This window comes from Neofelis nebulosa, chromosome 9, assembly GCF_028018385.1.
Source record: "Neofelis nebulosa isolate mNeoNeb1 chromosome 9, mNeoNeb1.pri, whole genome shotgun sequence".
Lineage (NCBI taxonomy): Eukaryota > Metazoa > Chordata > Mammalia > Carnivora > Felidae > Neofelis > Neofelis nebulosa.
The window spans coordinates 53446542-53516849 of NC_080790.1; the positions used below are offsets into that span (position 1 = coordinate 53446542).

Here is a 70308-nt window from a genome sequence, read left to right on the forward strand (position 1 = left end):
TACAGTACTATCAGCTATAGTCATCATGCCATATATTACATCTCCATGAGGCCACTCATTTACAAACAATAGTTTTTAATCCTAAATAAAACATCAGCAAATTGAAGCCAGCAGTATTAAAAAGAATTACATACCACAACCAAGAGTGATTTAGCTGAAGAAGGTAAAGACAATTCTACATTATAAATATTAGTAACACAATTTATTACATTAATAGGTTGAGGGGAAAAAAGCCATGTGATCATCTTAATAAATGCAGAAAAATAATTTTGTAAAATTCAGTACCCATTCTTGGGAATGGATCTTGCTTATCCTGTCAAACTAGGCAGAAAGCCAAGAGAAATTGGCCTGGGTATGGGTGTGGGGCCATGAGCTAGCAGAGGACAGGGAAGGGTTGGTAGCCTGCAACCTCTCAGGCTGTGACCTGCTTGAGGAAATGGTCTGCACCAGGGGTGGAAGCTCCACATCTGACATCTCCGGACCTCAGCCCTCAGCCCAGGGAGTTTTCCAGTCAGGGCTCTCTTTTTTCTTACCACATTAAAAATTTTTTTAATGTTTATTTATTTTTGAGAGAGAGACAGAGCAAGAGCAGGGGAGGATTAGAGAGAGACAGAGACACAGAATCTGAAGCAGGCACTGAGTTCCAAACTGTCAGCACAGAGCCCGACGCAGGGCTGGAACTCACAAACCGTGAGATCGTGACCTGAGCCAAGGTCGAATGCTTAACCGACTGAGCCACCCAGGCGCCCCTTTCTTACCACATTTACAAAAGCAGTACATGATCCTTAAAGAAAACTTGACAAAATACTGAAAAGTAGAAAGACGAACACAATTATAACTATTTCCACCTTCAAAACAACTTTGCAAATGTGTCAATGTATCTTAAACTGTTACAAAATTTGCAAGTTTGTGGAAGTGTCTTTATTAACATAGTTACAGTGATCGGATCAAATATGCTTGGTGGTCCCAAAGTCATACAATGAGGACAGGCACTGTTGCATTTAGAATAAATTCAAAGCTCCTTTACACATCCTGCAGGCTGACGTGGGATGGCCCTGCCTGCCTCTCCCACTCCTTCCTCATCCCCTGACCCTGCTAATAAGATTCAGTCTCTTTCCTGCTTCTCTGCTTCAGCTGCAAGGTAAACAGTCCTCTCTGCTCCCACTCAGCCTGACCCCAAAACAGCCACCTGAACCTGGCCCCAGAAGTGCCTGAAGAGTTCATCCTGCCCCTAGAAGCAGGCGTATCCAGTGACATCAAGCTTAAACTATAAGTTTCTACAGGCACCTCTGGGCTGGGGAAGCAGGCAGCAACCTAATACCGGTGCCTGGACAACAGGGTGCCGAGGGGAGAGAGCTCCGCTCTGAGCCTTGTCAACCAAATGCTGGAGGCCAAGGCAGGGCCTGCCCCCAGGGTCCAAGCTGCAGCCTCTTGGAACATTGATGCCTTGCTTGAGATGTTCTCTAGCTGCCTAGCTCAGCACTCAAACCTTCTTAGGCACTTCTGAATCTTCATAAGCAGAAGTCCACTATCGTGGGTGAGGCAAAGTATAATCTATTCTCATTATTCACATAGTTGTATAAATTTGCCATGAGCACTGAATTAGCGAATACTGAACTGCTCCAAGGGAAAGTACAGGGAAAACAGGGAGATACAGGGTTCCTGCAAACCTGTGGTCACATTTTTATCAACTGATTAACACACAACCTTTTGTGCATAAATGAACTATTTACTACCCAATAGGTGCCAGGGCCAATCACGTGGTTATTTCATTTACTCCTCAGAACAACCCAGAAAGGGCACCGTTTTTGGAGAAATGAAACAAGTAACCCAAGGTCTTTGAACAAGTAACCCAAGGTCTTTGGTCCCAAGGGACCAAAGTGGTTATTAGGCAAATACCAAGTATTCAGTAAATGTCACTTCTCTCTTCAGAAAGTCAATGGTCACTAAGGAACAAAAAATACAATGCAGGACCCACCCTCATTGAGAGGCTTAGGCTCCAGTCACAGATCTCTCCTTAAGAGGAAAAGCAACTCCAGAGGCGCCTGGGTGGCTCAGTTGGTTAAGTGTCATGATCTCAGCTCAGGTCATGATCTCGGGGTTCATGGGTTTGAGCCATGCATCAAGCTCTGCACTGGTGGTGCGGAACCTGCTTGGGATTCTCTCTCTCTCTCTCTCTCTCTCTGCCCCTTCCCCACTTGTGCTTTCTCTCTCTTTCAAAATAAATAAACTTAAAAAAAGAGGAAAAGTGACTCCAATGTCCATCCTTAAACTTTTCTTTTTTTTTTTTTAATGTTTATTGGCTTTTGAGAGAGAGAGAGAGAGAGAGAGAGAGAGAGAGGAATGGCCAGACAGAGAGGGAGACACAGAATTCAAAGCAGGCTCCAGGCTCTGAGATGTCAGCACAGAGCCCAACGCAGGGCTCAAACTCACGAACCATGAGATCATGACCTGAGCCGAAATCGGACGCTTAACCGACTAAGCCACCCAGGTGCCCCAATCCTTAAACTTCTTTTCCACTTCATTGTTGTGCTCAAAAGAATCAAGTGAAAAGTGAACCAAAAGTATCCCTGATAACAAAGTAACAATTATAGAACACTATACACTCTAGACAGTGCATGTGTGTGTATATTTGCATGTGAGTTTATGTGCATGTGTGCACACAAATATATGGAGAGATTAACAGCAGATCCTCATGATTAACTACTATAAACATGTTACCAGGATACTTCTATCAGAAATACTTTGTGTACTCTAGCAACCCCATTAAACCTGCCACACACCAGTTTACCTGCTTTCCTAAACTTACAGACAGAAAGATAATTGTTAAGCCTTAGAGAGCTTTACGTGGGCAGGAGAGCAGAAGTGAGTTAGGAGAGTGTTTTCTTCAAGTTGAAGTTGCTGAGAAGAAAACGAAAAAAAAAATCCCATGGTAGCAATCAGATTGTTGGTACCAAAGATGAGTGACCCAGGGTGGGTCCCCAGCAAGCAGGTACTAAACTAGGATGGGCCACGCCCTCGAGAATCAGAATAGCATTCTATGATCAGAGGAGGCAGGAATGCATCTGCTCAGGAAGTGGGGCAAGGCAAGGCTGTTATTAAGGCAATCTGGGCACGGCGGTGATTATAGGCGGGCCAACCTGTCAGAATGAAAAGAGAAATGCATAGCACCAGCTCCTGCCATGTAGCGAGCTTTTGCATGCTGACTTGTGTCCAAATAATATTATCTGGGCAGTTACATGGCCTTAAGTCTTTGTGGGGAAAGCACCTAATAGTAAAAATAATATTTTTTTAAATGTTTATTCATTTTTTGAGAGACAGAGAAAGACCCAGCATGAGCGGGGGAGGGGCAGAGAGTAAGGAAGACAGAATCCCAAGCAGGCTCCAGGCTCTGAGTTGTCAGCACAGAGCCTGATGCAGGGCTCAAACTCACAAACCCGGACACCATAACCTGAGCCAAAGTCAGACGCTTAACCGACTGACCCAGCCAGGTGTCCCTAAAGTACTTACCATTTGAAAACAAGATATCATAGTACTGGATATATATTTTATTACTCCAGTGTTTAAGAAAAATATATCCACATAGGGAAAAAGACTGGAAAGTAATCAATCAAAACCATGTGGGTGAGGGTGTGGCCCTTAGAGATGATGGAGCAACAGAACTGAACTGAAGTCATGGAGCTGCCATATGAGGCCTAGCCTGCTTACCTTCAGCTGATCTATGTTTATCATGTTTAATCCAAAAACTTTAAGAAAAATGCCAACAATGGCATTTAAAATAGTGAGGTAGTATTTATGGACTTAAAGTTTTTAGTTTATTATTGCTTTTGTCTGGTTTCCAAATATTTTTCATTAATTACTTCCATAATGAAATAAATGTATTCATTCAGGGGCGCCTGGGTGGCACAGTCGGTTGAGCGTCCGACTTCAGCCAGGTCACGATCTCGCGGTCCGTGAGTTCGAGCCCCGCATCAGGCTCTGGGCTGATGGCTCGGAGCCTGGAGCCTGTTTCCGATTCTGTGTCTCCCTCTCTCTCTGCCCCTCCCCCGTTCGTGCTCTGTCTCTCTCTGTCCCAAAAATAAATTAAAAAAAAAAAAAAAGTTGAAAGAAATAAATGTATTCATTCATTAGACAAACCTTTACAAAGGGGTTAGTATGCACCAGATACTAAGCAAAGATCTTTATAAAGATAAACATGGTCCCTGTCCTCCTAGAGGTCTTAATCTAGCAAAAGAAATGAACACAGGGGGGCGCCTGGGTGGCTCAGTTGGTTAAGCATCCGACTTCGGCTCAGGTCATGATCTCGTGGCCCGTGAGCTGAAGCCCCGCGTCGGGCTCTGTGCTGACAGCTCAGAGCCTGGAGCCTGTTTCGGATTCTGTATCTCTCTCTCTCTGACCCTCCCCTGTTCATGCTTTGTCTCTCTCTGTCTCAAAAATAAATAAATGTTTAAAAAAAATTTTTTAAAGAAATGAACACAGGACAAGTGAGCAATAGTCACAGACAAGTACAGGATGCTAAGAGAATGCATGACAGAGGAGCACATGGTGTGGGGAAGGATGCAGTTAGACGAGTCTTTCTGATGCCATAAAGCAAGTTTCAACAAATTTCAAAAGATGGAAAATATACAGAGCATGTTTGCTAACCACAATACAGTCACCTCTCCAAATGATAGGAAAAGTTACCTTAAAAATACCTGGGTGGCTCCGTTAGAGGAGCATGTAATTTGACCTCCAGATCATGAGTTCAGGCCCCATGTGGGGTGGAGAGATTACTTAAATAAATAAAATTTAAAAATAAATTTTTACCAAAAAATCCATATGCTTGGAAATTAAGAGATACATTTCTAAATAATCCCCAAATCAAAGAAGAATTCAAAGTAGAAATTAGAAAATGTTTGAACAAAAAAAGTAGGGGTCAGGGGGTGCCTGGGTGGGTCAGTCAGTTGAGCAGCCAGGTCTTGATTTCAGCTCAGGTCATGATCCCAGGATGGTGGGATCCAGTCCTGCCTCAATCTGTGCTGAGCATGGAGCCTGCTTGGGATTCTCACTCTCTCTCTCTCTCTCTCTTTTTCTCTCTCTCTGCCCCTCTTCCCTGTTCACATGCTCTCTCTCTCAAAAAAAAAAAAAAATGGGGGGAGGGTAGGAATATTTTTTAAAATGCTTGAACAAAAATACCATATATCAAACTTGGAGTGGGGCACCTGGGTGGCTCGGTGGGGTGGGCGTCCGACTTCGGCTCAGGTCACGATCTCCCGGTCCGTGGGTTCGAGCCCCGCGTCGGGCTCTGTGCTGACAGCTCAGAGCCTGGAGCCTGTTTCGGATTCTGTATCTCCCTCTCTCTGACCTTCCCCCATCCATGCTCTGTCTCTCTCTGTCTCAAAAATGAATAAACGTTAAAAATTTTTTTAAAAAAGCAGTATAAGAGGTACACATGTACAGCTGACACCTGAACAACATGGGTTTGAACTGCATCAGTCCACTTATAGAGGGATTTTTTTCAGTAAATACAGTACTATAAATGTATTTTCACTTCCTTATGATTTTCCTAACAACACTGTCTTTTCTCTAGCTTACTTTACTATAATATAGCATAGAATACATTTAATATTCAAAATATGTGTTAATTGACTGTTTATGTTATCAGTAAGGCTTCTGGTCAACAGTAGGCTATTTATTAGTTTTAAAGTCAAAAGTTATATGGGCATGGGCGGGAGTGGGGGGGGCGGGTGGTCAGGATCCCTAATGCCACATTAATCCCACATTGTCCAAAGGTCAACTGTGTGTGTGTGTGTGTGTGTGTGTGTGTGTGTGTATGAAATTCCAGAAAGGTAAAATTCATCTGTACTAACAGAACCCAGATCAGTGTTTGCCTGGGGTCAGGGTGGTGGTTAGGAGGAGAAACGGTGGAGACTGACTAGACCGTGCAAGGTTTGTTAAAATTCCTCAAACTGTTCATCTAAAATTTGCGCTTTGATCTGGATGTTAATTATATTAAATATTTTTTAAGACTCCGAAGGAAGACAGGGAAAGAGGGAGGAGGGGGGAGCGGAAGGAGACAGGGAGCCCCAGCGTTCTCACGAACTCACTAGGGATCAGGCTCAGCACCGCACAAGAGGCGCGGGGTCGCAAGCCGCGGTCGGTCGAGGTCGCACTGGGATTGCAGGCGGGTGGCATGCAGTTCCTCTTCTCCGACGCCAGGCGGCGGCGTGGGCCGGGAAGAGCGACAGTGACCCTGGAAGAGGCGGCGAGGAGGCGGGTCTGAGCGCCAGAGTCCATGTGGGTGTAGCGCGGGGTCGCCATGGCGGAGCTGCAGCAGCTGCGGGTGCAGGAGGCAGTGGACTCCATGGTGAAGAGTCTGGAGAGAGAGAACATCCGGAAGATGCAGGTAGCGGGCGGGGGCCATGGCGGAGAGTTCCAGCGGTTCGCAGTTCCCTTCCCGCAGCCGCGACGCGCTGCTGCCCGCCTTCCCGCAGACTCGAGTCGGGGTGTCCCTGGGGTCGCCGCGGCGTCCTCAGAAGCACCTCTTAGTCTCAGAACTCCTGGAGCTTCCGCCGAGAGGTTGAAATCTGTGATCCCTCACCACGCGCAAGGCCGTTCCCCCCCTCCCTCCCCTCCCCCGCCCCAGGCCAGCTCGAGGGAGCTGGTGTTAGACCCCGGACCAGAGTTAGAAAGCTCCCTGGGTGAAGCGTTCTGCCTACCCCGCTTGTCTGTCTTGAACGGCCCCTTCCTCAGGTGACGAGGCCGAGACCCAGAAAGGGCACGGCCAAGGTGAAACACCGGAAAGGCAGAAGCGCTTGGCCTCCTCCGTGGCCGGGTGATACCTGCTTCTGTGTCGCTCCACACAGCTCTGGTTTATATGCATTTCTGCTTTGATCCCCTAAATGTATGTGGCTGTTAGTCCTGCCTCCCTTACTGAATTGTGGGTTTCTCTTGTAGTGCTCTGGAGTCATTGATTAATGGATCAGTGGCCCCCTTGTGGAATGTAGATTTCTAGGTTACTGACCTCTGAACCCTGTGATATAGGTACCGGGTTTTCAGAACTTGGCTTCAACTTGACCAACCGCCACCTTCTTCGTCCACCTAGCCATCTGTGCAACAAGTGCCAATGAGCTAGCAGCAAGAAGACCACGAAACACTCTGCTAGGCTTCGAGGATAAATTTCCCATTTGTGGTTTTAGGTTGTTGATGTCTGTTAGAAGGAGAGGTGCAAATGTAGGCGCTCCTCTGTTGCACTCCATGGTTATCTCTGCCCCAGAGGCTTTCCTACCTGACTTCACTCTGCCCACCCTCCGCAGGGCCTCATGTTCCGGTGCAGTGCCAACTGTTGTGAAGACAGCCAGGCGTCCATGCAGCAGGTGCACCAGTGCATTGAACGCTGCCATGCACCTCTGGCCCAAGCCCAGGCCCTGGTGACCACTGAGCTGGAGAAGTTCCAGGTGAGGAAAGCCCAAACAGAAGACTCCGGTCCTTGATATTGCCCTTTTGCAGGAGATGATAAGTGTTTGGCTTTAATGTCTTGGTTCTTTTAACATTTGAACAGTCCTGTGGCCAGCCAGTCTTCACAGGGTTTGAAATTTGTGAAAAACTCCTGGAGGTTGAGTGCTATAAGTATTTCCCATAGAAACAGTGTTGTAAAAGGGAGTTCATGATCAAAAGCCTTTTTCCCCCATAGACACAAAATATAATACATATAGTGTATAGTATAAAGCTTTCTAAAACATGTATTAATTCATTCTTAAAATAGTACAATCCCCAGGAAAGTGAAGTAGGCTAGTCTTAAACAGGTGCAGATTAGGGGCGCCTGGGTGGCTCAGTCCGTTAAGCGTCCGACTTCAGCTCAGGTCACGATCTCACGGTCCGTGAGTTCGAGCCCCGCGTCGGGCTCTGGGCTGATGGCTCGGAGCCTGGAGCCTGCTTCCGATTCTGTGTCTCCCTCTCTCTCTGCCCTTCCCCCGTTCATGCTCTGTCTCTCTCTGTCTCAAAAATAAATAAACGTCAAAAAAAAAAAAAAAGAGGTGCAGATTAGAGCAATATCCTGCCATCATTTTGTGGATTTGCCCACCCAGAACCCCCCCTGTTTGCTATACCCAAAGGGCAGCTCCTGTGTCACTAAAGAGCAGTCATTTATATGAAGCATTAGTATTGCTGACTCATTGATGCCCTCCTCACAAGCCCTTCTGAGGTCGCTAAGAGCAAAAGGTATCCACTGTATCTGTCTCTGGAGAAAAGGGTAGCCACAACTTCATTTTATTCCCTTCCTATGACTATACTTTCCTGCAGGTTGGAAAAGCAGAGCCCCCTTCTGAACCAGTTTTTCATAGCCTGAGATTCTGTCTGCATGGGAAAAATTGTATCTAGTATACAATTTTTACATTCTGCTATACAGAATTCTTCAAAATGACTGACAGACACTGTGAGGAATAACTTAGTCCAAGGTCCCGAACTACAGCTAATTTTGTAGATAGCCTCTTTGAAATTTTGATTCTTGAATTGCTGTGTAACTTTCTCCTTCTGTTAGTCCTCTACAATTAGATTTACTCTTAGATTTACTGATTAGATTAGATTTACTCTTCTACTCTGCCAGAACTGCTCTGGCCACTCCCCTCTATGGAGCTAAATCCAGTAGTCCTTTCTCATCCCTCATCTTACTCAACCTGTCTGCATCACTGACACAGTGATCACTCCCCTCCTCCTTGAAATAGTTTGTTCAGTTGGGCACCAAGACACCTCTGTCTGGTTTTCCACCTGTCTCCCTGCCCATCCTTTCTTGGCCTCCTTTCCTGCCTTTCCCCTCTCCAGCATGTGAGCGTGAGAGTGCCTAGGGCTGTCCTTGGACCTTTTCTCTTTTGGATCTAGTTCTCTAGTCTCATAGCTATAAATATCTGCTATAAATATCATATATAGCCTGACAATTCCTACTAGACCAACTTCACTCCTGATCTCCAGATTCATATATCCAACCTCCACTTATTTTGTCTATCTTCCTCACTGGAATATAAGTTCAATGAGGGCAAGAACTTTATCTGTTTTACTCATTGCTATAGTCACCAGCATTAGAAGAGTACCTGGCACATAGTAAATACTCAATAAATACTTGTTGAGTGTTTTTCTGTTACAAGGACAGATATTAAAGAATCAAAATATTTCTAAGTCTTTTTTTTAATTTTTTATTAATGTCTGTTTATTTTGAGAGAGATTGCACCAAAGCAGGGGAGAGGAGGAGAGAGAGGGAGAGAGAGAATCCCAAGCAGGCTCCAAGCTGTCAGCGCAGAACCCATTAGAGGCTCCATCTCACCAACCATGAGATTATGACCTGAGCCAAAATCAGGAGTCAGGCACTTAACCAACTGAGCCACCCAGGCACCCCAAAATGTGTGTAAGTCTTAACTATAGCTGACTAACAGTAGCCACTGGGTACTTCTCATTTCCTGGGAGGGGCTTCTGTATAATTTATTCTGTCTTGTAATGCTTTGTCTGGACCCTCCCATGCTACCCTCCATTTCAGTCAGGATAATCTGGGTTAATTGCACTATAGTGTCCCTTTAATTGATCAAGATTGTATTTGTCAAGCCAAAATATGTAGCAGAGGGCCTAGCACATGGTATGCACTTGGTAAATGAAGGCCAGCCTTTCAACCTTCTCTACCATCTTCCACAGGACCGCCTGGCCCGGTGTACCATGCATTGCAATGACAAAGCCAAAGATTCAATAGATGCGGGAAGTAAAGAGCTTCAGGTGAAGCGGCAGCTGGAGAGTTGTGTGACCAAGTGTGTGGATGACCACATGCACCTCATCCCGACCATGACCAAGAAGATGAAGGAGTCTCTCTTGTCCATTGGGAAATAGAAGTCTTTGCAACTGGCCATCTGGGCTGACAGCAGGAATCTATTTAAAAAGAGAAAAGGGAGTTTTGGTCTTTAAAATGAAGTTTATGAAGAAATTAAGGATGGCAGCAAGTTTGAGGCATGTGTCACTTGCCTCTGGACACTGGTTCCTTTATGTTTCAACCCTGGAAAGTGAAATGAAAAAAAACTGGTGCTAAAATTTGGGTCGGAGATAGCACAGGAGAGTTTTTGATAACCTAAATTTCACATGCTTGTCCTGGCACTAGGGATCTCCCTTGTACTAAATCAGAGCCCTCCAAGGTACCAGATTCTCTTTAGCATACAGGTACCAACAGGCTGGCAGCTTCCTGTTAACCTTTTTGTGATCTGGTGGTATGAGCAGAGGTGTTTCTGTTTGTTGCCAACCTCCTGTTCACCAGAAGGGTCACTAAATCGTTTTCCATAAGCTGTAAAACAAAGTCCGTGAGGTCACTAATTTAGAAGGGAAAAAAGGTTTCTGAGTCTTTGTTTTGCTTGGTTTTATTTTATATACAAGGGCATGAAATTGATTTAAGATGTGGCATTGGGAGAGGTAGTTTGGATAAGAACTTTGAACAGTTCTTATGGATATCTGTTTCTGCCAATGAAGATGTGGATATGCATTTCTCGAAAGATGCATTACGTCTTTCAGCTGGAGGACCCTGCAAAAACATGAGAGGCGATGTTACGCTGGGTATGGAGAGACCTTCCGTCTCACTGGCTGCCATGGTGGGCCCTGAGACTGTCTGCAGCAGAGTGACAGGAAAATCTTACAGTGATACTCTCCCTTGAAGGGAAGTGGGGGGGTTGATTGCACTATATACTGGTATCCAGGAATGAACATTGAAGGAGGAACTGTTGCCTTCTTAATTAAGAGAAATATTTAGTACTGGATATGGAAAAACATGGTTTTTACAGAACAGAATGGAATGAAATCCTAAACTCAGCATTGCTTGTCTCTGCCCCTGAAATAACAGAGCCATATCGAGACAATCTCTTGGCAACAGGAAGGTCAAGGAGAAAAAGTAATCAACTCAGGGGTGAGCTGTGATTCCTTTAAAGCAAAAGAGGGGCAAACCCCGCCCCTATTACCAAATACCACTTTTGCCTGGGGCCTTTACAGCAAGCAGTGTTCCTGCCCCAGCTCTAGCACCTTTTCATTTTGATAAGGACCTTATTGTCTTTTTACCATCTTATTACTTAAAATGATAATATAGGGACGCCTGGGTGGCGCAGTCGGTTAAGCGTCCGACTTCAACCAGGTCACGATCTCGCGGTCCGTTGAGTTCGAGCCCGGCGTCAGGCTCTGGGCTGATGGCTCGGAGCCTGGAGCCTGTTTCCGATTCTGTGTCTCCCTCTCTCTCTGCCCCTCCCCCGTTCATGCTCTGTCTCTCTCTGTCCCAAAAATAAAATAAAAAAAAAAAAAATGTAAAATGATAATATAGCCTGTGTTTGGTGTTTCAAGGCTGTGATATATTTTCCTAGTGGTTCAGTTTTAAAAAATAAATAAGGTTTAGTTTTTCCTCCACTACTGTGTTTCTTGACATATATCTGGGCAATGAATATATAACTTTCTTAGGATGCTTCTCCTTGTAATGTGAAATAAGTTTCTTCAAATGTCATGAAGAGTGAAGATTTGTTATGAGTTATGGTTCAAATGCAGGACTGGTTCATTGTAAATGGGAGAAACTTTGAGGACAGGCACTATGACTTAAAGTCCGTTAATGTAAAAAGAAACTGTCTATAAGGCTAAAAAAAAGAAAGTCGATATGCATTTCAGGTCTCTAGCTTCAACTTAACAGTAACAGCAAGAGGTAGAGGGGTAGTTAAGGAACCCTCTTGAGAAAATGCAATGTCTAGGATTTTGAGTACCAAGAATACAAACTATGTGATGAGTTTAACTAAGTCTTTACTATCATTAGTATTAAAATAGATCCATTCCTGAAAATTAAGAATGAATTGAATTTTGGACAGTCATCCCCTCCCCTACTTAGAATCACCAAGGCTTTACTATTTTGGCCTAAGTCTTATGTAATACCAATTTTATTTATCCATAAATGTGTATTCCTCTGTTTTGGATAACCTAACTGGGAGCAAGTCAGAGATCACTTTTTACATTTGAATTGATTTTTAAGTCAAGAGTGTCTCAGAGATTACTCATGTTTTTTATATAGGAGCAAGGTACATTAAGTGGGGTTCTGGAGACATTGTTACAAGAATTGCAGGACTGTCAGGGAATACACTTCCACGCTATAGATTAAAGTTCTTAGAAACTGAGGCCAATCACCCAACTTCTCTGGTGTCCAGAGGTCTCTAATTGATGTTACTGAACCCTAAATTTACCATGACAATATGTAGGAATATACGCCAAAGAAATATTAAGGGCCTGCTCCTCCAGAACCTAGATTCACTTAGTATATTGAAGAAGATAACCGAAACAATGCACAAAGAAGGGGATTAAGTGGTTTCGCCTAAAAGCTAGAAACTGAACCATTAAGCCAATCTTACACACGAGGAAACGGAATTGAGACGCGAACTTGAGGCCCCACCCCCTCACCCCTTCTTGGCCAATCGCTGGCGACGCAACCGAAAGCTCGAGTCTGATAGGCGAGTTAAGGCCGCCCCCTAAGCCGTAAGTATCGCGAGGTAAAATGTGAAATCCGCCAACAATGGATTGGCTGACGGGATTGGTGACGTCAGACGCAAAACGCCGGGCCTACCGCGGGAGCGTGAAGGACTCCACGAATTCCGTTTGGAGGCATCTTTGAGCTCGCCGAGTAAGCATCATGAGCAAAGCTCACCCTCCCGAGTTGAAAAAGTAAGTATGTGAGAGGCCTGCGTCTAAGTAGTAGCTTCTTTCCGTGCTTCGAGTTACTTAGGTCCTTCTCCATTTCCTCCAGTGTGCCTGGCGTGCGTATTCGGGCCGAGGCCGCAGAGAGCCTGGGAGCGTCTCGCGCCTGTGCCTGAAGCCCGCGCAAACATCTCGTTTAGGCTTGGTCTGCATGGTTTGGTTACCACTGACGGACAAGGCGCCTCTGTACTGTCTTCTCGCCTGTCTAGCTGGATCTTCCGAGCCCACGTCTCCCAACGCACTCTCATGCTCTTTCTCCTTTGCTTGGAAATCTGGGGTGCCATTCTTTGTTGAACATCTTGAATAGCGTTAAGTTCTAGATAAGGTGGCTGGAGAGTAATTTATATATAAAGAACTAAGATGGGCAGAATGGACGTGCTTAATAGTGTATGAGGAGTCAAAAGTAACTTTTTTTAAGTTTATTTTGAGAGAGTGAGCACGGGGGTGGGGGGCAGAAAGAGAGGGAGAGAATCCCTCCTAGCAGGCTCTGCACTTTCATAGTCAGAGGCGGGCCTCCAGCTCACCAACCCTAGTATCATGACCTGAGCTGAAACCAAGAGTGAGATGCTTAGCTTACTGAGCCACCCAGGCATGCCCTATAAAGCCACTTTAGTTTTTTAGTTTATAGCTGTCTCTGAGGTTTTGTTTTGTTTGAGAGAGTTGTAAGCAGGAGAGGGGCAGAGGGGGAAAGGTTCTCAAGCAGACTCCAGCACCAAGGAGCCTGCTGGGCTTCATCTTAGGAGACTGAGATCATGACCTGAGTAGAAATCAAGAGTCCCACGCATAACCGACTGGGCCACTCAGGTGCCTCAACTTTGAGCTTTAATTTGGAAATCCTATTCCTTTCTTTTGCTTTCTTGTGCTTAAGTTAAATGTGAATGTCATTTGATACCTGGCTCTGTTACCATTTGTGTGAGAACCTTCCTTGTTTTTGTTTTGTTTTGTTTTGTTTTGTTTTGTTTTGTTTTTCCTGTCAGAGAAGACTAGGGTTTTGGGTTTTTTTCCTGCACCCAGTAAAATCAACTCCAAACAGGATATTCCTGCTTAAGATAGACGCAGTTTAAAGTTTTAATCTCTTCAAACAACGCCTGACTGAACTTAACATGTTCCATGCCTCCTAAGTATGTCTCTATCCTGTTTAGACCATGTAATGCCAGGATTCTTGTAGTAGTTGGATAACACAACAGATACAAAAGTGTTTCAGGGATCAATTTGGGAGAAAGCCATCTGGCCTCTGTATAGTTCCAGCTCCATAAAGAAGTCAGACTTAATTGAAAGGTCATATTTACATTTAAATGCACATTTGTATCAAAGCCATTTTGTGCAAAAATTATAAGCCTAACTTTAAGAAAAATCAAAATTATTGTGAAAACGCTAATCTGAAACTTACTGTTTTATTGATGAGCTGATAAAATCTTACAGGTATCCTGGATTTATCAAGAACTGGTAAAATGGTGATTATTTTTTAACAAAAGAGTCGTTCTCTACGTGTAATGTTAGATTTCCTATTTGAGAATTTCAGAGGATGAAACTAGCTTTAATATTTTTCTCATCTCTACATTTCATGTGTTGTGAAATCCTTTGAGACCTACCTCGAAAATGACCTTCAATTTTTTTTTTTTTCCTTTACCGTCTCATAAATACCATCTTTTACTCTTTTATGCCCTCCTCCTGGTTTAGCCTAACTCAGTAGTTCTTAACTAGGGGCTAGGAATTCGGGTTCTGTCAGCAGGCATCTAGTGAATAGAGGCCAGGGATGTTGTTCAACATTGTACAATGCACTGGACATCCTTCAACAAAGAATTATCTGGCCCCAGATGTTAATGTGGAGGTCAAGATACCGAGGCCTAACCCAGTTCTCCCTCCCACCTCTTAAAAATTGCTGCCACAGTAGTCTTGCCAAAGACTGGACTCTGTTTTACTAATTTATCACTGTCTGCATGGTAAAGTCCAGAGTTCTTGACCCAGCATTCAAGCTCCTCCATCTGAAATCCAAGCACCAAATATTACACACACTAATATTTGCCCTATTCTCCAGCCAAAATGAACCATTTGTATTTGCTTAAACTGTCTCACCTGCTCTGTGACCTTGGGCAATTTACTTAACCTTTCTGAGACTCAGTTCCTCATCTATATAGGGGTGGTAATAACAATATATAACTTTATATAGTCATCATAAAGATTAAGTAATGTGTGTTATGTTATGTTGCATTGTATATATCATATTAAAATAAAATTACCATACTAAATATTTTTATTTGTGTGTCTTCTCACACCTTTTGTCAGGCCTGTCTTATTTATATTTAAATTCTCCCATGATATGTTCTGCATTAAAATTGCATGAAATTTCATATTTTGTAGCCTGTAACTGGAAGAGGGAAAAACTGGTTTGACTACATAGCTTAGTATTCTCATAATATCCTGCTGAGATGGAATTTCCCTGTTTAATCCAGATTTTTTTTAAAGCTTCAAGATATGTATTTATTTTGCTAAAAAATACTTAAGTGTTGAGGAATATCTTGAACACTTAAGATTGATGCTTAATATTAAATAAAAGAACGCTCCTTATTGTCTCAAATATAAAATAGCTATTGATTTGGATATAGTTTTATTACCTTCTAGTTTTCTCACAGCTTTGGTTTTGCTAATAACCAAAATCTAAACACATCTTTGTTTTTGTTATGGCTATAAAATCCAGTCATCAAGGGGCGCCAGGCTGGCTCAGTTGGTAGAGCATGCAACACCTGATCTTGGAGTTGTGAGTTAGAGCCCTATGTTGGGCTCTAAAACTTAAAATTTTTTTTTAATGTTTATTTATTTTTGAGCGGGGAGGGGAACAGAGGATCCAGAGCTTAGGCTTCATGCTGACACCCATGAGCCTGATACAGGGCTTGAACTCACAAACCATGAGATCATGACCTGACCCAAAGTCAGACACGCTCATTTCACTGAGCCACCCAGGCGCCCCAAAAATAATTTTGAAATCTTTAAATATAGTAAAGTCCAGTCATCAAAAATTAGGTCAGTATTGAACAACAAGAATGTTTTTGTAATTCGTATCAGGATAAAGGCTCATTTGATGTGCATTAATATATTCTAAATCCATTCCATTTTTATTATCTTGCCCCTTCCTAAATTCTATTTCTCTGTGTAAGTGCTAAATGAGGTACCCCTTTATTCCTGCCTCCTTTACAGCAGTACAAGGTGTTTGCTATTTTAAATTTCATTTTTATTGTCCAATTTTAACAAAGTATATTGACTGTACCTACTTTTGTGCTTATTTATGCTTAAATTTTTTTTAATCATTTATATAATTTTACCCCTTTTTGCTTTTTCAGATTTATGGACAAGAAATTATCATGTAAGTTTTTTGGGGGTCTTTTGTTTCGTTTTTAGTTAGTTGCTTTCTGCATGTGTCTTGGCAATATAATGTTTGGAGCAACTTTATAAAGATTTACAGCACACAGGACCTCTAATTCACATCCATTAATTAAGCAGGTTTATTGAAATCCTACACAAGCAATTTTGTTATCTAATCTTTTTTAATGTTTGTCTTTTTATTTTGAGAGAGAGAGTGCATAGGGGAGTGGCAAAGAGAAGAAGAGAGAAAATCCCAAGCAGGTTCCGCACTGTCAGTGCAGAGCCCATTGTGGGGCTCAATCCCATGAACCGTGAGATCATGACCTGAGCCAAAATCGAGTCAGACACTTCACTGTCTGAGCCACCTAAGCACCCCCCTAATTTCTGATAGTTAACAGATTGCACAGTACTATTTCCTAGAAGCCCTCCCTTACTTAGACAAAATTAATGGGATTTTCCTATTTTGTGATATTTGAAAATTTATCAACCTTTTTTCCTTTAAAGCAAAGGACTTGGACTAAAAATCTGACCTGTACAGTACTTGAAGTATATAGGAGTTAAGACCAGGGCTTCAAAGGCAAGCAGCCTTCCTTTTGAATTCCAGTTCTAGCCCACAGTACTTGTAAAACCTTGAACCAGTTTCTTAAGAAGCTCTATACTTCATTTCCCTCATAAAAAGTTATGATAATTCTACTGGATAGGATTTTCGTAAGTTTTTTTTTCTTTAAAATTTTATTTTAATTCCAAAATAGTTAACATACAGTGTTATATTGGTTTCAGGTGTACAGTATAGTGATTCAGCACTTCCATGCATTATCCTGTGTTCATCATGGCAAGTGCACTCCTTAATTAATCCCCATCATCTATTTCACCCATTCCCGTACCTGGATTTTTGGGGGGGGTTTGTTGTTGTTGTTATTTTTGAGAGAGACCAAGTGTGATTGGGGGAGAGGCAGAGAGGGAGACACAGAATCTGAAGCAAGCTCCAGGCTCTGAGCCGTAAGCACAGAGCCTGACGCGGGGCTTAAACTCACAAACTATGAGATCATGACCTGAGCCAAAGTCGGACACAACCGATTGAGCCATCCAGGCGCCCCCCCCCCCCCTTTTTTTTTTTTTGGTAAGTTTAAACATGGAATTAAACGTGAAATGTTTAGCTCACTGCTTGGTAGATAATAAGGATAATGGATTATATATCTCAGGTACCTGAGTTTTATTCCACTTAATTTTTAATGAACGGTTGATATCTAATGGTCAGTTTTATTAAACTTCTTTTTCCCATTTTATAGTGAAATTAAATGGTGGCAGACATGTCCAAGGAATATTGCGGGGGTTCGATCCCTTTATGAATCTTGTGATAGATGAATGTGTGGAGATGGCAACTAGTGGGCAACAGAACAATATTGGAATGGTGGTAAGTAAAGATAGAAGGTTTCTCTTAGAGATTTTGTATTTATCTTGGAATAAGGATTAATTTCCCTTCTATTAAAGTCTTGGGGTAAAATGGAATTAGGAAAATAACAGGCAAGATTAAACTTTCCATCTCCCATTTAGTTGGACATATGGCAGTCATTCAGCTGTGATATAATCTCCATTCCTGTAGGTTAGATCTGAATCTTACGCAGAACACTCTGAAGTACTTGGATTGAAACAATAGTAAGAAGTCATTTTTGACTTTGCTTTAGCAAAGTCTTTATAATAGAGGCCAAAGTCAGTCCTTCGTTATAGTCAATTTTAACATGCTTATGAATTCCCAGAAAATCTTCTTAAGCATGTTCTGTTGAGGCGCCTGGCTGGCTCAGCCAGAAGAGCATGTGACTCTTGATCTCGGGGTTGTGAGTTTGCTCCCCACGTTAGGTGTAGAGATTACATAGAATCTACATTTTTGTTTTTTAAGATTTTATCTAACAAGTGCCCATGTGATCCAAATCTGCCAGGCCAAATCATACTTTTTGATTTTAATTGTATGTGTAATTAAACCCAGATTTTCTGACTTGTCACACCCAAATTTAAAGGTGCCCTTCAGGGTAGGGGCACCTGGTTGGCTCAGTTGGCTAAGCGTCCAAGGTCATGATCTCCTGGTCTGTGAGTTCAGGCCCCATATTGGACTCTGCTGACAGCTCAGAGCCTGAAGCCTGCTTTGGATTCTGTGTCTCCCTCTGGCCCTCCCTGACTCACACTCCTGTCTCTCAAAAATGAATAAATGTTTAAAAAAAAGATTTTTTTTTTTTTTTTAAAAAGTGGCCAAGGTGAAAGTTGCAAGGGATGATCACAGTGACAGCCATTCACATGAAAGAAAATAGGAAAAAAACCCAGAAACAATTGTAGGAGTAAACATTTCTGTATTCATTAGGGCATGGTAGTATGGCTACTGAGAAAGTTTTTGATGTTTGTCAACAAAACCCAGACTTTGAACTCTACTCTTTGTCCAGCACAGGACAATATACCCAGTAAGTGGTAAGCCCCAGGTTTCTTGGGAAAAGTAAATTAAAAAGGACAACTTCTACTTTAGCAAATTACTGAACATAAAGATCTCTAAAAGGTGGTAAAAGTTCGTAATTGTTAGCCTTGCCTTTTTTTTTTTTTTTTTTTAAAGTTTATTTATTTATTTATTTATTTTGAGAGAGAGCACGTATGGGCACACCAGAGCAGGGAAGAGGCAGAGAGAGAAGGAGGAAAGAGAGAGAGAGGGAGGGAGAAGGAAGGGGAGGGAGAGAGAGAGAAAAGAGAAACCCAAGCAGGCTCTGCACTGCAGAAATCAGGGTCAGACACTTACCCAACTGAACCACTCAAGTGCCCCATGCCTCACAATTTTTAATCACTCTTTCCAAAGTGTATGTTAGTGCTTCTTGCAAATGCTTTTCCATTTGAAAAACATTGATGGTCAGGGCTGGAAAAACAGCTTAGAGTCAGTCTCTAGATAGGGACAGGGGAGACTCCCCTCCCCCTCCAAGTTTTATGCAAATTGACCTTCCTTTTAAGGTACATTTTCCTTGAACTTCTATTGAAAATGAATAAAACTGTGGACAAATCATTAGCACCTAGTTTCTTCTAAAAACAGTTCTTAAATAGTCCCAAGATTTTTCTCTAGCCCTTCCTCTTACAAATTCAGAAATATTGATTCTAAGAGGGTAGTTTTGATTTTTAGTTCATATCTCAACAGATTTGTTAGATTCAATAACGACTTTGATGTTTAAAAGTCAGTTCTGGGGCACGTGGCTGACTCAGTCGATTAACTCTTGATTTCAGCTCAGGTCATGATCTCACGATTCGTTAGTCCAGGCCTCAAGTCAGTCTCTGCTCTGTCTTCTTGGGACTTTCTCTCCCTCTGTCTCTGCCCCCCTGCCCCCCCCCATCTCTGTCTCAAATAAATAACTTTTTAAAAGTCTGCTCTAATTTGGGAAGACAAGGTTTCAGAGATTTGTGTGACACTTCTTGGAATTTTATCAGAGAAGGAATCGAACCTAGATCATGCATCTGTCTCAAAATTTTCCCCCTGAATTTTTAAATTTTTTTTAACGTTTATTTATTATTGAGAGATGGAGCATGAGCATGGGAGGGGCAGAGAGAGGAGGAGACACAGAATCCAAAGCAGGCTCCAGGCTAGCACAGAGCCCGGACGTGGGGCTTGAACTCCTAAACTACAAGATCATGACCTGAGCCGAAGTCGTAGGCTTAACCGACTTAGCCACCCAGGCACCCCTTCCCCCTAAATTTTGATGGCCTTAATTGTTACACAGAAATTGGTTAAAAGCAGTGCCATCTTGAAGTCATTCAGATAATGAGTACCTACTTACTGTGTTAGGCAATCAGCTCTTCCACCTCTGATGCTTGTTGTGTGACCAAAAACATGTTTGTGTTAGTAGGCAATACTTGCAGCTGATTAGCACTTGGAAAGTGAAATAATGATAACCTATCAGTTGCCCTTAATAAAAAGACATTCTAGAGAAAATGCAAGGATGGCTTTTCTGAGGTTGAAAGGGAAACAAATAGGTTAGTTTTGTTTTTACAAGTTGTTTGGCAAAGCCAAACATTGCCTTTGTTATTCCCTTGTTCAAGTCATTGACCCATTGAGGCCATTGAAATGACTTTATACTATTATATTTAGAGTAGTGTGTGTTCAGGGCACTTGGGTGGCTCAGTCAATTAAGTGTCCGACTCTTGATTTCGGCTCAGGTCATGATCTCACAGTTCGTGGGTTTGAGCCCCGCATTGGGCTCTGTGCTGACAAAGCTGAGCCTGCTTGGGATTCTGTCTTTCCTTCTCTCTGCCCCTCCCATACTTGTGCTCTTTCTCTCCCTCTCTCAAAATAAACAAATAAACTTAAAAGAAATGTGTGTGTTCTGAAGGGGAGGTAATCTGTATCTGTTAACTGGATAATTACCTAATGATGTCTCAACTAGCCTCTTCTGAGATATCCCCAGAGTTGTCAGTGGCCTCACTTCTGTCTTCAAGATTCCACTCCATCCCTAGAGTTCCCCTAAGAGTGTAGTAAAAATTCTATATTATATTAAGATGCTGCATAGTTCAAGAGTTCCTACTAGCTTTGTGGTTCTATAGCTCCATTTTAGGTTTGTATTCTTTATTAGATAGCTCTGCCCTTTCAAGAGACAAAGAGCCTTTGCAGCACTTCGCAAAAACTAGCCTTGAAGCACACAAGGAGCACTATGGAATTCTAGACCTGATGGTTCCAGTTTGATTTGGAGAATGAGGCCTAAACACAATGAGAAAAGAGGAGAATTACTATATAACAAAGGTGTCCACTCACTAGCCTTATTTCGTGTATTACGTGAGAGGACAAAGAAGTGTGCAATACCTACCATTTTAGAAAATGTTGATGAGAGTGACACAGTGTTATTTTGTTTTTTAATAATGCCCCCAAAAGCCTCTGATCTGAACGTTTGAGTTATATGAAATAACTTCTCTGCCATCCTCCCCTTCTAGGGAAAGGGGTCAGCAGAAATGGACACATTTAGCAGAGAGCAAAGAAAGCTAGTAGTTTTTCATGCTTTGATCAGTGAGATCTGATATTCACCATCTGTTGCAAATAACCCAGGAATTAAAACTCTGAGAACTAAATAAGCATGTTTAGATTTTTATCCCTAACTTAGAGTAAAAGTGTATAGGCTCCTTCAGTCCCTATTTTCAGGACAGTGTTCTTTTTTCATGCTGCTCTTTATTTCTTTGCCACCTTCTCATCATGCTCATTGCTGTTTGTATCTGCCAGGCTCCAAGACTCCCACCTCCAAGACATTGTTCCTTTCCGATCTGTCAGCTGCAGTAATCACATGCAAGTTTGTTTATTTAACAGGGACTTACTGAGCCCTCTCTGTGCCTGCTACCGCTTTAGGCACTGGGGATACTGCAACTGCCCTCATAGAAATGACTCAGAGCCCCTGGGTGGCTCAAAGTGTCCGACTTTGGCTCAGGTCATGATCACGCAGTTTGTGGGTTCGAGCTCTGCATCGGGCTCTGTGCTGACAGCTCAGAGCCTGGAGCCTGCTTCAGAGTCTGTCTCCCTCGCTCTCTGCCCCTCCCCCACTCACGCTCACTCTCTTTCTCTTTCAAAAGTAAATATTAAAAATTTTTTTAAAATAAATGACAGGGGCGCCTGGGTGGCGCAGTCGGTTAAGCGTCCGACTTCAGCCAGGTCACGATCTCACGGTCCGTGAGTTCGAGCCCCGCGTCAGGCTCTGGGCTGATGGCTCAGAGCCTGGAGCCTGTTTCCAATTCTGTGTCTCCCTCTCTCTCTGTCCCTCCCCCGTTCATGCTCTGTCTCTCTCTGTCCCAAAAAATAAAATAAACGTTGAAAAAAAAAAAAAAAATTTAAAAAAAAAATAAATAAAATAAAATAAATGACATTTTCCCGAGGAAGACCATAACAATGTATATGATAAATAAAGCAAATAGAATGAGGGGAGAAAAGAACAAGTTACAGCTATTTTTACTTCAGTTGCCTACAGGCATAGCTCCACTTTTAATCCTAATCAGAATGCTTCCATTTCTAGTATTTCCTCTCATTCCCCTCCTGTCTTTTCACCTCGCCAGCTCTACTGGACCTGATCTGTGATTGCAGTGTGATCTACAGTCCACCAGGGGCTCCTTATTTTCAAAGTCCCCTTGCCTTCTAGTTTGACGTATTTTTCTGACCCTTGTATTCTAACTCTCTTGAACTGTTACTGGCCATTTCACCTATGCTCATAAATATCCTTCCTTATCTTCGTTTGCAGAATGATTACTGATTAAGCACTGTGCTCTTTATAACTTCTCTTCCTGACTCTAAGCTGCAATTCTTCTATTGCCAGAACAGTGGTTATTCCCTCAACTGTGAAACTTCACTGTCTTACATGGTTTTATGATGTCCTCCAAGTATCTTAACATTGGTGTTTGAAGTCTTCTAAGATTTGAGTGCAGACTGTCTTTGTTTCCCATTTCCTGTCATAACCTTTTACTGCATTCAAATTGGAGTCTTTCCTTATCCCCCTATACTTTTTCATCTTGGTTTTGTCTAGAGTTTCTGGTCTTCCTGTCAAAAATCTACCCCATTTTCAAGACCCAACTAAATGCCATCTTCATAAAGCATATTTTTCACAACTTCCATCCTGGTTTCTTCCCTAAATAATCTTGTACCCCTAAACTGACATATTCTGTACATTTATCCTATTGACTTAACAGATTCCTTGGGACCGAGAGGAACATGTTGAGTACTGCAGTTTAGAAGATGAAATGAGTCATGGGGACTTGACATCTCAAAAGAGTACTTGTTACTCTTATTAAATCTAGAAAACGTACATCTTTTTTACAAAGGGCTTAGTAGCTTCTTGTCATAATTAAGATTATATAATAATAATCCTGTGGCTTGAAAAAAGGCCTCACAAACTGATTTTTAATACTGAAAAACCATTAATTTTGTGAAAATTCTTTCATCAGTATGTCAAATAAACTGTGTTTGTTTGTTTTTTTGTTTTTTTTCAGGTAATTCGAGGAAATAGTATCATCATGTTAGAAGCCTTGGAACGAGTATAAACAATGGGTGTGTTCACCAGAAGAAACCAACTGCTTCCACGTGTCCCCTTCATAGCACCTGTTTTACTACAATATAAAAATCAGGTCATGCATTTTCATATTGAACTTTTTTGTTAAATAAACTTTTTTAATAGTCAAAAAATGCTTTCTCAGACATTCCGAACGTGGAAAATTGAATGTTAGCTTTTACTCTAGTTTTTTCTAACACAAACTGTTCCTGGTTGAGACTGATTTATTCCAAAGCTTTTATGCATTAATATTGAAGAATCTGATTAAATGTGAAGCATGGCTAGGATGGCTTTTTTTCATCTTTTGATGGAAAGATAACCTGCAAACCTGAGCAGATTTCTTCTGAAACATTAACTGTAATTTTCAAAACTCTTGTAGTAGTTTTGATGTACTCTTGACTTTTCCAAGTATACTACAATTGAAGTAAAACACAGGAAGTAACGATATAGTTGTTTATTTTGAACATAAACGGGGAAGATTTTTTGAATACAAGAATAGAAATAGAACTCTAGAGAAAAACATTCCAGTGTTTTGTGGTTCTTTGTAGAGTATAAAGAATAGAAATAATGCTGCCCATAATATATTCATCTAGGTCATAAATTTTATGGCGCACAAACTCAGATGAAAAGATACATTACAGATGGTTATATCATAAACCTAACTTCAAGAAACCTACCAAGCAGATGCTGTACTTTTTGTGATCTGGTAAAAAAGCCTGCAAATCTTAAATCACTTTAACACTGTATAAAATGTATATTCGGATGAGTATGTAAGATATTTGCAAACCACAACATAATGGATGGCTTATATGTATCTCTAAAATGTTTTTTCTGGTTTATAAAAAAATGTTTACAACAAAATAGCTAGAGCGATCAAACCAACTTAATCCCAATAAGGGGAACTGATGTCAAGTCTAGTACATTTTTACTCTTCTCTGGCAGCTCTTTAAATTTTCACTGATATGGACAGGCATTTTTTGCAACCACATAGAGCTAAATTATAGAACTGGTTGTACTAAGCATGCTTCCTAGACCAAGAGCATCACGTAGGAACTTAACAGAGATGCATATTTTCATCTTATGCTTGATATGTTGATAATATGTTTTGCTCTTGGAGGAAGTAATTTCCAGTGCCCTTTTGGAAAACAATCAGATACAACAGCAACATTTTAAATTGGGGTTCTGGTAAGTAAATACAGATATCACAAAACAAGTCTGTGAGTAATAGAAATTAACTATTACCAGTTTTTATTCACCAATCTTTAACATATATATAACACAATATTACATTCTCTACAATATTGTCTTCATTAAAACCACAGGGGGAAAAAATGTGACTGCGTCTTAACAAGTAAAATTTTTAAAAAGCTGACCTTTTGACAGAGCATAGATTTAATCACCGCCTTTACATCAAATATATCTTGGCAGTTTTATCAGCATATTAATATTCACAATTAGAGACAAAATCATTTTAAGTAAGAATCAATATCATTTTGCTGAATATCTATTGCCATAATCTGGTGATGGACTTTTTTTTTCTCAACGATACTTACTCTGTTATAGTTACTTTTAGAATTCACAAGCTTTTACTTGTTTTGTCCTACTAGTGACTAGAGAGACAGCCATTCATGATCTTTGTATGATAGATGTAGAACTGGTTCTTAAGTTTGGTTGCATATTAGAATCATTTGAGAAGCTTTAAACTCTTACAGATTATTCCAGTGTGCAGCCAAACTTGAGAACTGCCTTAAAAACAAGATTTCAGCAACCGGTTTCTCACCCCAAATGCTACAGTAGTTTTAGAAGCATTTAAGTTTGAACATAATGCTGGATTTGACCAACTGTGGTGTCATTCTGGATCTCCTGGTGTCAACTGCTCTGGAGAAATCGAAGTTGCCTCTTGTCTGTCAGTGCTTACTATCAAGATTACTACTAGAGTTCTTATTGAGAGAAATGATTCTTCACAAAAATGAACCTGCTTTGATAATGCATTCAGTTTCTTGGGACTTTTAAGGCACTAAAAACCCTTTGGAGACATCTTAAACCCCCACATTAGTGATTCTCAACCCAGGTTGCACCTTAGAAACTTTTTAGCTACAATGCTGAGATCCTATCCTCAATCCATTAGATCAGAATCTCTGGTTGCATGGGGGTCTTTCAATATTTCTTAAAGTTCCATAGGTGAGGATTTGATAATAGACTGCCAATTTCTTAAATCAATAGCCTGTATTTGCTTTCATTTTACTTGAGATTTTTGTATGACAAAGTTCTACTCCTAAGGCTTCTGAATTTCACCCCTAATAAAATCAGGGGGGAAGGAATCCAAAGAATATTCAGAAAGTCAAGGCTCCTAGCATGGGCACATCTACTTTGAAAAAAAGGTATAAATTAAAGCCAAGCATAGGATACCAGCTCTAATAGTTAAAAGTTTTAACTATCTGACTGAAGGTCACTTCCAGCTGTGAAGCACAAATGAACTAGTCCCCAACTAAAAGTTAACATCTTTAAATTCTTTCTCAAGTGCTCAGCTTGAAATAAATTCAGGGCCCCCACCCACAAGACCTAGTGAATCAGAATCTCCAGAGGAGCTAGAGAAACCACATGCTTAACAAACTCCAGGTGATTCTATACTGTTGGCAGATATTAAAAGAAGAGTTAAGAAATTTTGGAGATGGTATAAAGATAGTAGTTAACTCCTTCATGCTTAATTAGAAACCTGTTATTTTCTCATGACTCACTGGGATTACTTTTGTTAAACAGTACTAATATATGGCAAAATATCAGATTCAAAATCATCTCTGCTCAGATTGTGTTCTCTTTTGCCAGTGATATTCCATTTGGAACCAGGAGGGGGAAAAGAAAGTGATCAGTATCATTTCATAGTTCAGTTTTAAGTTTCTCATATAAGTCCTCTTGGTCAATCATGTCTGTGTGCCCATTCCAGCGATGATAAGCAAGGAGAGCGGCATTGTGGGCTGCAATGGCACTCATCTCCATGGCACTTGCTGCACACTCTATGCCATTGAGGTAGTAAAGTCTATCGTGGAGTATGATGGAGGGGCATTTCTCTGGAGGCTTATAGCGAGGATATGCAAGCCATGGCTGCTTCACAGCATAATCATAAGACAAAAAGAGTTTTAATATTTGTTCTTTAGTGAGGATTTCTTGAGAAAAGATCTTCCAAACATGCGCCCTTTCTGTTGATGGTTGAGGATTATCATTTTCTGTTACAGAGGACACAATCCCAATGCTATTAATGAACAAATCTGAATTATCAGTGGTTAAGATTGTACTGAGATCAAATTTGTCTAAGGCTCTAGAGCTAAAAAGAGTTGAATTCAGTTGCCCCTTAATTAAAGTTGTCACTATATGTTGGTAGTACTGATGGAATTCCTCGATTGGAGGATCAAAGTTGAGAAAAGTTATGTTGGACATTTTTCGATTCAATGGAGTGGCCACCAAGACGATATCATAGAAGTCTGAACGTGTCTCAGATCCAATTTGGTAGACCACTTCATACAACTTTGTGGGATTTCCTAGAGGAAAGAAGCATTCATGTTAGTCTTTCTAGCACACTATACTTTATACCTTCCAAAAATAATTATGTTAATAGTTTATAAAGTAGAAAATAGTTAAGGTATAATTCTAAGGAATTAAAAAGACTTTTGGGGCACGGGGGTGGCTCAGTCAGTTAAGTGTCTGACTCTTGAATACCTTGTCATTAAGTAAAAAATACAGAATTTTTACTTTTAAGAATGAGATTATTCTTCAATTCCAAGGAGACATGCCACTGTACTTGAGCACATTTGGGAATATTTCTATGTGGCACAACATACACACAATTTGTAATTCCATCATTTGGAAATGAGTACAAGATGACAGAAGAGTGGTTTTTCTCCCTGAGCAATTATTTTCTAGAGGGGAAATCAGGAACAATAAAATAGAATTTCAGGCTCACCTGTCCGCTTGGTCCTTGTTTTCTCCTCTATGTACATTACTGAGCCAGTTATAAGGTTGCTTTTGGACGCACGAAGGAGCCCTGAGCAAACAAGTTTATTTCCACCTTCTACTGCCCAAAGGCCAGAATCCGCACAGGACATTGATACTGCCCCTGTCAGTGGTAGGGAAAAAAAAATGTATTTTAATTCTGACTCTGTAAAAGTCCCTCTAGCTACTTTCTCTTCCCAATTCAGGTGATTTCTACTCCAAATGTCTCCAGACATTGCCAAATAGCCCCTGAGGGCAAAATCGCTATGAAAGCTAAGGACTCTCTCCCCCTAAAAATGCACAGATCTACATATACACAATTTTGCCAACAATGTCTGAGGTTTCAGAAAAAGGTAAGTCTTCTCTAATTCATAGCCTAAAGTAAGGAGTCACCATACATCAGGTAAGCCCTTTTGTGAGCTAATATCCATAATATTCCAAGCCTGGGCTTACCCACAAAGCCATTGATGTTCATGCTTTGGCCATAATTGACCCTCATGACAGGAGCAACAATTTCATTGAGGAATTTCTCAGAGAAGCCTGCTTTCTGCAAGGTTTCAAGAAGTGTTCGGTTAAGCATTCCAAGGAATTCGTCCCCTCCAAGAGAATGTAGTAACTTTTCTACACTACTGAAGGCATAGTCGTGAGACTGGTAGCGGTAGATCCTTTTGAAAAGAAGAGGAATAGCCATTAAACACCAAACAAGATGGGAAGGGAAATTGCATCATAAGATTCAAACTTTTCATATCTCCTTCTACTGAACTTCTACCTATCATGTAAGATGCACCTCAGTCACCATCTTCCCTGGGTATCCCAGAAGTTCTTATCCCCATCCCTACTCCCACCTCCTCCGGAAGTACACTGTCCTTGTGTACTCTTCTGCATTAATAAGGTCACTGCGAGCACTTTTAAAGAAGTGGGTATGTCATGTGTCTCCTTCAACTTTATATCATCCAGCAGCAGTTAAACATTTCTAAAATTAAACTTTATCTTTCCACCAGGCTTGATCCTCTCCACCCACCCCCTATCCCAGGCAAAATGTAGGCTGGGATGTTAGTTCACTGCTAACATCCCACAAGTCATCCTCAGTTCATTTAATTCCAAATTTAAATATTTTCACTTCTGCTTCTCCCATCAAAAAAGAAAACCTTACCAGTCTTCCCAACATCTCTCTTCATTCTCATTTCCCTGATCTTAACTCAGGATTTATATTCAGACTACCAAGCTGAATAACTGATCTACCTACCTGCTTCCAGTTTTGTTTCTTTGAAACATTTATGAATCTCTCAGAAACCTAAAACACATCTTTTGTCATCAGCTTATGCAAAAAACAACTTGTGGGGTGCCTGGGTGGCTCAGTTGGTTAAGCATTCGTCTTTAGCTCAGGTCACAAACTCGCAGTTTGTGGGTCCAAGCCCCACTTCAGGCTCTGTGCTGACAGCTCAGAGCCTGGAGCCTGCTTCAGATTCTGTGTCTCCCTCTCTGGTCCTCCCCCGCTTGTACTCTGTCTCTCTCTCTCATAAATAAAGATTTTAAAAAAATTTTTTAACTTCTTACTGCTGCTTAGTAAATAAACTCCTGACCAAAAAAAAGGAATGGATTTTAGAGCCAAATTCATCAAGTCTAACTACCTTTTCTCTAACTGCAGACAGAGAAACAAGTAAAAGAACTCTGAAAGTCTCATGACAAGTAGAAGGCTCAAGCACAAGCTGCCCCCTGTGCCCTCAACCACCCACTTACCCTCCACTGAACAAACCTGACCCATTCACTGATACCTGAAAATGCTCTGCATGTTGCTCCAACACTACATTAGCTCTTCTCTCCAACCAGAACACACTTCTTTCAGCTTGAACCCCACCTGCTCTGCAAAGTTTTGCCCAACTTCCCAGTTCACAGTACCCATGCCACTCATTCAGCACTATTAATTTTTAGAAAGTCCCACCTGATATTTTCTTGAACTTCACGGACTTAAAAGAATATCCACATAAATTAGTTGATGCTGACTTCAAAATGTTATTTTTCAAGTGAAAAAATGAGAAAAGTTATTTTTCAAGTGATACAAAAATCAGAAAGACCGGATTCCTCTCCCTCAAGGAGCTTACAGTTAGGTATAGGTAATAAGGCATATGCACAGATAAGTAATGAAACAAAGGAGGAAATAGGTGCCAAAGAAAGATCTCTCTCAGTGATCCCAGGAGGAGAATTTTCACAATTTTCTTCTCTCAAAGTTGTAAAGTTTTTGAGCAGGGAAATGGCACATCCATTTCAGTATTACCTCCTATCTACCAGTGAGTATAGTATATAAAACATTGAATACATTTTTGTGGGAAAAATTGATACCAGTGCCCAAACTGAGGAACAAATCACTCCTTCCAACCATATCAATCCCTAGGAACTTAAAAAAAGTAGAGGGTGAAAACACTGAGTTCTCACTTGAGAAAACAGACTGAGAGAAAAAGGGATTCTCAATAAGATTTAACAGCTACTTATCAGAAACCATGAAGGCCAGAAAGTAGTGGGTCAAGGTGTTGGTAAGGCTGGTTCCTTCTGGAATTTCTGATGGAAGATTCCATTTTCTTGCCTTTTTCAGTTTCTATAAACCACCTGCATTCCTTGGCTTGTGACATCTTCCTAGCATCATTCCAACCTCTTGTTCCCATCATCACATTTCCTACTACTCTGATCCCCCTGCTTCCCTCTTACAAGGACTCTTGTGATTACACTAGGCCCACTTAAATAAGTGAGAATGATCTCCCCATTTCAAGATCCCCAACGAAATCATTTCTGCAAAGTCCCTTTTATCATGAAAGGTAACACATTCACAGATTCCAGGGATTAGGGTATAGACATCTTGCAGGGGCAGGGAGGCATTATTCAGCCTACCACAGGGGGCTACTCCATCGATACAAACAAGAGTTAATAGTGCCTTGCATCAAAGTGTAGCAGTGATGTTAGTGAGAAGTGGTGGAATTCTACATACATTTTAAAAACTGATTGGATTAGGGGACCTGGGTGACTCAGTCAGTTGAGTGTCTTGACTTCAGCTCAGGTCATGATCTTGTAGTTCACGGGTTCGAGCCCCACATTGGGCTCGCTGCTGTCAGCAGAGCCCACTTTGGATCCTCTGTCCCCCTCTCTTATGCCCCTACCCCACCTGCTCACTCTCTCTCAAAAAATAAACATTAAAAAAAAATTTAATAAAATTTAAAAACTGATGGGATTAAAGACAGACTAGATTTGGGAAAGGAGAGAGAGAAAAGAGTAAAACATTCAAAATATTTGTTAGGAGTAAGTGAAAGGATCAGTCTCAGATCAAGAAATGTTAAGGGGCACCTGGGTAGCTCAGTCAGTTATGCATCTGACTCTTGATTTCCCCTCAGGTCACGATCTCCCAGTGTCTGAGATTGAGCCCCACTTTGGGCTCTGTGCTCTCCCTCTCTCAAAAAGTAAACATTATGTTCTTGATTTATTGGAAGAAACAAATGTAGGATGCATGGCCCTTTGAACAACATAAGGATCAGTGCTATATATTTGATGTGTAAGCAAATACTAAAGACCAGAGAGAGGCAGTAATTCAAGGAAGTTTGGTAATTGTTTTCTAAATTTGAAAATAGTAGGGGCACCTGGCTGGCTCAGTCCATAGATGATGTGACTTGATCTCTGGGGTCAGGAGTTAGGGCCCCACACTGGGTGTAGAGTTTACTTAAACAACAACAAAAAAGTATAATCTATGTATCCCATCACTGGGTCTTTTTCACAGTACTATAATATCCAGAATTCACTTTAAAAGTGATTTCTTAATTTCTCCCAGGGCAATTCTCTACATGCCAAGCAAGCCACTGGTAAGAAAACTAACAGATATAGGCAGGTCTGCATCTGGTGCCATCTGAACTTGATTTTCCTGTAGAGCATGCAGCAACATGCCACCTACCTTCTCTACAAAGTTACTGGCTATTTCCACCCAAGTCGTATATATTTTCTTAGTTACTGGTTTATTGCTTGTCTCTCTACTAGAACGTATATTCTTAGAGGACAGGGATGTGTTCTAGGTTCTACATCCACAGGATCCAGAATAGTGCCTGGCACGTAATTGGGCAGTCAATATTTGGTGAATGAATGAAAGATTACTACTTTAAAATAATCTGCACTGTAGCTGACCTTAATGTGCCCACTGGAAAGGTGTTCAAGGAATCATCCCAACAGTGATGTTTAGAAAGAGAAATCCCCAGGGTGCCTGGGTGGCTCAGTCGGTTGAGCTTCCGACTTTGGCTCAGGTCATGATCTCGCAGTCTGTGAGTTCGAGCCCTGCGTGGGGCTCTGTGCTGACAGCTCAGAGCCTGGAGCTGCTTCAGATTCCGTATCTCCCTCTCTCTCTGCCCCTCCCCTATTCATGTTCTGTCTCAAAAATAAACACTAAAGGAATAAAGAAATCCCCAACTACCCTAAGTTAAAAAGCTGGAGTGTATTTATCCTACTCAACCCTTAAATCTGTCCTTGTCAGTACTTAATCATATGACATGTAATTTTACCTTTTTTAACAATTAATTTTACTACATTGAAACATTCATAGTAATGAAATATCCTTAGCACTTACAAGCTGAATTTCTCCAGCATCTAAAATTGTCAACAAGCATAAAAATTAGCACAGGCCAATGGCCTTGGGAAAAGTAAAAAAAAAAGAAAGAAAGAAAGGCTGCGTCTTTCAAAGTTAGACCAGTTATTTTATTTTTCCTAATTACCAAAACAATATACACAGAAAAGTTTGAAAATACAGAAACACTTAAAGAAGAAAAAGTGGAGGGGCACCTGCGTGGCTCAGTGGGTTAAGCGTCCGACTTCAGCTCAGGTCATGATCTCATGGTTCAGAAGTTCGAGCCCCGCATCGGGTTCTGTGCTGATAGCTCAGAGCCTGGAGCCTGCTTCAGATTCTGTGTCTCCCTCTCTCTCTGCCCCTCCCCTATTTGTGCCGTCTCTCTCTCTCAAATATAAATAAAAATATTTTTAAAAGGGGGGGGGGGGAGTGCCACCTGTATTCTCACTACCTGAAACAGTGCTGGAATTTTTAAATTCTTGGGGCACACAGCTGATACTCTGCCTCAGGCTACTGGCTCACTGAAACATCATGTCACAATTAAAGTTCATTTAAGTTTTGTGGTCCTTTCTACCAGCTCTTTCACACATTACCTCATTCATCCATACAATGTCAGCACAGTGCAGAGATTAAGTGTGAGAACTCTGGAGCCAGAATGCCTGGGTAGGAACTCCAGTTCCACCACTCACTAGGTGAGTGTACTTGCACACTTGAAACCTCTGTGCCTCCACCTTCCATATCTGTAAGAAGCTAATAACTATACCTGAGAGAGGTGTCATAAGAATTCAAAGCATTAACATTTGTAGAGGATTAAAGAGTGTGTGGCAGAACTAAATTAAGTATTTGCAAAACACAGTCGGAAGCAAAAATTACTCTCTTAATTTTCAAGTGGATAAACAGTCTGCATACTTTATATAAACCATTTGTCTAACAATCTTACAAACAGACCTTAAAATTAGGTAGAGAACTGTTTCAGAAATTAGAATTTCTAAAGACCATCTAACTAAAAGGTCTTAGGTTAAATGGAAGGGGAAAAAATTACCTCATAAACTTGTCCAATATATCCTCTACCCACATGTGCATTCGGAGGGACTGAAATCCATAGTGCCAAATTAGTTTAATCATGTTAATTATGAACCAGCTGCTCTCCTCAAACACCAGAGTCTCTCCATTATACACCCCCATTAGGCCACCAAAGCCCTGAACAGTAGACAGACCTGCAAAAACAGAAAGGGTTGGCTAAGTCAGTGGTTTCTGTGTTGACCAAATGAAAGAAGGTAATCTGAAGCTATCAGGGATACTCTGAAGTCAGTGAATTCCAGGTTTCCCCCAGTTCTCAGAAAACATATTAAAGGAGCTCTATCTTTAGAACAGCATGTAATACACTGCTCATTCATTACACTGTCCAAAAGCAGATATCTAAACGATGGGTCAGATGCTCATGCAGATATGTCAAAATTAGACTGGCTATTTTTAGTTGCAAAAGACTAAAAAGTGAAAGGAAAATGCCAGAATACCAACTGAATTCAACTTCCAAACAAATGTTAGACAGGAGTATGACCAGCATTAGTTGCTGCTGGCATACATTTGTCCTCAGGAAGGAAAGAGACCACAGGAGATGTGGAAGGCAGCAAAGGGAAAGGAGGCATCCCCATTCCTGTGCAAATCCTATTTTGCATAATTGGGTATTTCAAATAACTAAAAGGAGGTATAAATTACACAATATTCCCTGAGCAAAGGGCCTGCAGAGGCCTGCTAGCCTTTCCTCACAACCTGTCTAGCTCCTCTGGTGGCAGGGAAGTAGTCATATGTTCCAGGTTCTAGGCACACGTCTGCACCCATGCCTGTGTGAGTGACTTTAAGCCAGACATTTCAAACTTTGGGCCTCATTTCCCCAGCTGTAAAATGAGTACACAAGGTTTCTACGGACTCAAACCATTCTTTGATTCTTCAGCTTGAACCCAGAGGTTTAAGAACTGAGAACAGCAACCATCCCCACCCCACCCCACCCCCAACCCCCGCCCCCGCCCCCACCCAATGGCTGTAATTCCAGATAACTGAAGATACAGATAACTAGTGTCCCATTACGGGGAAAGTGGCTCCTAACTAAGCTTGTACTTGTACTAATTGCTAGCAGCAAAGTGAGGAAAATAGTTTTGCCAACTTCTCTGTAAAAAACAATTAAGCAGAAAAATTTCAGATCCCTATCTGATAAAAATATCCATGGATGGTCACACAGAAATCCACTTAGCTCTTAAGGCCAAATGACATACCCAGGTCCTTGACAAAACGCTTCATGTGCAGATTTAAAGGATGGATGACAGAACCTCCTGCCTCGTATTCTTGCCCTCGCACAGTCATGGTGGCCAGGCGGCCTCCCACCTCTCCTCTTTCAAACAGGTCAATCTTCACATCTTTCCCAAATTTCTGCCGCAGATAATAGGCTGCTGAAGTGCCACCAATTCCAGCTCCAATAATTGCTATGGGTGGGGAAAAAAAAAAAGGAACAGTTTCTTTCCCTCTCACCCAGCTATGTGGGTTTTGTTTTTGAATAACAGATGTTACTTAAGGCTATAATCCCCAATTTAGGGAAGCTGGGCACGGGAGGCAAGTCACAGTTGCTGTGAAGCTAAAACTCTGTGAATCTAGGCAGACGCTGCCCACCCCCCCTCCCCAACAAAAGTGGTATTACATTCACGTGCAAATGGACATTAGAATGTTGTTTTTTTTTTTTTGCCAGATCCCCAAGGGTTCTCACAGTTCTTTGTCAAGGCACCACTGGATCTGCACACCCTTCTTTGTGTCCAGCGCATGGGAACAGAGGAGGTGGGCCTTTCCAGCACGTATTTCCAATAAAGTGGCCGCCATTTTTACAAGATTTGTTCTGTCTCATTAATATAGATAGGTTAATGTTCCCACAAAACAAAGCTTTACCGGGAATAAAAAAAGCAAAACAAACGCAGCAAAAACCATGAATGAAACTTGAGAGCGGATTATTGCCGCTGTGTAGTAGTCCTAGATAGGGAAATTGTGCAAGCTAGGGCCTCTAGGAGCAGGCCCACCTCGGCAAAGCAGGTGATGGAAATGGGGTTCCAGTTCAGCCTATCAAGGGAAGCAAACAGGGTCAGCTTGTTGGCACTGCTCGGTGTGCTACGGCCGCGTGCGCCTGTCATCTGCACAGCGAGGTGGCTCGTAGTTCCAGAACAAACCAGAAGACTGGCCTCCCAAAGGTGAAGCAAGGGAATGAGGACAGGGGCCTCCCCCTCCCCAGCCCCCAGGCCTCCAGAACAAGGGGCTGCAGGGACGCCTGGCTGCCCTCCGCCCACCCCAAGGCCCCCTCCATGGCCCGTTCCCCAAGTGGGCACATCGACACGCCCGGGAAGACGCGGTCCCTGGGGCATCGACAGTGGCGAGCCGAGAAGACTATGACCTCCGAGAAGGATTCGGAGCGCGTGGCCTGGCGGGCTTCGCAGCCGACGGGCCTGGTGCACTGCGCAGAGGCCGCCCGGCGCCGGGCGCGCTCCAGCAACCCTCCCGCGCCGCCCCACCCCTCACCTACCGATCTTCTCCGGCGGGGCCCGCAGCTCGGCGCTCCCAGGGCACCCCCAGCTGCATATCAGCAGCCACAGCCCCAGAAGCGACGAGCCGAGCTGCCCAGCCGTGCGCCCCATGGCCACCGGAGCGCAGCAGTCAGCTCCGAGCGTCCCACCGTCGGCCAGTTGCTGCGAGTCTGCGCGCTCTGCACGCCCCGCCCCCGGCCGGCCTTGCCCCTCCGAGCCCCGCCCAGGTCAGCTTCCTGCCGGCGCGGGCTCCAGCATCCCAGTTCGGCGCGGGCTCCAGCATCCCAGTTCTGCGCGTCGCTCCAGGAGCTCCCAAGCGTGGTCAGCTCGGTGCCCAGGCAGGCCTCGCCCCTCCGAAACGCACCCTGCTTCAGGGACATAACAAAGGCACCAGGGGCGGAGGCTCACCCAAGTTCGCCGCCTTACTCCCCATCTATTCAGGTGAAGCACCTTACTTCTTCACTACCGCCCTCTTCTGTCCCTTGAACCTCTCCCTGTCAAAGAATGCACAAAGCAAATCTCTGTCAAGAACAGAACTGTGGAGCAACAAATGCTTACTGAGTGGTCACTGTGTTTCGGGACTGTTGGGCATAAGCATAAAATGAATGGTTAAATAGTGGTAGGTGAAAGGGAAAATGAGGGAGACCAGGGATGGGGTCTTCCAAGGTGAAAAGTAGTGACAGACATGTGTGCCCATATCACACGATGCAACATTATGCAAGTATTAAAAAGAATGTAGGATCCGGGTGCCTGGGTGGCTCAGTCTGTTAAGAGCTGGACTTTGGCTCAGCTTATGATCTCCGGGTTCAGTTTGTGGGTTGGAGCCGGTCTGTGCTGACAGCAAGGAGCCTGAAGCCTGCTTCAGATTCTGTGTCTCCCTCTCTCTCTGCACCTCCCCTGCTCACACTGTGTGTGTGTCTCTCTCTCTCTCAAAAACAAATAAACATTTAAAAAAATTTAAATAGGTGAGAAAAACTAGTGACTGAGTGAGTGATGGGTTTATAAGATCCCTTTCTGTAATTAAAATTACACCATCTCCACTCTTCACCTCCCCTCCAAAAAAGAAAACAAAACAAAAACCCAGTATATGAATATGTATAATAGTATGGATGGAAGGAAAATAAGTTGAATAGAAAGAAAGATTGAACTTGGAAATAGGGAGTGTAAAATCCAATGCAAAGAGCATTCATTCATTGGACAAATTTTTTTGAGTTCCGAGTGGCAAGCGATGTTCTAGGTGCTTGAGAAAAATCAGTAAACAAAACAGATTTTTAAAAAAGTTTTATTTTAATGAAGCTGGCATTCTACTGGAGGGAGATATGATCATTAGAATAAGTAAATTATACATTATATAGAGTGGGGTAAGAGGAATGAGGAATGGGTTGTAATTTTAGGATGGTCCTGGTAGGCCTCATTGAGCAGGATAGCATTTGAGCAAAATGTTGCAGGAAGTGATGGAGTAGATCAGGCAAGTATATGGGGAAAGAGCTTTCTAGGTAAGGAAAACACCTGGCATGTTTGAGGAACAGCAAGGAGGCAAGTAAAGCAGAAGAAGAAGAGGACAGCAAAGGTGTTAATAGAACAAGATGCAAATTATACAAGAAATAAACACTTCTAGTTAAGAACATAAAAATATGAAGATTAAGCCTCATTTTTCACTACATCTAGAAGTTACAAAGAAAGCACTACACTCTGTGTGTCTTTTAATTTCCTTTTTCCAAACTACATTATTCCCACAACACCTTAGTGTGTTAAGCCTACTAGGCCTTCAATGAATATGTGTTCATTAGAATTGACCATGTTAGTGACCTTGATATGGGTGTCATATTTGGAAACTTTCACTGCTGCTGATGAAACCTTGGGAAAGAGTTGACTGAAAGAACTCTCAGTGAAGAGACGGTGTAAAGGACTTGCAAAGTGGAAGGTGGGTCAAAGGCTTTCTCATTCTGCACTCTTACTCTTTCAAAATAACACTGCCACTGAAACCCCAAAATATTTTTTAAAAGGCCATGGAGGAAAACTGTTACCACATATACGAAGAGTAATAATAAGGTGATATAACAAACATTCATTCAACAGAGTACTGTTCAAGAAAGCTGTCGCCCTAGTAGGCTAAACACTGACTAAGGTTTTCTCCTTGACCAAACTCCAGCCAAGCTCCTCTGAGCAATCTTCTCAACTAGACAGGCCTCAACCTTGGCTTATTAAGACTCGAACAAAACACTAACATTTTCTAACAGCTCAAAGCTATGTCCTTAGGACGACCCTAGCTACCTTTAAACTGTCTGCCTGAGAAAACTCAAGGCTGACAAAAGACTTTACTGCTTGTTCCAGCCAACACATGAAGATAGCTCAGCTCAGCTGTCTCATAGCCTCTTGGGAGGGTAGGGGCCTAACTGAGAAAGTTACCACCCTTTCTCTCAACTTTTGTAATTTTACACTTCCTGGACTCTACTGTGCCCCTGCTCATCCCCATCCCTATTCTCCCTTCAAAATGCCAGGTTACATCTGTACAAATCAAAGTTGAGTTCAGTTTACTATGGACTCTTCCCTATTGCAATAGTATATTACTGATTAAAAGTAAAACTTTAGTGCTGGCTTTGCTTATTTTTTGACAACACTTCAATCTATAATTCTGCCACTGCTCCATGTTTTTTTAACATTTTTGAAAATACCTTGAAAAAATTCATTTTCATACCTTCTTCCTTCCTCACATCTAACTTTTTTCTTATTCTACATAACCTAAATAATATTTACTATCTGTTAGGGAAGACAGGAAATTCAGAAGCAATATAAGAAGAGATCAACATATTTGTCAGATGGCAAAAGATAGAATTTTAAAAGTTAAAAAAAGTAATACATGAGAAAAATAGCGGTCACTAATATGACAGTCAAGATTGTCAAGAGCAAACAAAAAGAGCTCTACAAATTGGTAAGAGGTAAACAACTCAATATAAATACAGCCTATATAAATAGGCATTTCACAAAAGACAAAGCAAGTGCCAATGATTAAAAAAAAAAACAAAACACATGTATGCAAATGTGGAGGTGTGGAGTCAGTGGGAAATCTCTATCTTCCTCTCAATTTTTTTTTAAATGTCCATTTATATTTGAGAGAGAGAGAGAGAGACCAGAGCATGAGCAGGGAAGGGGCAGAGAGACAGAGAGACACAGAATCCGAAGCAGGCTCCAGGCTCTGAGCTGTCAGCACAGAGCTCCACACAGGGTTCAAACCCACAAACCGTGAGATCATAACTGGAGCCACCCAGGCACCCCCCCAATTTTTTTTAATAAAGTTCTTCAAAAAATGAAATACATGTAAAGAGATATTCAACTTCAGTAGTAGTTTAAAAATGCAAATTAAAACCAACATGTACAATTTTTCATCTATCATATTAGCAAAAATTAATAAGACTAATACCTCAATGAAAGAGAAAACAGAGTGGAATGGATGAGCTCTCCGGAACTGACTTTTAAACATTGTTGATGGGGGTGTCAATAACTAAAACCTGTTAAACACAGTTATCTGTTTTATAAATATATATATATGTATATATATATATATTATATGTGTAATATATGTATATATGTTATATGTATAAATACGTATGATATATAATATATTATACGTATATATATTATATTATATGTATAATATACGTATATATAAATATACCATCTAATTCAAAAATCCCACATTTGGGAAACTATTCTAAAGAAATAAAAGAATCAGTTATAAGGATATAGGTACTAGGATGCTTACTGCAACATTGTAGTAGAAAAACAAGACAAAACAAAAGCAGGAGTAACCTATTATATGTATTTTATATATAAATTTATATTTATATAATATATAAATTAACAATATAAATTTATATTTATATAATATATAAATTAACAAATATATATTTATATGACATAAATATATACTCATATAACACATAATATATAATAATTTAAAACTTACAAAACAACATAATAAATTTTTCATAAAGGTTTTAAAGTTTAAAAGATACTTGTGCTATATCCATACAATGGCATATTATTTGGCCAAAAAACAAATGAAGTATTGATACATGCTACAACTTGTATGAACCGTAAAAAGCATTGTGAAAGAAGCCAGTCACGAAGAACCACAGGTTGTATGATTCCATTTATATGATATTCCCAGGATAGGCAAATCTGTAGCAATAGATTAGTGAGTAGGAAGTTGGATGGGGTGGGGGATAGAGAGTGATAGCTAATTTATAAGAATTTTGTTTTTGGAGTAATGAAAGTGTTCTAAAATTGATTATAGTAATGGTTGCACATCTTTGTGAATAAACTAAAACCACTGAACCGTATACTTCAAATGGGTGAATTATATCACAAAAAGCTATTTTAAAAATACTACCCACTATTAACTCTTGTCTTATTCATCTTCAAAAGACTAATATTTAATATCTTTGTGTAAAATGAAGAATGTGCCACGGATTCGAAAGACAATTCCAAAAATGTAAATCTTAGGGTGTAGCCTAAAGAAACTATTCTAAAGAGGATACCAGTTTTTGGATGTGTACATTCTCCTACGTTTAAAAATATCTCACAAAAATAAACAAATATAAAAATATTTCACATAATTTATAAAATGCAACACGAAATGTTTAATGACTACACTGAACCACATCTCAGAGTCCTAATTTTTCCGCCTCCTTCGAGGAGGACTAAAATTTATATATCTTCAGATTCATTTGGTTCTAGGATTATTTGACCGATTTGCATTAAGTAAATCTTTCTTAAGTATTTTCCAAAGTGCATTGAATATACCAAGGAAATGAAAATATCTGAAAATATTTTCCTGGTTCTCAAAAATTTGGTTAACATCAAGACAAATTATTTCTAATGCGCATTTAATGAACAATAATTTAATGGAAATAGGAATCCCACTCAACTGTATTGGGATGAGAGAAGACAATATCCTTTTTTATAACGATGAAAAATAGCAGACTGTAGACCCTTATTATTATTTTTGAATGAATAAACATCCTCATGTAGGAACAAATGCTTGCTTGTAGAAAGTTCTAAAATACTTCAGCAAGGTAGACGGCCACCAGCGCCGCTGGTGTAGTGGTATCATGCAAGATTCCCATTCTTGCGACCCGGGTTCGATTCCCGGGCGGCGCACACAGCTTTTGCTATGAGATGATTTGAACACTGTCACTCTTTTCTTCCTCGGGAAACTCTTAGAATTTTTAATTTCCAAGAAGATTTCTCTTTATTATAACTCACTGTTGAAACATTCAAATTTGGAACCGTATGACAAAAAACTACACAAGTCCCGAAATAGTTAATCCTTACGCCTGCGCAGTCTGAGACATCCCTAGTGTCGGCTAGAAGAGCGGCTGCGCAACAAGTGAACCTATGGATTGAGGGAGGTTGAAAGTGCAAGATTATTCTGCGCCTGCGCGGCCCGGGTCACTTCGCTGGCTGCTCCTAAACTCCCGGCTCGCCGCCATCTTGTATTGGGGCTTCATTGTTCGCGTTGCGCCAGGGGGTTTAGTGTAATTGCCGCGGAAGGCGTAGACGGAGTAGCCTCCGGTCAGCCGAGAAACCCCGCTATTCCGCAGCCATAGCCGCTCAAAAGATTTGGGAGGTAGTAAAGGGTAGGGAGCTGGACCCGGAGGCGCCGCCGCGACAGCAGCAGCCATGGAGGACGAGATGCCCAAGACTCTGTGAGTCTGGGGCAGCGATGAGGGGGGCGGGATGGTGGTCGTCCCGGAGGGAGGCCTCGGCTCGGCGCGCTCCCCAGCCTATTGTTCTCTGTGGACTCCCAGATATCACGGCTCTTCTCCGTAGCGCACACCTGGATGGTTAGAGACCCAGCCCCGGGCTGTGAAAGGACAAGGTGGAGGGAGAGGGGCTCAGCCCTCTGAATTAATCGCATCGCCTGAGCTACACCATAGCGTGGCCTTTGGCCCCGCCACGGGCCGTCTGTGGTCGTAGGCCTGGAGAAAAGACTTTTTCATTCAAACCTTTTTTCAGAACTCCGTGAACCTTTCTCTTTGTCCCATGCTTTCCTTCTCTGTTTTTCCCGCTCCCCCCACCTTCTTCATTAACCTCTTTTGATCTCTATAGCCGTCTCTCTTTCATTTCACTTTGATTTCCTCCAGAAACTCTCCTCTTCCTTTCATTTGCTTCTTGTTGATACCTTTTCTCTTGAGGCTACTTGTGCTCAATTTTTAGTGAGATAAACTTTATTGTTGCAGTTGCCAGTTGGAAAAAAGCCAAATAGTTTTCTTTAACCTCTCTTTGGCTTTCCTTTTGTAGTGCCCCTCCCCCGACCATAAAGCCGAAAACCCAACACCGTAAGGATTTGGAAACTGCTTTTTTTGAAATGGAAATCTCACCCGGAGGTGTATATAGCTCTCGACTGAGGGGAAATGGATTTAATGCATTTTTATCATCGCTTGCTACTTTGTGATTGACATGTTGGCTGAACAAGCGGGCAGATTTTTTTGAAGCAACAGTTGATAAATACCTTAACAGATTTAGTCACCTCTGAGATTTGTTAGTGTTAAATGATCTCAGCTGGGGATATTTTCTTTGTCACGTTGCTTCCCCCACAGCGTTCTCCTTTGTTTTTCAAAGTATTCTCTGAAGAGGTGATTTTGCCTTTGTTGCTTTTCCCGAAAAGAAGAAAAGGCCTGATGAATTTTTGACCTGGCTTTTTGTTTTTATTTTTAGAATACTGGCGATTTGAGAACTCCATGCGTTAAAAATACAATTTCAGGTTTCTTTCTGAAACTTTGTAGATGTTACAGTTGTGACGAAAATTGATCGATTATTTTTTCACCACCAAAAGTGTTTCCGTTTTTAATCTGTGAGAACTATAGTTACACTTGTTTTCTTAAGAGATCAGTACACTTTTTGCTAGTTTATCTGGTAATCTGTTACTTTGAATATCTTCTTAATATGATGCAAGAATTATTGCAAAAAGCAAGGGTGTCCCTTGTTTTTTTAAAGATTGTAGATTAATATTCCTTAAAAAACTATTAGCCTCATAGGCTTTATGGAAACCGTTTTTTCCTCCTGCCTCTTTGCTAGAAGTATGATAGCCAGCAGCATATTGGATTAAGCACTGCTCATCTTTTATAATGTCTTTAAATTTAACATTCTTACATTATTTTGAAATTTTTAATTTCAGAAACTGCCAGAAATATCTGGGAACTTAACCTTTTTATTACGTTGATTTGGGAATATCAAATAATGAAGACAACTTCAGCTTTCTCAGGCCAGTCTACAAAAGCAGGTAGTTAAATTGTACTAGTATGGGGACAGGGGACCAACCATTGCAGGAGAAATAATGAAGGAAATTTTATTCAAATACTTACTGAATGCATATGATTGCTAGGTTCTTTGTTAAATGCTTTATATGCTTGTTTAATCTTCATCAGAACTCTGCAGTAAAAAGTTCATTTTTGCAGCTGAGGAAGAGCTAAGCTTAAAATTTAAGTAACTCACCCAGGGTCATACACCTTTTTGTTCATCATCCTGCAACTCTACTGTCCTCAACTCTTAACTCTTACTGCTAAGTGTGCTTTGTATTATTTACTAGAACACTCCATCCAAGAATCTTTTCCCTAAAGTAGTCCATGCTCTAACATTGCCTGTTATCTCCCTGGTTTCTACCTCCTCAACCAAAACTCCCCATTCTTCCAGTAAGACCAGTCTTGATTAAACATGAGTAAGTTAGTTAAATGCACAAGTTTTCCCAGCGGTGTTTTTACTTTTTATATAAAATGTTTGTTTTAATGATCCTGCAAGTCAGGGTCTTTTTAATATGTTCTTAGCACAGTATCTAGTCTGTGGTAAGTGATCACTACATTTGTTTTAAAAGCTGGTATAATTCCAAGCAATGAATCAAGATTTCCATTCTTGAGGAAAAGGTAGTCTAAATCTCAGTGTCATTTGTGTACCTAAGTGGCTCAGAGGAAATACCTTCATTTGCCGCAGATGAGCGTTCATCAGTGTTAACTTAGAGATTGCCAGTGTTCAGTTTCTTGTCAGCAGTACCTAGGAGACATTATGAGAAGTGGTTTGATTTGGGGTATATTTTGAAAGTAGAGCAACAGGAATTACCAAGAGACTGGAAGTGGGGTGTGAGAATGAAGTCAAAAATTAGTAGGTTTGTTTACAAATGTGTAATATCAGTCATCTAAAAAGTTTGGGGGCAGCTGGGTGGTTCAGTTAAGCGTCGTCTTGATTTTGGCCCAGGTCACGATCTCAACAGTTCGTGGGATTGAGCCCCATGTGGGCTTTGCACTGAGAGTGTGGAACCTGCTTGGGATTCTCTCCCTCTCTCCCAAAACAAATGAACTTTTAAAAAGTTAATTAAAAATGTTAGTTTGTGACACACCTGGTTGGCTCAGTTGGTAGAGCATGTGGACTCTTGATCTCTGGGTTGTAAATTCCAGCCCCACTGGGGTGTAGAGATTACTTTAAAATCTTAAAAAATGTTAGTTTGTTGCAAAATGTAAAAATGAGAACAGTCTTGAGAGCATGGGGTCTTAGGATGTCTTGAGGCACAGCTTTAGATACATTTATTCAGGCTGGTTTAGGTATATGGTCTGAACTCCCAAGTGAAGGAAGTGCCAGCTACTAAGAGGTCCAGGTATCAGAAAAGTGACAATTGTTAAGTAATAGGTTATGAAGCTGATGTATATGTACAAGCGTTTGCTGTTCTATGTGATTTCATAATTAGTAAAAGACACACACATTTCCTTCTGAATCAGCGTAACTCAGGCAAAATGGGATAATTATCTAGCAAATTGGAAATGTTCGATAGTAATTCTGAGAGTATACAGTTATCTCTTTGACAGATATTTACAGAGTACTTAAAATGTTCCAGGTAGGGCTCTCAACATAGATATATACTATGAATAAAAATGAGAATCTCTACTCTTAAGGAATTTGCTATTAGATAAAAACTTATTCATGTTTTTAACTCATTTACAGAAGCATCCTAGCAAATTCTGCACTTCGATACAATGTTTGCATGTCAAACCCAATACAGCATTCTGCTTCGTAAATTTTAACTGTAGGTTAAATTTTCTAGAGCTATACTAATAAAAATGAGTATTTTAAACATTTTGGATTCCAGTTTTGTAACTATTTGAACTTTATCAGCTTCGAAAATGTATATTAATTAAATTGGTGTGAAATCCTATCCCTGGCAGAACTGTTTAGTGTTAATTGGTAGCATTGATGACTTTTTCCATTGATTCTTCTCGAGTAGTTTTTCATTTTGAAAAACTTAAAACCCACAGAAAAGTAAAAAAAAAAAAAAAATACTACATTGAGGACGTAGGTACCTTTTTTGTGGATTTACCAGTTGCTAATAGCCAAATTTGCCTTATCCAAGTATATTTTTTGGATGAACCATTTGAAAAGACCTGACATTTCAGGCCTAAATGCTTTGCCATGTATTTCCTAAGAACAAGGGCATTGTCTTACATAGCCACAATACAATTTTCATATTAAAGAAACTATTTTGGTACACTATTGTTAGCTAATATATACAGTTCCTATTCATATCTATCCAGTTGCCCCAGGAAGACATTTTTTAGTCCATGGAAGTCTGTTTGCCATAACAGCTCTACACAGGATTGGCACATAATCTCAATGTTGGTATAATAAATATCAACATGGGATACTTCAGTCTACACTGTTAACGAGAAATCCATGGAACAGCTAAAAAGGGATAGTTTAATGTTTAAAAAAAAGCATTTGAAAAATAAAAACTTATATAAATGTAAGAAAATTACATTTTTGTTTAGTGGTCTAATAGACATGACAGAGAACCTTGGCTTACTGCTGCTCCAGTATCAATTTTTGTATCAGTTGGGATTTTTTTTAATGCAAGGAGCAAAAAATTTAAGCAGTAAAAGAATTTATAAAAACAAGCTATTGGATACTCCCACATTTGCAGGAAGGTTATGGAACCTGACTTAGAAAATGTTCAGGAAAGAGAGACTGCTGTCAGTCCACAAACTCTCAGGATGCTACTATCACATCCACTGAGAACCAGATACCACAGCCTCCACTTTCACTGGACATGGGACTCCACTGCTGTTTGCCACCAAAATGGATTTTCTTCAGTCTCTGCTTCTTTGTCTTCTGTTTGTCTATCTTTGTCTTCTGTTCTCAGGACTAGTTACTCTAATCAACCTCGCCTAGATCACATGCAGGGGAGACTACAAAACCATATCAAGACTTTCCGGCTTCTATAGAGAAGTGAGCCTCTGCCATAGAATGAGGATTTCTCTAAAACTAGGAAGCAAGATGTTTGGCAGCGCTCCCCAAAAAATAAGTAACCAACTACACATGTAACTTAAATCTGTGCTGTTAATTGGAAATCCTCTTGGCTTCAGTAACAGAGTAGTATGTGACAAAGTATGGAACAGCTAAAGAAACTAAATGAGAATGAATTTTGTAAAGTATGGCGTGTTCTACAAACTATAAGAAACTTGTTTATTTTTCCATTGAAAGTATCATGAGTATAAAAAGGGTCTGCAGATTTTAAATTTGGGCTTTCTGTTTCAGATTAATATTTATTTAGCAAATAGATTTGGAAACATTAAGCTGCTAAAAATTTGAAGTAGGTAGGTATTATTTTAACTTATTGTTAAGAAGCAAAACTAATATGGGTTATTTTTATTTGCATGAGGAAGAAAAATATTTTGCTGTTTGATTTGTTTGATATGAAAATGTTATATATGTTACTTGCAGTTTATTTTAATGGTGTTGAAGATTGAGAGCAAGTTGTTTGTGTAACTTCTCCTAAAAAGCATTTCTCTAAACAGGTGTATGTAAAATTTATATGTAAGAGGCTCCTGGAGCTTACAGTAAGCAGCAGTCTGCATTAAATAAACAATTGTAAAGCAGTACAAATCCCAGTGCTTTTTAAAGTAGCTTTTTTAAAAAATTACATATCTTCAAAGTAGGTAATATCACTCAGAATATATCTCAGGAAATTGGACAATTTTGGGAAGAGTAGATGATAGCATTTTGGTTCCCTAAATACTGCCCGCTTGTCACTAGATTATCTAGCTTTAGGAGAGTAGATGGTAGAATTAAATTTTCGGAAGAGCCATTTTTTTTTTTCATTTAGACATATGCAATCCTAAGATTTTCTTATAGCTATGAGTCAGGTGAAAATAGGCATAGAAGAGTTGAAAAGATGGTACAGAGTTCTCACATAACCTTCACCCGGCCTCCTTTAATGTAGAAATCTTACAAAACCATGGTATAGTTATCAAAACTAAGAAATTGGCGTTGGTACAATACTGTCATTAACTACAAGATTTATTCCAGTTTCCTCAGTTTTTCTACTAATGTCCTTTTTCTATTCCAGGATCCAATCCAGGATACTACATTGCATATAGTCGTCTCATCTCTTCACTCTCCTTTAATATGTGAGGAGGAGATGTCTTTCATGACTGTGGCATTCTTGAGAGGGTTTCTCCCACTATACAGTGACTACTTTTTTTTTTTTTTTAAACACTATTCATTAGAATTGAGTCACTAAGACTAGCCTACACTCAAGAAGAGTGAAATTAAGCTTCACTTCATAGAGGGAGATGTGGATATACATTAAGAGAACCGATTCATTGGTTAGAACCAATCATTAAATATTTCAGAGGAGATACTTTGAGGCTCTACACATATTCTATTTCTACTTAAAATTTTCATCAAGTAAAAGATCCATGGGTGGATCTTGCCAATAGCAGTTATTACTGTAGTGGTTTAGTGGTGATTTCCCTCATTCCTTCTACATTTATTGATTAGAATTCTGCAAGAAAAAGCTAACCCTCCTCCCCAAATCTAGGTTACAGTCAAGGATTAGTCATTGTATTTGGTTGTCCGTGTCTTTCAAAAAAATTTTTTGTTTTCATTTTATTTATTTGAGAGAGAGAGAGCCAGCATATTCATCAGGGAGAGGGGCAGAGGAAGGAGAGAGAGAATCTTAAGTAGGCTCCATGCTCAGTGTGGAGCCTGACATGGGTTTGATTCCATGACCCTGAGATTATGACCTGAACTGAAATCAAGAGTCCCGACACTCAACTGACTGAGCCATCCAGGTGCCCCTCAAGTTTCTTTTCATCAAGAACAGCCCACTCTTTTTAATATTTTTAGGACTATTTATTTATATATTTTTTAAGAGTCAGACACTTAACTGAGCCACCCATGCGCCCCTAGGACAATTTTTAAATTATTATCATTGTTTATTTTTTGAGAGAGGACGCACGTGTGCACGAGTTGGGGAGGGAAAGAGAGAGAGACAGGGTCTGAAGCAGGCTGTGTGGCGTTAGGGCACAAGCCATGAGATCTTGACCTGAACCAAAGTCAGATGCTTAACCAACTGAGCCAAGTGGGCACCCCAGGACAACTTTTTTTTTAAAAGAGATCAAACGGGCACCGGGGGACTCAGTGAGTTTAAGTGTCCGACTCTTGATTTCCACTCAGGTCTCATGTCCGCACAGGTCATGATCCTGGGGTCATGGGATCGAGAGCCCTGCATTGGGCTCAGCACTGAGCATGGATCCTGCTTAAGATTTCTCTCTCTCTCTCTCCCTTTGCCTCTCCCCCATGCTCATATGCGTGTGGTCTCTCTCTTTCCCTCTCTCTCTCAAATAATAAATAGATCAAACAAGCTGTCTTATATAATACTTCATATCTGAATTTGTATAATTGTTTTATATGTCCAATGTTCTATAAACTTAGGTCTGAATTTAACCTTGACTAGATTCAAGTTAGTTTATTTGAATACTTCATAGGTGATACTGTGTAATTTATATTGTACAACACAACACAATTTCTCGTCCATCCATAAAATGATTTAAAGTTTTGATCACTGGCCCTCAGTGGTGAAACAGCCAAAGCTCTCTCTTAGGGTAGAGTTTTCCCTTTACAATGTTAAGTAATCTGTGTTATAACTTTGGGACCCTGCAAATACCCATTTTCACACCATCCTTTCATGTAATGGTTTTGCATCCATTAATGATTCTTGCCTGACTTAATCATTTCAGTAGGGCTTACGCATTGTTTACTAATTTAATTCTCTCTACACTTATTGACCAGCATTTTTCTGTAAATGAGAGTTTCACCCTCATCAACTAGAGCTATTAGATTATACCACACTGGAGTTTCTACTCAGGGCAAGATGAATGCTAAATTCCTTCCCTTTAATTACCGATGTTCAGGAAGAGGACCTGATGTAATAGCCTCTGATACTGGAAAAATTGTTGTTGGGTATAGATGTTGCTGTTGATTTTTGAGTATCATTACCTGATCTTTAAATGTTGTTCATTGTTTCTGAGGACTCAGTCCTTCTCCCTTTGCCATTTTAACCTATTCCAGTGCTTTTGTGGTAAGCACTAAATACATGTCTATTGAACGAGTAAATGGAAGAAAGGAATTGAATCTATACTTTCTGGCATGTGTGGATGTTTATTTTTCTGGGGAGAAAAATGAGCAATTACAGTTGTTGGGAGACGCTTTCTGATTTCAGAAGTGATAGACCTCCAACTCTTAACATATCTAGAAGTAATCTCATTTCAAAATCCCATTTTTAAAATTTCTTTAAACCCTTTAAAGATTATCCCAGTCATGTGGTCCTGTAATACACCATTTACATTAATTACGTTTGTTAGTCACCAAGGCATATTATCTGTTAAAAGTCTCCTGGAATCCTCCTCCCTGTTTACTTCACTGATTAGTAATATTCATTGGAAGATTTCCCATCCCTTCGTGACCATGTGCAACAGGTGCTAAGTGATTTACCCATGATTTTTCAAAAATACATTGTGTAAACCAAGTATTGGTTGGACAGTATAAGGGGAATTGTGTGAATTAAAAATTGAGGAAATTTTAATGTTCTCAGTAATACTGTAGAAGTAGAACTAACTGCAAAGCTTCCCAAAATCAATTGTATAAAATATTCTACACATCTAATAATTCATTTGAGATTTTTTAAAGTGTATCTTCCTAAGGTAAGCCTACAAACTTAGAAACAAAGAACAGGTTTAATTTGCAAAACCTTGACTAAACACACATACATAAGATTCTCCTCTACTAGTGGTGTCAATGTATTTACAAGTAACATGTCATACATCTGCTTTGAAAGAAAATTTGAAGTTCTCACAAACTTAGAATCTCTTCCTAATAGTGTAGTTTAAAGCAGAGATCTACCTATTCTCCAAATTTCTTTTTCAGTAAGCAACTTTAGAAACCGATGCAAAAGAAGCAAATTTAAAATGGTAAGTTGTTTTTCTTTGTGTTTCAGATATGTCGGCAACCTTTCCAGAGATGTGACAGAAGCTCTAATTCTCCAGCTCTTTAGCCAGATTGGACCTTGTAAAAACTGCAAAATGATTATGGATGTAAGGGTATTTTACTTAGTTAACTCTCTTCTTTTTTATTTTTTTATTTTTATTTTATTTTTTTAATGTATGTTTATTTTTGAGAGACAGAGTATGAGCGAGGGCAGAGAGAGAGGGAGACGCATAATCTGAAGCAGGCTCCAGGCTCCGAGCTATCAGAACAGAGCCTAACGTGGGGCTTGAACTCAAGAACAGTGAGATCATGATCTGAGCCAAAGTCGGACGCTCAACCAGCTGAGCAACCCAGGCACCCCAGCTTTCTTCTTTTTTAATACATAATTTAAACCCATGACTTCCAGGAATTTTTTTTAAAGAATAGTTTTATTTTTATATTTTTAAATATGCTCTATATCCAACATGGGACTCTTGAACTCACAACCCCAAGGTCAAGAGTCACATATTCACCCAACTAAGCCAGCCAGATGCCCCTCCTCCATGAACTTAGTTTATACAAAGGCGCCTGGTTGGCTGAGAAGAACATGCAACTCTTGATCTCAGGGTTGTGAGTTTGAGCCCCACATTGGGTATAGAGATTACTTAAAAAAAATAAACTTAAAAAATAAAACCTGCAAGGTCATTAAAAAAAAAAATGAGGCACCTGGCTGGCTCAGAAGAGCACAAAACTCTTGGTCTTGGGGTTGTGAGTTCAAGCCCCACATGTGGTGTAGAGATTACTTAAATAAATGAAACTTGAGGAAAAAAATTAGGTCGTATAGTCTAAATTCCTAGTAACTTTAATATCTTTGAATCAGTCTTAGCTAATGAGTTTAATTTGTTTTACTAATAAATAAAGGAAGAAGAGAATGGAACTAATCATTTCCTGAGCAGATGACAACTATAGTAGGTTCTTGTTTTGTGCACTGATGCATCAGCATTGTTTTATATGCGGTGTCATTGGCTAATCTGGAAAATCAGTTATTACAATTACATTGAGAAATTAGGTCAAAAATAATAGGTTGTGAAAGTGGGTTTTTTTGTTTTTTTATGAAAGTGTTTTTAACTTTTAAAATGTCATGATTCAAGCTTTTCTTGCATGGTGGCAGTTCCCATCGATCAGACCATAATGTATAGAAAAAAACATTGAATTCATTCATCTGTGATTGCTGTTAACCCTGAAGCATAGTATGCATAAAAAGGCAAGTCTGGGGCACATGGTTGGCTCCATCACTTGAGCATAAAACTTGATTTCGGCTCAGGTCATGATTCCAGGGTCATGGGATTAAGTCCCACTTTGGGCTCCACGCTCAGTATGGAGCCTGCTTATGATTCTCTCTCTCCTGCCCCTCTCCGCTACTCTTGAGTTCTCTCTCTAAAATTAAAAAAAAAGACTGAATTCCAGTCTATTCACACTGTTGGACGGGTGTTCATATTTATGAATGTTATAGTCTTTGGAATATGAAGGCTGATAGTGTGAATGCTTAGGTTCTTTTTATGTAAGAAATACAGTTTTTTCTGGGTACAGATTAAGTAAAATGAAGATACTTTTTCATTTGATTACACTTAAATGTAAGCTGTTTTTTCTGATCACATTCTGATGCCTGACAACACTGACCTTTCTAATAGAATTACCATTAAGTGTAGCATTAGTTTGAATTATGCAATTTTTAAAACATTTTTATATTCTCTGATTTTTTTTTAAGTTTTATTTATTTTGAGAGTGAGAGAAATGCGGCGTGGAGGGGCAGAGAGAGGGAGAGAGAGACAGAGACAGAGAGACAGAGAGAGAGAATCCCAAGCAGGCTCAGCCTTGTCAGCACAGAGCCCGATGCAGGGCTCAAACCCACGAACTGTGAGATCATGACCTGAGCCAAAACCAAGAGTCAGACGCTTAACCGGCCACCCTGATATTTTTAAAAAGTCAAAGCCACCCTGATGTTTTTAAAATAAAATAATGATTGTCTTGTGGTTGCCTCCTTACTCTAACGTTTTTACAAATCCTTGCCAATTACTTGTTTAAAAAATTGTGCTTGAAACAAAATAGTATATTTCTTTAGTGTCATTCTGGTCTTTTGAATTAGTTTCCTATTTTAACAATTATACTTAGATTATGGAAATAATTAAAAAATGGACTCTAAAGTCATATTTTCCAGATAGGTATAAAATAGGGGTGTTTTTCTGCCGCTTTAATTTACAGTAAAGCATCCAAGCTTCACCTATTATCAGACCTCAGATACTTGAAACATCAGAAAAGAAGAGAATTTTTAAAAGACTTCTAAGCAGGCAAAAAATTGTCAAAAAGTCCACATTCTTTTTGTTTTTTTGTTTTTTAAGTTTATTTATTTTGAGAGAGAGTGAGAAAGAGCAGGGGAGAGGCAGAGAGAAGGGGATAGAGTATCCAAAGCAGGTTCCATGCTGGCAGCAGAGAGCTCAGTGCAGGGCTCGAACTCCCGAACGGTGAGATCATGACTTGAGCCAAAGTTGGACACTTAACCAACTAAGCCACCCAGACGTCCCCCACCCTTTTTTTTTTTCCACAGAGGGAGAGCATGCAAGCTGGGGAGAGGGGCAGAGAGAGAGAGAGAGAGAGAGAGAGAGAGAGAGAGAGAATCTCAAATAGGCTCCACACTCAGCACAGAGCCCAACTCAAGGCTTGATCCTGCAACCCTGGTATCATGACCTAAGCCAAAAGCAAGTCAGATACTCAACCGACTGAGCCACCCAGGCGCCCCAGAAAGTCCATCCACATTCTAAGATCTAAAAACTTCCTTTACCAGAAAACCTCTTTAGTTTTCAGAGCCTGAAACAGGTTTAAAAAGGTTGGGTGAGATTTTCTACTTAGCAAATTAGAAGTAGTAAGGATATATGTGTGTTTATAGCAATAAAAGGTAACACATAACAGGGAAGGGAGAGAAAAGATCATTAAAAGCCAGCACTGAGAAACCATGAGTCTGGTCAAACTTAACTAATGTCTGTAGCATAAAAAAATAATTATATGATAAGAAATGTGTGTTTAGCTTATATATCCATCCATCTGTAAGTAGGACACTTAATCATTAATACAAAATTCAATTATACGTAGTAGTATAGTATAACCTGTTGAAGAAGATAATTTGTTTTGTTTTGTTTTAATGTTTATTTTTGAGGGGGTGCCTGGGTGGCTCAGTTGGTTAAGTATCCGATTGACTCAGGTCATGATCTTGTGGTTCATGAATTCAAGCCCCATATTGGGCTCGTGCTGACAGCTCAGAGCCTGGAGCCTGCTTCCGATTATGTGTCTCCCTCTCTCTCTGCTCATCCACTGCTTACGTGCTCCCTCTCTGTCTTTTTCAAAAATAAATAAACACTAAAAAGAGAAGGTTTATTGTGGGGGGGTGTGGGCTCACATTGAGGAGGGACAGAGAAAGAGGCAGAGGATCTGAAGTAGGCTCTGTGCTCAGTGCATAGCTGGATGTGGGGCTCGAACTCACAAACTGAGATCATGATGTGAGCCAAAGTCAGAGGCTTAACCAACTGAGCCACCCAGGTGCCCCAAAGAAGATAATGTTCTATAAAATTACTATATTTCATTTTTTAAGTGTTTACTTCCTTATCTGAAGGTTTACTTATAGAATGGACCCTTCATTTTCCTTGGCCTAATTATTGAGATCTACAAAACTTTACGTAATTCCAAGGTAATAAGAGTGTACAACTTAAATTTGACTTTTGTGTTTCTTCAACAGACAGCTGGAAATGATCCATATTGTTTTGTGGAGTTTTATGAGCATCGTCATGCAGCTGCAGCGCTAGCTGCTATGAATGGGCGGAAGATAATGGGTAAGGTAAGCTGTCATAATTAAAGAAGGTGACTTGAGGGATGTCTTGGTGGCTCAGTTGAGCGTCTGACTCCTGATTTTGGCTCAGGTCATGATCCCAGGGTTGTGGGGTTGAGCCCTGTGCCCAGCTCCTTACTGAGCATGGAGCTTGCTTGGGATTCTCTCTCTCTCTCTCTCTCTCTCTCTCTCTCTCTCTCTCTCTCTCTCTCCTCTGTCTCTCTCTCCTCTGTCTCTCTCTCCTCTGTCTCTCTCTCTCTCTCCTGTCTCTCTCTCTCTCTCTTTCTCTCTTTCTCTGCCCTCTCCCCCACTTGTTTTCCCTTTCTCTCTCAAAGTGAATGAATGAATGTGACTTGAAAATTTTTATTGCATGCACTTTTGTTTATCTTTTGGAAGTGCTATATTCACATTATAGCAAAAGGTCACATTTAATATTTGAAAGATGGGATTAAGCTTTTAGAGGACATGTTTATGTTGGTATTCTTCATGGTGCCTCACACATGGTACATACTAAAATATTCGTTGAATTACTCAAGCTTGGATGAAACGTCTAGAACTTTGGATAGTAATAGGGAAGAATAAAAGGAAAGAATTTATTGTTACTTTAGATAAGAAAGGTTAGTTGAATGTTAACAGAAGTACGTAAGATTAGGATTTGCCAACATTTGCACAAGTGTAGGTTAAAAGATAAGTATTAAAACTGACCAGAACTGGTATCCCCTTGAATGTTTCATCTACAACATATACTTTTCTATGTGTTTATAGATATAAATCTTGTTAATAACTGATTTTGAGCTTTATTTTTATGGAGTATAAATGTTGAAAATTTTTTTTAGGAAGTCAAAGTGAATTGGGCAACAACCCCCAGCAGTCAAAAGAAAGATACAAGCAGTAAGTATATTTTATACTCTTTGAACGTTTGTTTTTATTGTACACAGTAGTTTTATTATAAAGCATATAAACATCATACATGTTTGCAGTAATGTTTTGATCGTTATCCTAAGATATGATTGAATGTGTTTGTGTTAATAAATTTAAGAACAAATCTAATCTTTGTCATCAGGTAGTACCGTTGTCAGCACACAGCGTTCACAAGGTAATTGTATCTTCTTAAACATAAAATGAAATCTCTTGAAAGGGTATTCACTAACCACTTGAAGTTTTTTTGTTTGATACCGGGGGGAGGTGGGAGGGAGGAGGTCATATTTCTGTTTGTCTCTCAGGCAATATTTTTCCCCCTTCTTCCCAGTGTTGACCAAGTGTGGCTTGTCCACTACTTTGGTGCTATTTCAAGCTCTCTGACCCCCTTGGTAGCAGCTGATGCCTTAGAAATACTTTCACCAACTAAAGGGCAAGATACCCTGCTTCCTTGAGGTCATGGTCTGTGCTTCATACCCAGATCTTCTGATTGCTTGAGTTGCTCCTGAAACTGTGTTTCCCAAATGGCAATCCAATATGTTGCTTAAGGCCTGCCAAATGGGGGTAACTTTTCTTTCCAAATATACTTTGTCAAAGTTGATGTATGTGTTCCTTTAAAGTGTTGATCCAACTATTTTGTATTTTTAAAATGTTTCCTTTTTTGTGAACATTGTCTTTTAAAAAAAAAAAAAAAAACTTCACATATGGGATCGTTATTTCTCTCCAATGCTTTTTTAATGGTTCTGATATAAAGTGAAGGGATTACTGTTTTCATTCTGTTGCCTTCAGTCTTAGTTCACTTGCACATGGATTCACATAAACTGAATGGTGTAATGTCTGGGCAACCAAAACTGTTGGCTTTTGAGAAAACTGTCAAATACTTTAACATCAAACTGTTGCAATGCAAGGTATTTCTTTGATTGTTCTTCACAAAATATGGTTAAACCAAGTATATCATGTAGTTAGCTTCAGCAGATTGTCTTAACTGAGGCAAATCTAGTCTACGTATCTCACAGTACCACTATTTTATTTTAATTTTAAAACTTTAATGTAGTGGTAAACTGGATAAATGTAAATAATTACTATTAGAATGGTAATTAAGTCATTAAATTTTTTTGCAAAACTTATACTAGTTTATTGTCTTAGACCAGTGTAGTCATTGGCTGTAAGTAGAAATAGAATTGTCAGTTTCCAGTTAGATATGTCACAGTCTTTAAGAGAATCTTTCCTATATTATGACCTTGATTCATTATGTGTAAAATTGATAGAATTTGTATAGACATAGGATAGTGTTAAACTTTTCTATAATCCATAAATTAAGATTACTTTATTGAATAAATTTTAATATATTTTAAATTCTAAAATTTTATTTTTCTTTTCACTTCCCTTCCTTCCCTTTTATAAGATCATTTCCATGTCTTTGTTGGTGATCTCAGTCCTGAAATTACAACTGAAGATATAAAAGCTGCTTTTGCACCATTTGGAAGAATATCGTAAGTAACAGAAGATAAACTTAAACTGATTTTAATTAGAAACAGTCTTATGTAGAAGTAATTTGAAAATCTGTTATGAATTTTGGACATTAATTTTTTAACATTTGAATATAATACATTTCGTTTAGAGACTATTTAAGCAGTTTATAGCCCAAGACTGTTTTCCCATTGATAAATAAATCTTCGGTCTTCAATTCTTTTAAAATCCTTTTTCAGTTAGCATGAGCTCTTAAGAGACAAATTTGCTATTGTACACATTGTTTCTTTTATATAAGTGTCTTGCTAACTTGGTCATAATCTTTAGTAACCTTGTGCTGTGACTAAGGTATTTGGACCGTTGGGGCACTTCTATGATACCATGCATTTTGTGTCAATATATTTTAACAAAAAGAAACCTTAACAATTGACCCTAAAAAGCAGTTGTTAAATGTTAATCCCCAGGTATCTACTCTTTTGTGGTTGTTGTTACTGTTAATAATAATGCCTTTATGTATTTTGTGTAGCACTGTCTTGCTTGCATTTGTTATTAATCATACAGTTTAGGCCCTTTGTAAATAGCTCACTGAAGGTAGTGTTCATCATAAGAGAACTTCAGTATTTTGAAAAGCATGCCATAATACAGTAAGAATAAGTTGATTACAGTATTTACTTATAGGTGCTTGTTGAATTTAGAAAACAGATTTTTGGGATTTCTCGTTGCTTTATTATTTTTCTAGCTAGAAAGAGTAGTAAAAAGGGCATGTTAGCTTTGGTTTAGTTTGAGAAACACACCAACAGCAGAGATGAAAAGATGAGGAGACTGGAAAATAAATGCCAATAGTATTGGTGGTAGATTTGGAGAGTTTTCATTTGAAGAGTTGTAGTTCGTTGGTAGGATGAAAATCAACAGTGAACATGGAATGGCCGGAAGATTAGGGTTTATAAATGGACTCTTCTGTTGGGCAACATTTTTCTTTGTGAGAACTGATTAGGAAAATAAGTAAAGTCCTAATTTACTGATTGTTCCTTTTAATCTATCTTAGGGTTTTCATGATGGTTAGCTTGCTTTCAAATATCTAGACTGGAAGGTCTTAACCTGTGGCCTCTCAAAAGCTCTATAAATCTCTGTATACAAAATTTTGTGTTTGTTTTCATTTTGGTATGGAGTATCTTTGTAAGTTTTATCCTATTTTCAGAGTAGTCACAGGACCATAAAAGGATTAAAGAAGGATTAAAGAACCCTGATCTAGATCTTTGCTGCTTCTTCCTTAGAGAATCCTTTCAGAAATAAGTAAGACTTAAATATATTTCAAGGCTAACATATCCTGAAACTTAACTTTAAGAAGAAAAAAATTTTCTAACATTTTAACAGATTCAAACAGCTATTTTATTAAATGCTTTGATTTTGGTTGAAGTAGCTTCTGTGAAAACATGGGGATTTTAGTTTGGGATTAGATAGATTGTTTAACAATCAGTGATTTTCAGTTAAATGACATTCAAATTTTAATAATTTCATGACTTTAATCATGTATCAGTAATTTCTTTTTGTTAAGTATGTTGGTATAATAATTATAGTCTAGATTTTCTTATGATTAACCATAATTATTGATGTGTGTGTGTGTGTGTATTTGTGTGTGTGTGTGTATGTATATATATATATATTTTTTTTTTTTTTTTTTTTTTTTTGGTAAGTCCTTTCTTTATAACTTATAGATGATAATTTTAATTTGAGGTAACATACAATGTTTAAGTTTTAGGCTACCCAAGGAGTTAGCGTTCCTAAATTTAAAAGAACCATTCTCAGTTGGTAGCATTATTTCCTTTTTCTGTTAAAGGAGATAAATATATATTGAAAGGTTCTCGTCGTGATAGTCAGGTATTCTCTGTAGAAATCCTACAACAGTGCTCAGTTTATAGATGGTGTGCAGTAAGTGGTGGCCTATTAGAATATGTAGTATAAAAGATATAGTACTTTTGTGCCCTAATTTATACAGTTTATATTCCTTGAGTTTAGAGTAGTTTAACAAATTTTGCTATAGAAGTGAATCAGCTACCAAATTAAATGCATGTGTACCATACCGGTAATTTAATATAAGTATTTTTTCATATTGAGAAGTGACTTGCATTAGTTTTCCCTTTCACCACCACCTCTTTGTCATTTTGACTCTAAACACTTAATAAATCACTTCTAAATTGATCGAAATGTGCTTATGTATACTTTAATATAAAATTATATTGCATGGCTTTCTGACTTGGGTTTTTGTTGTGAAAGTGCCTGTTTTGTTCATGTGTCCTGAGAGAACAAGCATTGTGACATACCTGGCTAACTTAAAAGCAGATTGCCTGTGAAGCACAATTTGAGTCCAATTTTTTGAGGTATGGAGTTTTAGCTATCATGGCTGGGTTTTTTTACTCAATCTCAAATAATAGGGCTCTGGTTATTTTGCAGAGTATCTCTGAAGAATGGACAGAATTGCCCTGGCTAACTACAAGCTACGGTTCACAGTGGATAAATGTTGGCGTGCTTTTTTACTTTCTGACTTTTTAAAATTTTGCTTTTATATCTTGTAGTTTCCAATCAATCTTATATGATTGCTATTTTAAAATTCAGTATAAAATCTTTTCTTATATAGTTTAAAACTAAAGTGTGTGTCTACTGTTTTTCTTCAATGATTTAGCATTTCTGAAAACATCAAGTTCTCAAAATTTACCCATAGTCCAAAAGGGGGGTGTCAATTGATCTGAGAAAATGAAGTAATTTAATTAATTTAGGAAATATACAGCTTTTCATTCTTTCAGTTTCCAGTTTTATATTTTAATTTTTTAATGATTAGGTAGTATGTGGTATCAAATAGAAAATTATAAATTGCATGGTTAAAGAAAGCCATTCATCTAATGTGCCTGTGAACCCTATAAATGGTTAAGCAATTTCATATGAATAGCTGCTTTTACCATGCTTAAGATTTGAAAGTTTAAAAACTTTTTGAAGTGGGAGGCAGTTTTTGTACAGTATATACATATATGTTTAAGTAGTTATTGATTTGCATGTTTATAAAGCCTCATTTGCTAATACATGATAAATGTTATAGAATAAAAAGGTGAATATTCATTAAAGGTTCATTTTAATGAAGATGAAACATAAAAATGAGTTGTGTATGACATTCTCACTTGATACACAGAGGAGAGTGTGTAAACCTAAACTTCTGATTATTTCTGATTTCAGAGATGCCAGAGTGGTAAAAGACATGGCAACAGGGAAGTCTAAAGGATATGGCTTTGTCTCCTTTTTCAACAAATGGGTGAGCTCAATTAAAAAGTGCATGTGCGGTCCTTTAAGAGTAAAGAATAAAAGTACTCATTTTGTTTTAATGATTTTATTTCATCTGCCATTTGCTCATTTCACTGATAATTAATGCCTTCACAAGAGGGTATCTTTTTTTTCCTGTTTGGTCATTTATTCAGCATTTATTTAGCACCTGATATATGCGAAGTACTGATAAAATGTTTTCAGAATGTAGAAAGTAGAGATGTTTAAATTGTCAGCCAAAGGTAGATATTGAAAATCTCATTTACTTAGTTAATTCATTATCTCCCTGTTTTGTATTCTCATGATAATTTAAAAGTAACTAATAACGTTTTCTGTGTTTGCTTCATATATATGAATATGTATAGCTTTTGATTATTGTAAATTGATTTTTATATATGTTATTTTACTGATTTCTCTTAGTTGTAGTAATTTTCCATTGGTTCTTGTGGGGTTTTTTTGTTTTTTATGAATTTCTAAAATGTAAAATTCTATTATCTGCAAGTACATACAATTTTATCTAAAAAAGGTAACTCATTAGGGCACCTGGCTGGCTCAGTCAGAAAGCCAGGGGAGGAGTTTGAGCCCCACATTGAGTACAGAGATTACTAAATAAATAAATAAATAAATAAATAAAATGCTCCAGTTGGTGGGAACTTTTAAAAAATTATATATTAATGTACTTGAAAATGTCTTCTCATTTTTTTCCTTTAACAATCATTTACTGAGCACCAATTTGCATGCACTTGAAATTTTCAGGTTTTGTGGAAAAGGAAGGATAGTGCAGTTTGTCAAATGAGAGGCAAGGGTAGGGTAAAGGGAAACCCTTTAGTGTGACAGCTGGAAGAAATCTTTGACATATCCTACATACAATGTAATCATGTGCTGTTGTTTTTAAAAATAATACACACACATACACACACACACACACACACACACACACCATGGAAATCTTTCCGTAACCAGTAATTATAGAACAATATAAAGAAGCTCTATAATTACTAATTATGGAAAGATTTCCCTGGTAAATTAGATGAAGTTCATTTGTGTTAAAAAAAAAAAAAAACAACAACAACAAAAAAAACATGCATTTGTTGGGTATCTGTTCTAGCAGGGATAAACAAAAAACTTGCTGTAGTTTCCTATTTGGCGGTAGGAAGTAAGAGGCAAATGGAGGGCAGAGTGGGAAGCTTCTCACATTATACTGTTTGAATATTGAACCTTGTAAATAGATTATAAATTCAAATAAATGATTTACCTGTTTTATTTTTTTTTATTTTCTTTTTTTCCGATGCAAAAGCAAAAGAGCCTTTATTCGAGCTAGCTCGAGCTCGAGCTCAATCCCCTACCTGCACCGATGCAGCAATGCAGCAGTGAGATACCAGGGAGAGAGCGATTTACCTATTTTAGTGTAATAACTCAAGATTCAAAATAGTTAAATGCCAGAGATATCACACTTCAGAAATACAGGGGTGAATCGTGGGAGAATATATATGCACTGGAATATATGCTAAGATTTCATTAATTTTAGATCTTAGTGTGTTGCTTTTATGTTACAACTGTCATTCCGAAGATAAGTAACAGAAACACTACTTTCTGTATAAGAACGCCTTAGGGAGTTAAAAAAAAAAAAAAGAATGTCTTAGAAAATGAGCAAGCAGGGGCTCCTGGCTGCCTCAGTCTGGAGCATGTGACTCTTAATCTCATGCAAGATTAAGTGAGTTCGAGCCCAATGTTGGGCATAAAGTTTACTTTAAAAAAAGTTTGAAGGAAATGAGCCATTAAGAGTTTTTGATAGGGGCGCGTGAGTGGCTCAGTCTGTTAAGCGTTCAACTTCAGCTCGGGTCTTGATCTCACGGTTCGTGGGTTCGAGCCCCGCGTTGGGCTCTGTGTTGACAGCTCATAGCCTGGAGCCTGCTTCGGATTCTGTCTTCCTCTCTCACTGCCCCTCCCCTGCTTGCACTCTGTCTCTTTCTCTCTCAAAAATAAATATTAAAAAAATAAAAGTTTTTGATAGTATGCAATGTATTTTAGGAATATTTTTCTTTAATAAACGAGTTATATGAAATAGATACTTTATCATTTCTTAATGGCTTCCGGTCAGGTTTATGACCATGTTACTGTGCCAGTTTCTTCTGGGTTTTAAAAAATACATCTGTTTGCAGTTATGCCAAATATTGTCAAACTTTCTAGTTATTCTGTCTGCTTACAGTGGAACTAATGTCTGGTTATTCCTCACAATGAATTCTTACTATCCAGATATTTTCTATAACAGCTTGCAACCATTTTGCCCAGAATTTATTTTCTAAATCAGAAATCTGCCTTAACAATGTTTACATGGCTTGCAAGTTTGGGTAAGAGAATGTAGAATGTACTGCAATTGTATCTCAGCTATTCATAGTAACATCATATTTTGGGATATGTTCAAATGTGTTATGCAGTGTAGCTGTCATCTTCCTTTCATGAAGTGAAAATGTCTTCTAAGAAAGTAGGTAAACCTGTGAAGAAAGTGAGTAAGCCTGAGAGGTCAGGGAAAACCCATGTATTAGAAGATAACTTGAAAATGGTAAAGCAGGGGCACCTGGGTGGCTCAGTCGGTTAAGCGACCAACTTCAGCTCAGGTCACGATCTCGCGGTCCGTGAGTTCGAGCCCCGCGTCGGGCTCTGGGCTGATGGCTCAGAGCCTGGAGCCTGTTTCCGATTCTGTGTCTCCCTCTCTCTCTGCCCCTCCCCCGTTCATGCTCTGTCTCTCTCTGTCTCAAAAATAAATAAACATTAAAAAAATTAAAAAAAAAAAAACAAAATGGTAAAGCATATTGAGAGGTAAAAAGATAAAAGTTCTGTCATATGCATATGTTACCTACCAAATTTAAGAAGTTTTTTATGTAAGATGAGAAAATAACAACCAAGAGTGTTGTTGGTTTCGAAAGCTTTACTGTTTTTGTTGTTGTTGAATTTTTTTTGTTAACGTTTATTTATTTTTGAGAGACAGGAACAGAGCTTGAGCGGGGGAGGAGCAGAGAGAGGGAGACACAGAATCCGAAGCAGGCTCCAGGCTCTGAGCTGTCTGTACAGAGCCCACCGTGGGGCTCGAACTCATGAACTGCGAGATCATGACGTGGGCTGAAGTCGGATGCTTAACCAACTGAGCCACCCAGGCGCCCCCCCTCAAAAGCTTTACTGTTAATCATAGCATCATATTTAGGAAAGGTAGAAAAATACTTGATACCATGGGTTGATAGCCACAATTAGTATGAGTTCCTTGGAGGATTGATATATAGGATTTTAATATTTTGTGCTGTTTTGGGGAAATAGGTTGAGGGCTTTGGTGGACTAGGAACTAATTTTTTCTATTTGAGATTATGGCATATAAACCCCTACTATGTAAAAATCACTAATCATATTTAAAATAAAAGAGAGTCAGAATATCTATATATGGCCTCTGGAGTCAGCCAGAGATGGATTTGTATCCTAATAGCCATTCCTATGGTATGTTAACTTTGAGGAAATAATTTCATTTCCTAAGTTAGTATTTCAGCTTCTGTAAAATTTGTGTTATGTGATTGGCAGTGCTCTGGTGTTGTGAAGTGCCACAGCCCTAATTGCAGTTACCCCCAACTCCTTTGCCTCTCTTCTTATGTTGGCTGTTTTAGGGACAATTGCCAATACCGATGGAATGTAGCTTTTCTGCCTACTCCGAAGTAACTAAATACTGCTAAAGAAAAATTGAGTCCGCTGGTTTTACTTCTAATTTAACACTGAACACATTTTAAGTGAGTGCATGGTACTATCTTTGTAAACCTGTTCTTTAGTTTGACTTCCCATTGTTTGCTGTCTCTTCCTGTCTCCTCAAATATTCCTTCCCCTTCTCCATCATCACCCAAGCTGACGACTTTATGTTTCACTGAAAAAAATAGAAACTATCATACAGGAATTCCCTCAGCTTTCAACCACCAAACCTTCATAGAATTCATCCACCTTCCTTTTCCTCTATTACAGTAGAAGATATGTCCTCCCTGTAAAAGGCCAAATCCCTCACAGTTGGGATCCTGCCTCTCTTGCCTTTTCAGGGACTTTGTTCCTATGCTTATTCTTTTGTTTTCCTACTATAGCTTTATTGAGGTATAAGTCACATACCATAAAATCTACTTGTTTAATGTGTATAATTCAGTTTTTTTAGAATATTCACAAAATTATGCAACTATCACAATTTTAGAATATTTTCAATACCCCAAAAAGAAACCGTCGCTGTCCTTTTCCCTCTATGCTCTCACTTCCTCAGCCCTGAACAACTTTTTTTTTTTTTTTTAAGTTTGTTTATTTTGAGAGCGAGTGCTAGCAGGGGAGGGGCAGAGAGAGAGGGAGAGATCCCAAGCAGGCTCTTCACTGCCAGCAGAGTCCAACACAAGACTTCCAACTCATGGACCATGAGATCATGACCAAGCCAAAATCCAGAATCAGATGCTTAACTGACTGAGCTACCCAGGTGCCCCAGCCCTGAGCAACTATTAATCTACTTTCTATGTATATAGATTTCTCTGTTTCGAACGTTTTCTGTAAACAGAATTGTATAATATGTTCTTTGCTATACTCTTGTCCTTTGTCATCAGTCTTTCCCTTTGTTAGATCATTCCCATCGACCAGAAAACATGTTCTAGTATATATTAATCAAAACCACACTTGGGGCACCTGGCTGGTTCAGTCGGTAGAACGTGGGTCTCTTGATCTTGGGGTCATGAGTTCGAGCTCCATGTTGGGTGTGGAGCCTACTTGGAAAAAAAAAAAAAAAAAACTTGATTCCATATCCCTTTTCCTGCTGTGCTTCTATTTCTCTGCCGTAATTTAGAATCAAACTTCTCAAAAGATTTGTTTCCATACTGCTTTCACTTCATCTCCCATTCACAACTGTCTATGCAAACACATGCACATGCCATAAAAAGTTTCTTCCTTCTCTTATGAGTAGTTTTGTTTGTTTTCTAGGGCTGCTGTATCAAAGTACCATAAGCTGAATGACTTAAAGCAACCAAAATTTACTTTCTCAAGAGTTTTGGAGGTAGAAGTCCAAAACCAATGCTGTTGTCATGGCTATGCTCCCTTTTAAGACTCTGTGGAAGAACATTCTCTTCTTAGTTTCTAACAGTTGCCAGCAATCCTTAGTATCCTTGGCTTGTAAATACATAAGTCCAGCCTCTGCCTTTGTCTTCACATAGCCCTTTTAAGTTTGAGAGAGCGCATCCAAGCGAGAGGTAGAGAGAGAGTGAGAGAATCCCCAAGCAGGACTCAATCCCATGAGATCATGACCTGAGCCAAAATCCAGAGTCAGATGCTTACTGACTGAGCCACCCAGGCACACTAAACTTTTTTTTTTTTTTTTAAGTTTATTTATTTATTTTGAGAAAGAGAATCACAAGCAGGCTCCTGTTATCAGCATGGAGCCTGATGTGGTGCTCGAACTACAAACCATGAGATCTTGACCTGAGCCGAAACCAAGAGTCAGATGCTTAACCAACTGAACCACCCAGATGCCCCTGTCTTCTCCTCTTCTGTTTTTAAATTTTTTTAAATGTTTGTTTATTAGAGAGAGGGGGAAAAAAACAGGAGTGGGGGAGGGACAGAGAGAGAGAGAGAGGGAGACACAGAATCCAAAGGAGGCCCCAGGCTCTGAGCTGTCAGTACAGAGTCCAATGTGGGGCATGAGCTCACGAGCCATTAGATCATAACCTGAGCTGAAATTGGATGCTTAACCGACTGAGCCACTCAGGCACTCCTCTCCTCTTCTTATAAGGACATCAGTCATACTGTATTTAGGACCCACCCTGATCCAGGATGATCTCATCTTAACTAATTCGTCTGCAAAGACCCTATTTCCAATTTTGATCACCTTCACAGTTGGGGGAGCAGATGGTAGTTAGGACTTTATATCAATTAAAGGGACACAGTTCAACCCACAACAGTTAGCATTTCATGAATTGCAAACTGGTAAGTGTGGTAAACAATGTGTGTTTCTTTTTAAGAATATGCATTTCCTTTTCATGTATCTCAAGAATAGCCTTTAGCCTTGAATCTGTTTCTTCTTTCATGGTAGATAAAGCCTACTTTTGACATAACAGATAAGAATTGTACCCCATTTACTTTTCAGTCCACTGTAAGCTGGCTTTTGTTCTCATTCTGTACCAACAGTACTCTTTTCAGGTTTACTGCTAGATTTCTATGTCTTTGGCTCTGTGACAGTACACTTTTGTCAGTTTCTTCCTTTCATCACTGGGAACTTCTTAATCACCTTAGCTAGTAATTTTTTCTTCACCTAGTTTTCAGATTTTGTTGTTTCTCAGGGCTCTGTCCCAGGATGCCTTCTTTTTTCTTTCTGGTCTTTCTTCATGACTCTCAATTTCATATCTCCAGTTCAGCAGTTTACTTTTTTGTGCACCATGCTTACTAACAAATAGTTTTAATTTAGATGTCCTACATCTCAAACATAATGTGTCCTTTTTTTTTTTTAAAGTTTATTTTGAGAGAGAGAAACCGTCAGGGGAAGGGCAAAGACAGGGGACAGAGGATCAGAAGCTGGCTCCCTCCACCCTGATAGCAGGGAGCCTGATGCAGGCTCACCATTCACAAACCTGTGAGATCATGACCTGAGCCTGCCTAAGTTGGATGCTTAACTGAGCTACCCTGGTGCCCCATCAAACTTAATATGTCTTAAATGGAGCTCTTTGTTTCTTCCTCAAACTGTTTTCCTCCTCCCTCCTAGGTTTCTTATTTCAGTAAATGCTAACTAACACTGTCCTCCCTACTGCCCATGCAGGAACATAGGTTATCTTTGATTCCTCCCCTTTTACTTACTGTGCATCACCACAGTTCTGTTGAGTCTTCCTGTAGATATATGCACTGCTACTGCACTAATCCTAGTCACCAGCTTTTTTTTTTTGCTGTAGGTATTGAGTTAGTTTCAGAGTGTCTTTTTCCTATTACTACCCATGTCTGTAAACCATTCTCTTCCTAGTGCTAAGAATGGCCCTGTTAAAACATGAATCAGATCATGACACTCTCCTACTTAAAATCTTTTAATATTTTCCTCTGGTACCTGTTTTTGCTCACTAGATTCCACTAAAACTAGTTGCCTTTAACATGCCTTTTTATTCCAAACATACCAAACTGTTTCCTGCTATAACATACTTTGCAGTGCTTTTCCCTCCACCAGGGCTTTCTTCCCTGACGTTTTGACTTGGCTAGCTCCTGTTCCTCTCAATTTCAGTGTAAATGTTATATTTCAGAGAGACCTTCCCTAATCATGCTGTCTAAAGTAGATCCCAAAGCCCATATTCTCTATCCCATCCTTTTGCCTCTGTCATGGCATTTACCACAATTTGTGATAATTTAATTTGTGGCCCCAAAAGAATGTCTGCTCTGAGGCAGCAGAGACCATGTCTGTCTCATTAACCAGCGAATCCCTAGCACTTAATCTGATGCCTACCTAGAACATGGTAGATGTTCAGTGTTTACTTGTTAGATGAATGAGAAGTGAAATACTGTCATTAAGAAGCTTGTTGGATTGTGTAAAGTGAGATTTTCATCCACAGTCTGAGTTATTAAATGAACTTTATAAGGGGCTTTGAACTTTTTTAGGGAATTAACATTCCCAGAGTCTGATATCCAAATAAAAGAAAGATAATTTAAAAGCACCATTACATTTTAAGAAACCTGTCATATATTGTGTATTTTTAAAATTTACTTATTTAAATGCAAGTTAGTTAACTATTGTGTATTTTATAAATAAAGCATTTTCATTCAGAAAACCATTGTGAAAACAGCTGAATTTTCTCTACTGCTTGTAGTCACTCAACATCAATTAATAGTGGCTTCTTTGTCATTTCTAATGTGTGGAACAGGATGCCGAAAATGCCATTCAGCAGATGGGTGGCCAGTGGCTTGGTGGAAGACAAATCAGAACTAACTGGGCAACCCGAAAGCCTCCAGCTCCAAAGAGTACATATGAGTGTAGGTGTATTGGAGAAGAAAAGGAAATGTGGAATTTTGGAGGAAAATACGCTAGATTTTAAATGTTAGAGCTGTTCCTGGAGACTTATTGCAGAAATAGATGAGAAGCAAATCAAGACTACTGTCCAAAATGTACTTAGTTTTCATTTTTGTGATTTTAAATAATAAATGATATTATTTCTAATGTCAAGTCTCCTATTAAAGAGAGAATATTGAGTAATTTTTTGTAGATAATCTTGGGCGGGGGGATTAATCCTCAAGCAAACGTAGTATGTATTCTATACGCATTTTGGTCAGGGTAAAATTTACCACTATAGTAGTGTAGTCAGTGTTACTTTTCTCTTTCTGAACATTTCATTTCATGAGTTTAAAATACTAAACTTTTCCCTCCCCAGCAAACACCAAACAGCTGTCGTATGATGAAGTTGTAAATCAGTCTAGTCCAAGCAACTGTACTGTATACTGTGGAGGTGTCACTTCTGGACTGACAGGTATGGGAGGTTTACTTGTGTGGCATCTTGAGGTTAATGTTTTTACTGAAAAGCTTAATATCTGTATAGGATTTTATATAACTTAGTGTGGTTTGTTTTTGTTTTCTGTCTAATAGAACAACTAATGCGTCAGACTTTTTCACCATTTGGACAAATAATGGAAATTCGAGTCTTTCCAGATAAAGGATATTCATTTGTTCGGTATGGGTGGTTTATTCGAAAAAAAAAAAATTTTCTCCCAAAAAATGTTTGAATATTTAACTTAGTAGTTTTCTTAAAAATTTACCTTGGTTAGAGAAATAGAAATTTCTCTAGCATTTAGCAGTATTTGCCACTGTTTTTTAATTGGTTCCCTCCCTGTTACCACAAGGCCAATAAAACATTATCTATTAAGAAGTTTCTCCAAAACTGTAAGACTTTTGAAAAAAAATATAGCAAAGAAAATAAACAATCGTATTGATTCTTTTGTATGAACTACCTGTTTTATGTCAAGCTCAGTTTGATTTTTAAAAATAGACTTTATTCATAAGTACTTTAAACAGTTAATATTGGTGATTCTTAGTATTCTTTCCAATAGGTTCAATTCGCATGAAAGTGCAGCACATGCAATCGTTTCTGTTAATGGAACTACCATTGAAGGCCATGTTGTGAAATGCTATTGGGGCAAAGAAACTCTTGACATGATAAATCCTGTGCAACAGGTGAGAGGGTTCTTGACTTTTCACAGTAATTGCTGGGCTAACAATAGGTTATTTTAAAATGAAATTGTTGGAGGGATGCCTGGGGCCGAGTCGGTTAAGTGGCTTACTCTTGATTTTGGCTCAGGTCATGATCTCACAGTTCGTGAGATCAAGCCCCAAGATGGGCTCTGTGCTGCATTCCAGAGCCTACTTGGGGTTTTCTCTCTCCCTCTCTCTCTGCCCCTCCCCAGCTCACGTACGTGCTCTCACATGCTCGCTCGCTCGCTCTCTCAAAAAAATTTTTTAAAAATGAAATTGTTGATAGTCCTTGTTTCTAGCTAAAGTGATTATCTGTAAGGGCTCTTGTTACATGTATTATAGTTCTAGAGTGGTAGTTTACCTGGCAGGGTATTCAATTTTTTCCTAACACTTGGTAGATCTATTCACATACTATTTGCAGAACTCACAAGCATGTTTGACTTAGTTGAAACAAAACCTATAAACATATTTAGAGCTTTGGCATTTTCTTCTAGATTTTTGCTGCTTTTGTTTTTCCAGGCAGCTTTAGTGGTTTCAAATGTAATCCCATAAAAATTTCTGTGAGGAAACTGTAAATGGAGCACCAAGACAAGAGTAGGAAAATCCTAAACTATGTACGTTTCTTAGGTAAACTGAATATAGGAATAAGTAATTTTTAAATCTTCCCTATCTAGTTTACAAAACATTTAAACATTATACTGGGTGTTTAATATTTATTACTAGGGCCTTACCTGCTACCTTACAGAATGTGCCATTCAGAGCATCATGTAGAGTTACAGCACTATAACTTCACTTCTTTTTCTTTTTTAGCATTCATTTTATAAGCTTTTGTTTATCCTTTATTTTTTTTCTTTTTTAAATGTTTTTGAGAGAGAGGGCACGTGCGTTCGAGTTGGGGGAGGGACAGAGAGTGGGAGACAAGATCTTAAGCGGGCTAACCCCTTAGAGCCCAGTGTGGGGCTCAAATTCACAAGATCATGATCTGAACCAATGTTGGATGGTTAACCGATTGAGTCACCCAGGTGCCCGTCCTTTCATTTTAATTGTAATGATGGCCCTATGTATTATGGCTATATATTTGCGGTATATTAGGACTGTATGTGTACATACAACTTCAAATAATACTAAATTACCTGTTAAAATTTTAATAGCAGAATCAGATTGGATATCCACAAGCTTATGGCCAGTGGGGCCAGTGGTATGGAAATGCACAACAAATTGGCCAGTATATGCCTAATGGTTGGCAAGTACCTGCATATGGAATGTATGGCCAGGCGTGGAATCAACAGGGATTTAAGTAAGCATACCTGCTCTTTTCCTTTATTATTAGCCTTTGAAAAAGTCAAGAACTTAGGAAGAGATTTTAAGTAATTAGTAAGTAATGTGGTCCTCAGTCTAAAGCAAGGACTTAGTTTAGAGTGGTTTTTAATTTATAGTTTTAAGTGTATTTCTTTAAAAATTTGTCTGGAAATGTGCTGCCTTGAGGTATAACCAGTGTTATAAGATTTTTGGTAATGCTTGATAATGAATCAACTAATATTTAAGAAAATGAGAGCTTAATATTTACTAAGCTTTTTATGTGACTAAAGATCATTTAGCCATTCTTGCATACAGTTATTTTGATGCTAGTTGTTTTATTCATTATGCCTTTATTTTTCTGTGCAAAAGGATTTATGCACACATTGTTATATGGATGCCTCTTTATACACCCTGAATTATTAAATTTTATTTAAATTTTTGAAACACTGAAAATTAAAATAGTTCTTAGTTTCTATTTTAAAATAATCTTACATTTTTGGGGTGCCTGGCTGGCTCAGCCATTAGAGCATGTGACTCGATCTCAGGGTTGTAAATTCACACCCATGTTGTTGTGTAGAGATTACTTAGAAACAAAATCTTCTAAAAAGTAAAAATAAAAAAAGAGTCTTGTGTTTGTAATGTTGAAAAAAATTGAGTTTACATATGCTAATAATTGTTTTAATTTCTTCTTT

At 39.3% G+C, this 70308-nt stretch overlaps 4 protein-coding genes, 1 long non-coding RNA gene and 1 other non-coding gene across 26 annotated transcripts in view; 4 read left to right on the forward strand and 2 right to left on the reverse strand.

Moving 5' to 3' along the window:
- The first annotated feature begins 6210 nt into the window (after positions 1-6210).
- FAM136A (family with sequence similarity 136 member A) lies at positions 6211-9863 on the forward strand. The gene is made up of 3 exons (XM_058683790.1): positions 6211-6385; positions 7296-7436; positions 9658-9863. Exons 1-3 carry the CDS (start codon positions 6299-6301, stop codon positions 9844-9846), a joined length of 417 nt encoding a protein of 138 aa, XP_058539773.1. The 5' UTR covers positions 6211-6298; the 3' UTR covers positions 9847-9863.
- A 2689-nt stretch (positions 9864-12552) lies between these two features.
- Positions 12553-23395, forward strand: SNRPG (small nuclear ribonucleoprotein polypeptide G). 2 transcript variants are annotated; one of them, XM_058683792.1, is made up of 4 exons: positions 12553-12681; positions 16053-16075; positions 17364-17488; positions 23050-23395. In XM_058683792.1, exons 1-4 carry the CDS (start codon positions 12650-12652, stop codon positions 23098-23100), a joined length of 231 nt encoding a protein of 76 aa, XP_058539775.1. In that variant the 5' UTR covers positions 12553-12649; the 3' UTR covers positions 23101-23395. The 2 variants fall into 2 exon arrangements, with proteins under 2 accessions (XP_058539775.1, XP_058539776.1); XM_058683793.1 differs by lacking the exon at positions 16053-16075 and having other exon boundaries at positions 12575-12681.
- A 152-nt stretch (positions 23396-23547) lies between these two features.
- On the reverse strand, positions 23548-35413 carry PCYOX1 (prenylcysteine oxidase 1). The gene is made up of 6 exons (XM_058683791.1): positions 35246-35413; positions 33960-34166; positions 32729-32903; positions 27549-27760; positions 27067-27219; positions 23548-26644 (listed from the first exon to the last, which is right to left on the reverse strand). The coding sequence occupies exons 1-6, from the start codon at positions 35355-35357 to the stop codon at positions 25986-25988; spliced, it is 1518 nt and encodes a 505-aa protein (XP_058539774.1). The 5' UTR covers positions 35358-35413; the 3' UTR covers positions 23548-25985.
- A 4925-nt stretch (positions 35414-40338) lies between these two features.
- TRNAG-CCC (transfer RNA glycine (anticodon CCC)) lies at positions 40339-40409 on the forward strand. The gene has a single exon. It is a non-coding gene; the product is annotated as a tRNA-Gly (tRNA).
- Positions 40410-40657: 248 nt separating this feature from the next.
- The window catches only part of TIA1 (TIA1 cytotoxic granule associated RNA binding protein), a 32956-nt gene continuing 3305 nt past the window's right edge, over positions 40658-70308 (forward strand). Inside the window, exons 1-13 of one of the 20 annotated variants that reach the window (XM_058683802.1) lie at positions 40697-40957; positions 42430-42534; positions 49570-49672; positions 53326-53424; positions 54252-54306; positions 54479-54511; positions 55739-55826; positions 59029-59104; positions 66999-67107; positions 67503-67598; positions 67715-67799; positions 68176-68299; positions 69469-69614. In XM_058683802.1, coding sequence (XP_058539785.1) covers positions 49655-49672; positions 53326-53424; positions 54252-54306; positions 54479-54511; positions 55739-55826; positions 59029-59104; positions 66999-67107; positions 67503-67598; positions 67715-67799; positions 68176-68299; positions 69469-69614 — 929 coding nt within the window. In that variant the 5' untranslated portion in view covers positions 40697-40957; positions 42430-42534; positions 49570-49654. Of the gene's footprint in view, positions 40958-42429; positions 42535-49569; positions 49673-53325; positions 53425-54251; positions 54307-54351; positions 55242-55738; positions 55827-57001; positions 58321-59028; positions 59105-66998; positions 67240-67502; positions 67599-67714; positions 67800-68175; positions 68300-69468; positions 69615-70308 lie in introns of those variants that run through there. The other 19 variants (XM_058683803.1, XM_058683796.1, XM_058683794.1 and 16 more) reach the window with 19 other exon arrangements.
- LOC131484957 (uncharacterized) lies at positions 60177-60766 on the reverse strand. Its single transcript, XR_009248523.1, has 2 exons — positions 60511-60766; positions 60177-60367 (listed from the first exon to the last, which is right to left on the reverse strand). It is a non-coding gene; the product is annotated as an uncharacterized LOC131484957 (long non-coding RNA).

Coding starts and splice junctions, on each gene's coding strand:
- PCYOX1 (XM_058683791.1), bottom strand. CDS start 35,357: ATGGGGCGCACGGCTGGGCAGCTCGGCTCGTCGCTTCTGGGGCTGTGG. Junction 27,761..32,728: donor ATATTGGACAAGTTTATGAG/GTAATTTTTTCC, acceptor TCTTTTCAAAAG/GATCTACCGCTACCAGTCTC. Junction 27,220..27,548: donor GAACATCAATGGCTTTGTGG/GTAAGCCCAGGC, acceptor TACCACTGACAG/GGGCAGTATCAATGTCCTGT.
- FAM136A (XM_058683790.1), top strand. CDS start 6,299: ATGGCGGAGCTGCAGCAGCTGCGGGTGCAGGAGGCAGTGGACTCCATG. Junction 6,386..7,295: donor AGAACATCCGGAAGATGCAG/GTAGCGGGCGGG, acceptor CACCCTCCGCAG/GGCCTCATGTTCCGGTGCAG. Junction 7,437..9,657: donor CTGAGCTGGAGAAGTTCCAG/GTGAGGAAAGCC, acceptor CATCTTCCACAG/GACCGCCTGGCCCGGTGTAC.
- SNRPG (XM_058683792.1), top strand. CDS start 12,650: ATGAGCAAAGCTCACCCTCCCGAGTTGAAAAA. Junction 16,076..17,363: donor TATGGACAAGAAATTATCAT/GTAAGTTTTTTG, acceptor CCCATTTTATAG/TGAAATTAAATGGTGGCAGA. Junction 17,489..23,049: donor AGAACAATATTGGAATGGTG/GTAAGTAAAGAT, acceptor GTTTTTTTTCAG/GTAATTCGAGGAAATAGTAT.